The sequence below is a fragment of the Podarcis raffonei genome, chromosome 10 (genome assembly GCF_027172205.1).
Source record: "Podarcis raffonei isolate rPodRaf1 chromosome 10, rPodRaf1.pri, whole genome shotgun sequence".
Taxonomy (NCBI): domain Eukaryota; kingdom Metazoa; phylum Chordata; class Lepidosauria; order Squamata; family Lacertidae; genus Podarcis; species Podarcis raffonei.
In genome coordinates, this window is record NC_070611.1 from 61152359 (window position 1) to 61224447 (window position 72089).

At 44.9% G+C, this 72089-nt stretch overlaps 1 protein-coding gene and 2 non-coding genes across 3 annotated transcripts; 2 read left to right on the top strand and 1 right to left on the bottom strand.

The window, feature by feature from the left end:
- Positions 1-5236: 5236 nt before the first annotated feature.
- On the bottom strand, positions 5237-56436 carry SLC15A5 (solute carrier family 15 member 5). Its single transcript, XM_053406320.1, has 10 exons — positions 56307-56436; positions 52132-52580; positions 50514-50736; positions 37508-37677; positions 32414-32634; positions 31097-31283; positions 24063-24251; positions 21400-21531; positions 8745-8853; positions 5237-5518 (listed from the first exon to the last, which is right to left on the bottom strand). Exons 2-10 carry the CDS (start codon positions 52502-52504, stop codon positions 5371-5373), a joined length of 1752 nt encoding a protein of 583 aa, XP_053262295.1. The 5' UTR covers positions 52505-52580; positions 56307-56436; the 3' UTR covers positions 5237-5370.
- Positions 14314-14389, top strand: TRNAK-CUU (transfer RNA lysine (anticodon CUU)). Its single transcript has one exon. It is a non-coding gene; the product is annotated as a tRNA-Lys (tRNA).
- Positions 47811-47881, top strand: TRNAP-UGG (transfer RNA proline (anticodon UGG)). The gene has a single exon. It is a non-coding gene; the product is annotated as a tRNA-Pro (tRNA).
- Positions 56437-72089: the final 15653 nt, after the last annotated feature.

Sequence of the window (72089 nt, forward strand, 5' to 3'; positions counted from 1 at the left end):
TGGAGGAGCGCGGGACAGCAGAAAACCCGGATTGGGAGCCAGGTCCTAAAGCCCGAAAGAGAGGGGGGGAGGAGTCGGGAGAATCAGCGTCAGAAGAATCTCGGAGGGCTGAGACTCCGACTAGCAGAAGGACCCAGAGAAAGAAGGAACAGAGGAAGAGGTGGAGTAAGGCTAGAATCTTAAGCTGGTGTCAGGGGGGAGGAGATTCAGATGGGACTTCTACGGTCTGATGGATAGATGTAGCGTTGCGCGCTGCGCGTCTGGAAATGAGACTGAACTTCAATAAAGACTTTTTAACTTGAGCAAGAAGCAGCGTTGGTCTTGTGTGAGCTGGGACCTTGGGCAGCGCTGACAGCTACAAAAGGGCTTGTAATTTTTCACCCATGCTATCAGAAGCATCGCCATGCCTCCCTGTGTACCTTCTGCAATGTTCTGTTCACACCAATGGGCATGGCATAACTTCCGACTATAATCCTTGTGATGGCTGATAATATTATGACCCCTTTATTTTATATCATTTAAGAAACGAACTCTTTAATTATTTCTAAAACAGTTTTCCAGCTTGCTTTTTAAAAAAATTAAAGAGATGCACTGCTACAGCACTATGCTGCTTTAATGTCCCTGTATTATGGCACCACATTGCTACGGCGCCACCCTGCAATAATGCTGTAGCGTTATGTTGTTATAATGCTGAACCTCTCTTTCATTAAAGAAAATTATAACTGGGGAATTAAAGGATTGATAATTAATTCAATGCCAGATTAGAAATAATTAATTAAAAGATAATTAGCAGATTGGTTAAGGAACAGTAATGGGGTCATAAAATGGTGCTAACCCCAAATTATAATGAACGTGTGCTCAGTTGCTGTGGATTCGTCGCTGCCTACACAACAGGCACATAGAAAGTTGCCTTATATTGTCTCAATATTGTCTGCAGCGGCAATGGCTCTCCGGGATTTCAGGAAGAGATTTCTCCCAGTTCTACTTAGATACGTTGGGAGTAGAACCTGGGACCTTCTGCATGCAAGGCAAATGCTCTAGTGCTGAGCTATGGCCCTCAGCTATGGAATTATGGAGCTCTGAGCTCTGAATGATTGGGCTGCCAGTGGCTACCAGCCTTGACGGCTATGTTCTTCCTCCACTGTTGGAGGCTGTTGCCCTCAGGTCTTGACTTTGGGGTTCCTGGAGAGATAACACTGGTCTTGAAAGACCTACACTGGCTCCCAGTACGTTTCCGAAGCACAATTCAAAGTGTTGGTGCTGACCTTTAAAGCCCTAAACGGCCTCGGTCCTGTATACCTGAAGGAGCGTCTTCATCCCCATCGTTCTGCCTGGACACTGAGGTCCAGCGCCAAGGGCCTTCTGGCGGTTCCCTCCCTGTGAGAAGTGAAATTACAGGGAGCCAGGCAGAAGGCCTTCTCGGTAGTGGCACCCACCCTGTGGAGCTCCCTCCCACCAGATGTCAAAGAGAACAAAAACTACCAAACTTTTAGAAGACATCTGAAGGCAGCCCTGTTTAGGGAAGCTTTTAATGTTTAATAGGTTATTGTATTTTAATATTCTGCTGGAAGCCGCCCAGAGTGGCTGGAGAAACCCAGCCAGATGGGCAGGGTATGTATAAATAAATAAATAAATAAATAAATAAATAAATAAATAAATAAAATTTGATTGGGCACTGTGAGAACAGGATGCTGGACTAGATGGGCCTTTGGTCTGATCCAGCAGGGCTCTTATGTCTCTCATATCAAGACCTTGTATGAAGTTGGAAGAGGAGTAGCTATGGAGATTGTGCTGCTCTTACATTCTTCTGAAAAGCTTTTTGGTCTAAGAAAAGGCCAAAATACTTAAGTCTCCAAAGCACCCTAGGTACAGAATAGAAGCTGCATCAGGTAAGAGTACACAGCAACATTCATCTCAGTAGTATCACGCTACAGTTATTTTCCAATTGACACCCAGTGGTGAAACATGGGGTGCCAATGCCCTGGGCCACGCTGAGGGTGGTGGATGGGAGGGAGGGAAATAGACACATTCAACTGCCTAACAGCATCTGTGTCACCCAGCAGATCACAGTCGCAGAGATCAGAGAAGTCATTCTGTTGTCCAGAGGTCAGTTTCTGGTTTCATGGAAAAGCCATTTTCAGCGACGTCCAGCAACGGAAGCATGCAGCTGTATTGAGGCAGCACTGGGTGTTGAAAATTTGCACCCCTAACAATTTTGTGCAACCGCCCCTGTGCCCCCCCATGCTACACTGCTGCTGTCACCCATTCAGACTGACCTTCATGTGCTAGCGTGTGCCTTCATAATGAAATAGCAAAGGCACTACAGCCCTTGTAGTGCAACAAATCTGCTTTCTAAAAAGGAAGAGGATATTTTGCTGAAAGAAAAATGATGGCATATCCAAGTGGGAGACATGTGAAGTAACCAACATTTGAAACTAGCATTGCATAACCTCTGCAGAAATTTTGTGCGAACGAATTGGGACGGACGCTCACGAAGCAGAGAGACTTTGCTGACATGAATATAGCCATAGCATTGGTGGAGAGAGACAAAGGATCTTCTCCTTTTGGCCTAGGGTCATTTGAGAAGCCTCGGGTCACCTCTCCGAACTTCCTCGGCAAACTTTCAGCAACACCAGGCGCTGTCTGCGAGCAATCCTTTCAATAAAGAGACCCATCTACCCTCTCCAAAAACAGCAGACATCAAGAAAGCATTCCTTTCCGCTAATTGGTATGACGACGAGACTACCCTGTTCTTATTTACAAAACTACAGATTTATGTCAAGCAAAGCCAATTATGCTTAATGCTTAAACTATTGCAGGTGCTGAATGACTTTGTTGCTAGGCAGTGGAAATGAAAAATGCTCTCTGAACGCATCTCATTGCAATGGAGAGCATGTGCTCCATCATCAGTGTAAACTCAACAGATGGATAGCTTAATCCCTGCCACTGATCTCTCTTCTCTCCCCCCCCCACCCTCATTCTACCTGAAACAATGTCCCACATGCTTTATCTTGCCCGTAGTACCTGGGAAATGGTTCAAATTCCTTTTTTTAAAGAGCAATTCTTAATGTCATCCAGCAGATACATTTAACTCATTCAGAGTAGGCTTGGTAATTTACAGGGTGTGTGTGTTTTTTAATGAAGTTTGCTTTGCTGTGCAGGCTGAATGGGTTGAGCATCTGGTTCGTGGGTTTGGGTTGTGGTCACTCAACACAGTCATATCTCGGGTTACAGACACTTCAGGTTGTGGTTTTTTGGGTTACTGACTGCCAAAACCCAGAAGTACCAGAACGGGTTACTTCCGGATTTTGGCGGTCGCGCATGCGCAGAAGCACCGAATTGTAACCCTCGCGTGCGTAGAAGTGCCGCTGTGGGTTGCAAATGCTACAGGTTGTGAATGTGCATCCCGCACGGATCACGTTCGCAACCCGAGTGTCCACTGTAATGGCTATAGCTACACTGGATTAGTGCGGGGCTGTGGCTCAGTGGTTACAGCACCTGCCTGTGGATGCAGAAGCTCCCAGGTTCATTCCCTGGCATCTTCAGGTAAGGCTGGAAGAGGTACCTGAAACCTTGCTATCCTCTTGTTGCAGTCCAGTACCAGAGCTGATCCTCTATTTCCATTTCCATTGCTTTCAATGTTTTAAATGTCTCTGAGTGGCTCTGGGCATTACATAATGACTTGAAAAGATGGGGAGAGGAAGCATGAGACCCTCAGTGTCAGGCTTCAGGGTATCAGCTTCCTCCCCCATGGCAGTAGATAAGCAGAACAAAGGAAAAGGAGTTCTACCCGGACACTGAGGTCCAGTGCCGAGGGCCTTCTGGCGGTTCCCTCACTGCGAGAAGCCAAGTTACAGGGAACCAGGCAGAGGGCCTTCTCAGTAGTCACGCCCGCCCTGTGGAATGCCCTCCCACCAGATGTCAGAGAGAACAACTACCAGACTTTTAGAAGACATCTGAAGGCAGCCCTCTTTAGGGAAGCTTTTAATGTTTGATGCGTTACTGTATTTTAATATTTTGTTGGAAGCCACCCAGAGTGGCTGGGGAAGCCCAGCCAGATGGGCGGGGTATAAATAATAAATTCTTCTTCTTCTCCTCCTCCTCCTCCTCCTCCTTCTTCTTCCCAGTTAGAAACTTTAATAATCAGAGCAAGAGAACAAAGAACCCATCTCTTAGAAATGGCGGTGCTCCCAATTAAGTTCACTCCCCCCTCCATCCCGATTAATATATGTCACTCCTACTTCTTGCAATCTGAGCTTAGAGCCACTGCGTTTTCTGTTCTGACACTTTCTGAGCTCTCCAGGACTTTGGGGGAGGGTATGTGTGGATACTATCTAGAGACTGTGAATCTGTAAACTCTCTCTCTTCTAGTGTTTCTTCTGCTAGCTGTTCCCCATCCAATATTTCTCAGTTTCTGCCTTCTGAAATACCATATTTTTCAGTCTATAAGACGCCCCCATGTATAAGACACCCCCTATTTTGGGGGACTCAGATTTCAGAAAATGGGGGGAGATGTATCCGTGTATAAGACGCCCCCTAATTTTTGAAATTATTTTTTAGGGGGAAAACCTAGTCTTATACACGGAAAAATACGGTGTGCCCCTCTGCAAACCATTCTTCCAAATCTATACTGTCCTCCTGCTCCTGGGAAGATTCAGGATCAGGAGGATGGAGTGGCTCCAACCATTTTTCCTCAGTGCAACCCTCCTCAGCAGGGTCCCTGACACTCGGCTACAGCCTTCTCCAACCTAGTGTCCTCCAGGTATTTTCAACCACATCTCCCATCAGTCCCAGCTATGTTCCTGCTGCTTCTCATGCGCAAGTGGACGTCTTCCTCTTGCTGCTTTGCATACTGTCAGCAAACACAGGTTGGAGTGGTTGAAGAAACATATCAGCCACTCAAATATACTATTAGGGTTACTACCACTACTTCATGCTTCCTGCCCCTTCCTGCTGACTGCCCTGTCTCAGTCGCCTGGATTTTTTGCTCAACAGACACAGATTCCCAACAGGAAACTTACACAGCATTGTGATGCAAGAGATTTTATTATATGCAAATGTCATTTTCAGAGTGAACTCTTGCACCCACATGGAACCCACACTTGCCCACTTACAAGGCACCTGCTGGAGTGTCTCAGTAAAAGGAGCTAGGCATATGGAAAGCTAAGGATTGGGGCCGAAGTCTGAATGCTCTCGCTGAGATTTCAAATGTTATCTATCTTATGAGGACATGAATAGGAGAAACAACAATCCATTTATTGTTAAGTCAGTTCATAAACACAGACAGGAATGTATCATTAAAATCTGACAGACAATACTCTGGTGACTGACTGCGCCGTGTGACCAACCAGTCATTTTCAGAGCAGGATTTCACAGGAGAGTCTCCATGGGAGACAAAGGAGAGGGGCAATCCAGGATGCTGTCATAAAATATAAGCGATTTCTCATGCTGTAAAAGTTGCTCTTGAAGAAGACTCCCTCTGTATCCTTTGTCGTAGTCCTGCTGTAGATTAGTGTACCTGCAAAGCAAAAATAAATTAAATCTCCTTTGATGATGATGATGATTTATTATTTGTACCCCGCCCATCTGACTGGGTTGCCCCAGCCACTCTGGGCAGCTTCTAGCGTATAAAGACATTTGAAGTGTAGTGTAATACTGTTTGGATATACCAGCCGTGTTTAATGCCTTCAAGAGTCCAAAAGGGAAAGAGTGATGATGATGATTACTATTACAGTGGTACCTCGGGTTACAGACATTTCAGGTTACAGACTCAGCTAACCCAGAAATAGTACCTCGGGTTAAGAACTTCAGGATGAGAACAGAAATTGGGCGGCGGCAACAGCAGGAGGCCCCGTTAGCTAAAGTGGTACTTCAGGTTAAGAATGGTTTCAGGTTAAGAACGGACCTCCGGAACGAATTAAGTTCTAAACCTGAGGTACCACTGTATTAAATTTGTATACCGCCCTTCATCCAAAGATCTCAGAGTTGTTCACAGCATAAAAAGATGAAAACACCAAACACACAATAAAAACAAGAACAAAGCAACATTCCTCCCTTCCACAATACATTTAAAAGGGCATTGGATGTCAACCAGGCCTGGTTGAAGAGAAACATTTTCGTCTGGCACCTAAAGGTGTATAATGAAGGCAGCAGGCGGGCTTCCCTGGGGCGAACATTCCACAAACAAGGAGCCACTGCAGAAAAGGCCCGTTCTCATTTTGCCATCCTCCGGACATCTTGTGGAAGAGGCACATGAAGAAGGGCCTCCAATATGTTGAACTGCCTCATGCAGAGTCAAGCCAAAGGTCTAACCATCCCAGGATTGTGACTGACAGCTGCTCGCCTGGTACCTAAGATGGGGATATCAGGGACCTGTATGCAAAGAAAATCCCTATTTCTGTTTCTGTTAAGCCTATTTTGAAAGGCGTTGTTTCAGCCCATCTGATACAGCTGTGTATTCAGGGCCATTCGGCTCTGTTTCTCATCCCTGTTCACTGTAGCACAAGAATGTGAAAACCCCAAATCAATGTAGAACACAGCAGCTAAAACCAGCATCCTTCGCAGCAAAGGCAATGTTTGGTGCATGAAGCACTCAATAGATTGTAACTGAAATTACCTAAAAGCATCTAAAAGACTGGATTGTATGCCCCAGGCCAGCATCTCTGCAGAGGGCATTCCACACACACACACACACACAAGTTCCAACAATCATTTAACTTAACTTCTTATCTTACACAATATTTTAGACTTCTGCCAAGGACCTCTGAAGATTTTCCATTCTTTATCACTTGTTCTGCATTTCTTAATTTCTCTATTACTTTTAATTGTCCTTAACTAATAATTCTTTTGAAAGTCTTCCTTGCAATATTTCGCAAAGTCCTCCTTACAGAACTTCTTGCAGTCCTACTTGCGTAATCTGTTTATCACAATTGCTTTTCAAATAATTCAAATATTTGCTCCAGTCCTCTAAGAATCTCTGATCCCACAGGTTTCGAATACTTCCTGTTAATTGATCTAACTCTGCATAGTCTATTAATTTCATTTGCCATTCTTCTTTTGCTGGTAATTCTGCAGAGGGCATTCCATTAGGAAGGGCCACCACTGAAAGGGCCCTCTCTCTTTCTAGTGGCTTCTCACTTGGGAACTTGGGAAAGGCCCTCCAAGAGAGATATCAAGCACCTGTCTGAAAATCATAGAATCATAGAATCATAGTGTCAGCGCTGCCCAAGATCCCAGCTCACACAAGACCAACGCTGCTTCTTTCTCTAGTATAAAAGTCTTTATTGAAGTTCAGTTTCACTTCCAGACGCGCAGCGCGCAACGCTACGTCTATACCTTAGACCGTGGAAGCTCCATCTGAATCTCCTCCCCCCTGACACCAGTTTAAGATTCTAGCCTTACTCCACCTCTTCCTCTGTTCCTTCCTTCTCTGGGTCCGCCTGCTAGTCGGAGTCTCAGCCCTCCTAGACTCCTCTGACGCTGAGTCCCCTGACTCTTCTCCCTCCCTCCTTCGGGCCTTTGGACCTGGCTCCCAATCCGGGTTTTCTGCTGTCCCGCGCTCCTCCATATTTGAACTTGGCGCGCGCGCGCAGCCTCCCACTTTCCTTCTGACCGTTACACTTGTGTCACTGCTCCCTCTTTCGGGGAGGCTAGCTGGACCTAGCCTTCCCTCCGTTCCCCCACTTCCCGATGGGGGCGTGGTTACCCCTGACTCATCTTCTCTCCCCGCTGGAGGAGAGGCTGGTCCTGACTCATGTGACTCTTCCCCCCCACTGTGCTCTGGTGGGGGAACTGGTCCTGATCCTCCGCTGCTCCCTTGGGAGTCCCCGCTGGTCCCTTGTTTCTGGAGCGTCCCCCCTGGGACCCCCCTTGCTCTTACCAAAGGCGCCCCCTTCTGGGAATCTTCTGATTCGCTGGAGAAGCTCATGGAATCTCTCGGGCCACTGTCATATTCCCCTACGCTCCCTTCTGATTCCTCTCCTCCGCTCTCTATTTGCTCTCTCCCCTGCGCTTCTGCTCCTGAGCCTCTGACACATAGAATCATAGAATCATAGAGTTGGAAGAGACCACAAGGGCCATCGAGTCCAACCCCCTGCCAAGCAGGAAACACCATCAGAGCACTCCTGAAATATGGTTGTCAAGCCTCTGCTTAAAGACCTCCAAAGAAGGAGACTCCACCACACTCCTTGGCAGCAAATTCCACTGTCGAACAGCTCTTACTGTCAGGAAGTTCTTCCTAATGTTTAGGTGGAATCTTCTTTCTTGTAGTTTGGATCCATTGCTCCGTGTCCGCTTCTCTGGAGCAGCAGAAAACAACCTTTCTCCCTCCTCTATGTGACATCCTTTTATATATTTGAACATGGCTATCATATCACCCCATAACCTCCTCTTCTCCAGGCTAAACATGCCCAGCTCCCTTAGCCGTTCCTCATAAGGCATCGTTTCCAGGCCTTTGACCATTTTGGTTGCCCTCCTCTGGACACGTTCCAGTTTGTCAGTGTCCTTCTTGAACTGTGGTGCCCAGAACTGGACACAGTACTCCAGGTGAGGTCTGACCAGAGCAGAATACAGTGGCACTATTACTTCCCTTGATCTAGATGCTATACTCCTATTGATGCAGCCCAGAATTGCATTGGCTTTCATGCATATATTCACATATGCAGCATCATATGTGAATATTCATTCCGTCCAGGCTGGTCCGACCATGCGTCAAGATTTCATGTGCTGAATATGCAAGGACTTACCTGTGTGAGATGGTCCAGAAGCCTAAAGTGTTAATCATCATTAGTGAGGCCAAAAAGAAGTAAAACCGTTCCAGTCTACCCTCATTTAGAATATTTGGAAACCAGTCACCTGTTGGGGGGAAAGAAGAAAAAAACTGTATTTAGATGAGCTCCAAGAAACCCATCAGAAAAATAGAGTGTAGAGTGTCAAGATATTTGAAGATGGCTATCATATCTCCTCTCAGTCTCCTCTTTTCCAGGCTAAACGTATCTAGCTCCTTCAACTGCTCCTCATAAGGCCCATTTTCCAGACCCTTGATGTTGGTCGCCCTCCTCTGCACACATTCCAGCTTGTCAACATCCTTCTTAAATTGTGGTGCCCAGAAATGGACACATTAGTCCAGGTGTGGTCTGACCAAGGCAGAATAGAGTGGTACCCTCAAACATCAGAAGGGTCCCTTGACACAAAGTATGAGATTGCCAAATGACATGCATGTTTCATCACTAATAATAATAATAATAATAATAATAATAATAATAATAATAATTTTTTATTTATACCCCGCCCTTCCCGGTTCAGAAAACCGGGCACAGGGCAGCTAACAACAAATTTAAAACACTTAATTGATGCAAAAAAAAAAAAAAAAAAACAGCACAAAATACAGTATAAAACGTGAATAACAATGAATTCAGAATTCAAAAATCGATTTAGGGGGAAAATCCATCCAATAAACATTAGATGATCACCAGGGCTAGCTGGCTAAATTAGTCCTATTTGGGCCAGCGAGGAGACCGGGGGAGAATTAGCTGTGGGATCCCAGAGCGGGTAATCTTCATAAAAAGGGGGAGAGGGAGGGAAGGAAGGGGAATAAAAGATCAGGCTAAGTTCATATTGAAAGCCAGGCAGAACAGCTCTGTCTTACAGGCCCCGTGAAAGGAAGTTAAATAGTGATGAGGCTGGAATCGTGTGGTCTGCTTCTTACAGACCACACTGCTTCCCAACTTTCTTGCATATCAGAATGTAACTCCCAGTAAGATTATGCATTCTGGGGGGGTTGGGCCAGATGTCCTTTAAGGTCCCTTCCAACTCTATGACATCATCGGATACAGCAATCCATTTTTGGTGCCCCAAATGTGTGCACAGATTTACATACGTTCCTCACACACAAAAAAGATTTTCCATTTAAAAAATCATATTGTATTGGAGAGTGTGTTGGAAAGTGTGTTAAAAGTGCATAAACATAAATGGTGCGCACAAAATTTGCACACTGGGACACAAAGGAACAGCATGAAATGGGACAGGAATAGGATAGAGGCAGGTGAACTAACCCATGTCTAACTGGCAGCAAGACCTAAATGGGGCAGAGCAAGCAGTTCAACCCTAGCCCTAGTCACAAAACCCCCACAAAACCCCAAAATACCTATGATATTTTGTTACCAGAGATGGAGCCACAAATGGTGTCCCCCAGGTCTGCATATGCAATACTCAAGTGGAGCAGAAAATCCCACAAGCGCCTCTCCTCTGGCAGTAGAAATACACTGATAAGAATAGCTATTTCCTTCCTGTGAAGTGCTTTTATGCACATACCAAAGAGCACACGAAATGATCCTCTCTTGCCCAGAGGTGGTCCCTACCAGAGAGGAATGGCAAACTAAGCTGATGGACTATGCTGAAATGGCAAAGCTGACAGGAAAACCCAGGATCCAAGGGGATAAAAACTTTACAAAATAATGGGAAACATTTATAAGTTATCTAAGAGACCACTGTAAGCAGATGGAAACATTGGCAGGATTTTCATTTCACTTGTAGCGTAACAAATACCATGGACTATATGAAGTGATTTACAAGTTAGAGCAGGGGTCAGCAAACTTTTTCAGCAGGGGGCCGGTCCACTGTCCCTCAGACCTTGAGAGGAGCTGGACTATATTTTGAAAAAAGAAGAACGAATTCCTATGCTCCCCAAATAATCCAGAGATGCATTTTAAATAAAAGGACACATTCTACTCATGTAAAAACACACTGATTCCCGGACCGTCCGTGGGCCGGATTTAGAAGGCAATTGGGCCAGATCCAGCCCCCGGGCCTTAGTTTGCCTACCCATGAGTTAGAGTATAGAAGAATATGCAGTTGTAAATGTTTAAAATGGGACCGCATGGAGAGGGTGTGGGCGAAGTCGTGAGATTCGGAGGAACCTCTGTATATGGACTTATATTTGGATTTTTATAACCTTGTATTTGTAAAATCAAATAAAAATTATTTCAAAAAGATCCTCTCTCTGGCACCCCTAAGCATGCATGGAAGGTCTTAGCAGGTGCCAAGGAACATGTCCCAAGGGCAGCATGGTGCTCACGGGCACCATGTTGGAGAATCAAATGACGTCTTCAATATACAGGAACATTTGCAGTGGTAAGCACAGTAAAGGTAGGAATGATGACCGAGTTTCCACTCCACGACTTGCGGTAGACACAGCGCATCATTGTAGGTTTGGAGGGGCTTCCCTTTGCTTCCTCTTCTATAAAGTGTACAATGTTTGTGTACATACAACCCCACTTGTCACGCGAGGCGTGGAGGGACTTCAGAGCCGGGAGAGACTTTGGAGGGTTCCCTCTTGCTGAAAATACGTGCAAACCAGTTTTGCACACCAGTTCATGATGAAGGCCAAACTGGGAGGTTTTTTTTGTGATATATGATTTTATTGACATGTGTATACAGGCTGAGCATCATGTTACAAGTGTGTACATGGATTCCCATGTGTGCAACCAGCACTCATGTATGTTGATACACACACGGCTGAGAGGTTTAGGATCTTTTGCTGGAGTTCTAATGCACACTTGTCTATGGACATGTGTTTCACCCTCAACTCCATGCCCACAAGTATAAGACAGGAGAGCTCACATCATAAACTCTCCAACAGATCTTGGTTCCTCATTTGATTTCTGGGTGAGTTCCCAAAGTCATAGCTTTGGTTTCTGCACAAATCAAACCTCTGTTTCTTTCCAACTGCAAATGAGCCTAGATAATCCCCATGATGTGTCTTCCATTCAGTGAAGGGGAAGGGGGCAAGCTTGCCCTGTCCTTCTGGAAGTATCACTACCTGGTTGTATCTATGACAACACACCCAGCATCTTACCAACTCTTTAGACATGTACAAAGGATGCTTAAGAGGCTGGACTAGGGCAAACAGACTAGTTTGACCACCAGGCAGTTCCTTATACTACAGATTCACATCTTACAGAAATAAAACCACAGGCTTGGAGGGAACACAAATATATCAGTCAAACAACTCCACAATTCTATAACAGTGCAACCAATATTTTTGAAAGGCCAAACTGGGAGTTAAGGTGTAAGAGCAGCTGGGCCTGTGGGGTGAGATGTTTCTGCCCTTCTCTTGGATGACTGCAAACACAACTTTGTTAAGCAATTTCCTCCACTGGATCAACAAGAATAAGCTGTCAGTTGCCAGCCGGGTGCCAGCAGAGTTTGCTCTCGCTCAGTTCCTCAGACAAAAACTGCCTTCATTTGTCAGGGAGCAGAACAGCCGCTCCTCCTCCTCCACTCCCCTTGTCTTACTCCTCAAAGATGCAACAGACTGAGCTGAACTCCCAGAGCTAGGTTTAAAACATATCATTTAACACTGTCAGCTGACTGAGCACCTAGGAACTATATACTTCCCCCTTTAGTAGCTTATAAACTTTTAGAGCCATCATTCATAATCAAGCAGCTTTTCATTTTACACATCCCAGCAGCTGCAACGACTCGAGGAGAAAATAAGTGTGTCTGACGGCAAGGAAGGGTTTTATATGGGTCCCTGTGCTACAGCTTATGGGTGGGAGGGAAAACCTATTTTTGTTTGCATATTAATGAGAAGCGACTTAAATTGCACTTCTCAAACCAATATGCAAAGCGAAGCACAGCTAGCCTTTGAAATTCGCACACTTCTGAATTTTGCGACAAGGTTCTCCAACAACAACAAAAGGTATATATTCAGAAAACAAGAAACAAAAATGCATTGTGTTGGGAAAAAATGCTTGCAGGAAAGTGTGTGCATTAGGCAATACTGCATGCAAAAATGTGTCCATTAGGAGAAATTTGCACTGATGAATGTTCAAAAGATGTTTCTTTTTAAAAAAAGATTGCTGCAGAAATGCAGAGAGCTGAATTTAAGACTGCGAAAATGAGAAGCAGAGAGGAATTGAAAAGGACAGATTTGCCCAACCTTAGACACATTTCATTTTGTTGAGTTCAACAGAAAATGGCTAGAATTAGGGATCAGGGAGGGAATAATTTGATCCACTCTTTGCTGTGGACTGACTGGATTTGACATTCTCAAAACTGATAGTGGATCAAAAGGCAATTTCCAGTCATGTCACACGTTCCTCCAGATTTTGCAATGCATTTTTCATGCATCAAAGTCATGCTCAAAAATACATATTTTGCGTTAATGTACATGGAAACATCTTTTTTTTGAAAAGTGTGTATATTTTATGTTAAACATGGATATCTTATGTAAATAGTGCACACAAAATAGATACAATGAACAGATCCAATGCACTGTAACAAATAAGACCCAACAAATTAAGCTCCAATAAGACGAAAATAGGATGGAATTAGATGCCCAGACCATCCCAAGTTGAAGTTCTGGAATGGGAACTAGAAGTCGCAGGGCTTCGCATGTGGAGCAAAGTGGCAGAATCTTCACACCAAGTTGTGAAGCCTGTTTGTTACAGACTCACTTTGAGCTCACAAAAAGAATTTGAAACAGTCTCAAAATGCTTATAAGAATAGGCAGTTCTATGGGCAGAAGTGACATGCATATGCTTGGAAGTGTATATCAGAAACATACCCCAGACTCCAGTTTTGAAGGCTTTCTTAAAGTCAAACTAGAGGCCAACAATTATTGTTCATATTAACTTTGCTCTGGAAGAATCCTCGATATTTGTGGATGTTCACATCCTCCTAAATCATAGCCCTGCGACGTGGGGACTAAGAGACGGACAACAAAAGTAGATTCTGTTTGCCCTTATGGTGGCAAAGATACATATACTGCAAAGCTGGAATGACAAATAACTACCCATTCACTACTCAGTTGTCCGAAGATCTCACTGCCCTTTCTACATTTGAATACAAGGCTTATAATTGCCAATCTGATTTAGACATGTTTGGACATATTGACTTCCTATATTAATCCAGGCTTTTAAGTTAGGATTCCTCCCGCTAATGTCAGATGGCAATGTTTTTAATCTGGCTTTCTCCTCTCTTTCTTTTCAAAATAATAACAATCTTTTAAAATATTGATCTCATTTTTAACCAATCTGGGTTTTCAGCAACCATGTAATTCCACTTTAGGAAAATGCTGGTAGCAAGGATCAATCGGAGACTGAATGAGAGGATCACCATCACCCATAGGTATATTTTTATTTCAGAATTTACCTGTCATTGTAAATCCTATCAATGGTGGCTCACACCCAAATGGAACATAAAAACAATGTTAATCATATTCTCATTTTAAAAAACCCTCCACACATTATAAAGATTTTAAACAGTAGCAGCTAACACAACACACAGCACTACACATATTATTTAGGTGTAGCCCAGAGGATAGCTCAGTTGGTAGAACATGAGACTCTTAATCTCAGGGTTGTGGGTTCGAATCCCACGTTGGGTGAAAGAATCCTGCATTGCAGGGGGTTGGACTAGATGATCCTTGTAGTCCCTTCCAGTTCTATGATTCTATGAAAAGCAATGGGGAGCCGCTTAAAACCCAGTAAAATAGAGACCACATATACCTCCTTAGGGATGGAATTCTACCAATATGGGGCCACCACTGAAAGGGCATTGTCTATAATTTGATGGATCGTTTTGGTACACCCATGCAGAGTGCTTCTGAGATTGATCATAATGCCTGGGCAGGTTCATATGGGTGTAGCTGATCCTTCAACTAACCTGGTCCCAAACTGTCTAGGGCATTGAAGGTTACCAGCAGCACCGGAACATAGTAAGCTGCCTTATACTGACTCAGACAATTGGTCCATCTAGCTCAGTGGCTCTGCAGATTTCAGACAGGGGACATTCCCAGTCCTACCTGGAGAAGCTAGGGATTGAAGCTGGGACCTCCTGTTTGCAAGGCAGATTCTCTACCAGGGAGTTGCAACCTTTCCCTGAAATTTAAACTGGACACAGGAACAAGAAGGGGCCAATGTACGTCCAGGGGCTGCCATATGTCCAGATTTTCCCAGACATTACTGGGATTTCAAAGGCGGAATTGATGTCTGGAGGGAATTTCCGAAAGGCGGCGCTTTGTCCTGGATCTTAGGCAAGTCAAACAAAAACAAAAAAATGCATTTGGGGGTCTTCCTAAAAAAATCTCAACAACTTTCGGAAATATGGCAACCCTAAATGTACCTGGTGTGCCACCTGGTCCCTACAAGCACCCAAGCAGTTTGAGTCGGTACCAGTGTAAGTTTCAGAGCAGTCTTTAAAGGCTGCCCCATGTACAGGGCATCCCAACAGCCTAGTATGGATGTAATCGGGCTCTTATAACTGAGGCGAGATGGAGTCAAAAGGAACCGGTTCAGGGCAGTCTCCTTCACTCTTAACCTCCAACCCAAACCCGAATGTACATATTTGCACTGCAACTTTTTAGGAAAAAAACTTTTCTCCATAACAAGTAGCACAGGGGGATAGGTTTTGTCATGTGTCTCATTAAAATGTCAAGGGAGGTAGAAAGAGCCTTAAGAAATCCACTTCCCCAGCTTGTACTGAAATATCACTGTCACCCGTCATCTGTTTGCACTCATCAAATTCCCAAGAAGTCTTATTTTATCATATTCACACCATCCTTCATAGATACATTTTAAAAAATGATTAACGCCACTTAAGGCGCCGGGTGACTATCTTACCCACTTTGCCAGCAAAAATGCAACTCTAGACTAACAAGATGCTACAGGATGCAAATGAGGCTGAAATATCCTTCTTCGAAATTCTGCGCCATCGTGGATCTGGGAAATTTGGGTTCCAATCCCCAAACCAGAGCGCCAGACCCGCTGGATGGACTTGGAGACTTGACAATATGCTAGCATCTCTTCCGTAGCAGGACAACCAACATAGAGTTAACTGTAAGCCTTACTGTAATGCACGGATGCATGAATTAATCTTTGGCACTGGTGGCTGGGGACCATTTGTACCGGTAGGGTGGAAGGTAGGGAGATGAACAGTAGGTGGCGCCACAGCCAATGACTTTGTAATTCTAGTTTTCCCCTCATCGTTTCCCCTGCTGAATTCTACAAGATCAAACGTGAGACTAAGGAGGAGGAAGCTTATAGGCTGTGCTACCATCTGGACTGGTTGCAAGAAGGCAGGCAAGTGGAGGGTGGTTGAAGGTTGGTGGTGCTCCAAAAGGTCGGTCTCAATTGGCCTTTGGTTTATCACTCAGCCCTGTCCTTTCCCACCAACAACATGAGTAATGTATTTATGTTTACTATGGTTCAGGTATAAACAAAGTTAGTTGCACTGAAGATCCATTTAAATTAATGGGACTCTTTGCTCTAGGCAGGAAAAGCCAGTGCATTCCCCAGCAGATGGGTCTCCAGCCTCTGCCTGAAGACATCCAGTGAGGGAAAGCCTACCGTTCCGCTAGATAATTGGTGTTAGAAGTACAACAGCAAGTGCAGCTCAAGGGTTAATTTTTTTAGTGTTAAAGTCAACGAGGTAGGAGGCAGGCAGATGGAAGTGTGGGTTAGAAACCAGCAGTGAAATAATTTTCACAGATGTAATATATACTCTACCCTGACTGGCTGTGTAGTTCTGTGAGAGTTTTCCCTCTGTATATTTGGTTGAATGTCTCATTGACATGTACAAGGCGTGAGGAAGAAGAAGAGTTTGGATTTGATATCCCGCTTTATCACTACCCGCAGGAGTCTCAAAGCGGCTAACAATCTCCTTTCCCTTCCTCCCCCACAACAAACACTCTGTGAGGTGAGTGGGGCTGAGAGACTTCAGAGAAGTGTGACTAGCCCAAGGTCACCCAGCAGCTGCATGTGGAGGAGCAGGGAATCAAACCCGGTTCACCAGATTACGACTCCACCGCTCTAACCACTACACCACAAGAAGGCTCCATTCCTTTCTGGGCAACCTTCCAGGTTCTGCATGCCAGTGGTGGGTGAGGACAGAGGCAAAAGTGGGCAGAGCAATGTATGTAAATTTTGTACACAGGCGCTCAGCACACTCCTGTCTTTGTTACACCCAGGCCAGCAAAAGGCATTATCAGAGTTCAAGGACTCATTCAAGCTGGAAGAAAAACACTCTAGGAAGGTTGCACTGTTATCCTTCCAATAACAAAGTGAGGTCGGTTAAGCTAAGAGATGGTGACTGGCCCCTGAACATGACCTTCGTGGCAGAGCGAGGATTTGAACCCAGTTCTTCTGGGTCCATGCCCAACATTTGAACAATTACACTGTAACGGCATGGGTGCATGTACTGCAATATCTGAAAGCACAAATGGCTCCTCTGTCTCAAATTTATTTTCTCTCTGAAGTGCCTATAGGTGTTAAGAGTCCTTAATTGCATCAAAGAATGAATGAATGAATGAAAAAGATCTTGTGACTCAACACATTTGCAGAGCAGCAAAATGGCACCACATTAACATTACTTAACATGTAACATTTGCAACACACGCCCGCTCTCGCTACGCCCACCTCAGCTGGCAGAGGATGCATTACAATTTCTTGGCACCTTGGGGAGATTTTTGACCTTAACATTTAGCAAAGAGGAGAGCAGTAAAAATGATAAATTAATTTAAAGGTAGGGGGGGAGAAGAGGGGTGAAAACAGTTGGGAGCGATCAGGTATCGGAAAGAGAAGAAGGTGAAAAGTGAGTGGGGAGTTGGACCTAAATTCTCAGATATTTAAAAAGCCTGCCATAAAGCAGATTCAAAGACAACACTTCCTCACAGTTACTGATCCTTCTTGCCCCAAGCACATTTCCCCTGTTTGGAGAGGACCATAGCTCAGCGGGAGAGCATTTGCTCTGCATGCAGAAGTTCCCAGGTTCAATCCCTGGCTTCCCGGGAACTCTGGAATTGTAGCTTTTGAAGAGGAAAAGGGGCCTCTCAGCACACTTAATAAACTACAGTTCCCAGAATTCTTTGGAGGGAAGCCATGACTGTTTAACACAGTGATGGCCAAACTTGGCCCTCCAGCCGTTTTGGGACTACAATTCCCATCATCCCTGACCACTGGTCCTGTTAGCTAGGGATGATGGGAGTTGTAGTCCCAAAACAGCTGGAGGGCCAAGTTTGGCCATCACTGGTTTAACGTATCACAGTGCTTTAAATGGATGGTGCAGAAGCAGCTCTTAGGACAACTAGCTGCTAGCCTGGTCTGATTTGGGAAACTTCCCTGGCACAACTCTTACACCAGGGACAGTGTTCTTCAGTGGTCAGTTACACTGTCACACTAGCATACCCTCCAACATCCTGCTGATGAAAATGGGAGCATGGCTGGGCCGCTCAACACTCTTTAAATGACCCCCCTCTGCCAATGCCTCTCTGCTTCCTCCTAAGTTACATCCACTCCCCTCAGTGACCCTACCTTCCCACTGGACAGCTCAACCTCCGGGACTGCCTCTCCCGGTATGCCCCACAGAGGACCTTAAGGTTCATAAATAGCAACACCCTAGTGGTCCCGGGCCTAAGGAAGTCAGATTAGCCTCAACCAGAGCCAGGGCCTTTTCAACAGTGGCTCCGGCCTGGTGGAATGCTCTATCTCATGAGACCAGGGCCCTGCAGGATCTGATTTCTTTCTGTAGGGCCTGTAAGACAGAGTTGTTCCGCCTGGCTTTTGGCTTGGAATTAACTTGATCACCTCCCCCTTTTTCTTTTTTCCTTTTTCCTTCTGTGATGGAACTCCTACTTGGGGATTTCCCTGGCTTTTTCTGGCCCATGTAGGACCAGTCTGGATAGTTGGCCTTGGTGAAGACTTGACGTTTTCATCCCCAAAAAAGTTTTCGAGTTTCTGCTGAAATGAGGCTGCATTTTAATGCTGCATTTTAATCTTGTTTTTTAAGTTGTATTTCAATCAATTGTTTTATATTTGGTGTTAGCCTGGTCTTGGCTGGGGAGGGCAGGGTATAAATAAAATTTATTATCATTATCATTATCATTATTATTAACAGAGGCCCACCCCTTCTTTTGGTCCCAAGCTCTGGCAGGAGCCAACTGACTTGTGCAGGAGCCCAAATGGGACATCCTGGGAAAGAATCAGAAGCTGGAGTGTACAGATATCTGTTGGAAATGTAAAGAAAAGGAAGGCATCATATGTGGTGGAAGTGCAAGGAAATGTAAAGAAAAGGAAGGCCCCTTCTATCATATGTGGTGGAAGTGCAAGGTAATGAAAGCATTCTGGGAAACCAGAGGCATATCCATTGGGCATAATAGGGGGTGATATCCCACAGAATAAGAAAAGAATTTTTTTATATGTCAAAGCAGCAGCTAGAAAAGTTTTAGCCAGCAAATGGAAAAGCGAGGCAAAACCCTCTAAAGAAGAATGGATTTGTAAGCTAAGTGAATACATAGAGTTGGCAAAACTAACAGCAGCCTTAAGATCCCAAACATATCAAAATTTAAAATTAGGCCGCTGCTAGCCCAAAGGTGCAAAGAAGACAAAGTTCCTACCAGAGAAGAATGGCAGATCAAGCTGCTGGACTATGCTGAAATGGCAAAAATGACCGAAAAAACCAGGAAGACCAAAATTTTAATAAGGAATGGGGGAAATTTACATTTTACCTTGGAGACCACTGTAAACAGTTAAAATTGTTAGTGGCATCGCAATAACACTTGTAATGTAACGAGAACTATGGATACAATGGAGATATTAAAAAATTTGGATTATTATCAAAGATGCAGTAGAAAAGGTTTGACAATGGGACCCACAGAGGGGAAGGAAGGAATTCCAGAGATTCGTGGGAATCTTGTGCTTATGGGAGGTGTTGTGGTATGATTGTAAATTTGAATATGTAAAATCAAATAAACAAATTTGGGGGGGAAAGAATCAGAAGCTGGAGTTAATTTTGGGGTGCCCCATTTAAATCGGGACAGTTGAGCGATATACACTAGAATGAGGAAGGTAAAGGTAAAGGAACCCCTGACCATTAGGTCCAGTCGTGGCCGACTCTGGGGTTGCGGCGCTCATCTCGCTTTATTGGCTGAGGGAGCCGGCGTACAGCTTCCGGGTCATGTGGCCAGCATGACTAAGTTGCTTCTGGCGAACCAGAGCAGCGCACGGAAACGCCGTTTACCTTCCCGCCGGAGCGGTACCTATTTATCTACTTGCACTTTGACGTGCTTTCGAATTGCTAGGTCGGCAGGAGCAGGGACCGAGCAACGGGAGCTCACCCGGTTGCAGGGATTCGAACCACCGACCTTCTGATCGGCAAGTCCTAGGCTCTGTGGTTTAACCCACAGCACCACCCGCGTCCCTCAGAGGAATGAGGAAGACCCAGGTTCAAATCCTTACTCAGAGACACAAAGCTCACTGGGTGACGGTGCCAAACTCCCTCTCCTCCTCCTTTTCTCTCACAGCCTACCCTACCCTAGGCTGAGGAAAGGTCATGGCTCAGGGGTAGCACATACACTTTGCAAACTGAAGGTCCCAGGTTCAATCCCTGGTGTCTCCTGGCAGGGCTTGGAAATCTCGAAGAGTGCCTGCCAGTGTAGACAGTTCTGACCTGATGGGCCCTTGGTGTGGATTCAGTTTAAGGCAGATTCCTCTGTTCCTACCTCACTTGGGGTTGGTAAGATAAAACGGGAGAACCATAAGTATGTTGCCTTGAGAGAGAGAGAAAAGTTTAACAGATTTCTTCCTAAATTTGTGGATGGCCAGTTTGTAGGGTTGGCTAGAGAGGCAGGTCAAATGGGTGATTCAAGAGGTAAATGCTGGCAGCGGTTTCACAAAAATTGCTTCACATTTAACAAATAATAGCGTGTCAACAGATATTTGATACAAACAGTACTTGGTACTCTCAGAGCATCGCCTCCTCTAACATTCCACCGTGTGAAAAATAGGTAAACTCTGGGTTGCCTCCTTTGTTAGTGCAACCCAACTCCCTGGAACCACTCTGGCATCTCAAGATGATCAAGAGAGTTTAAGAGACAGTGCTCCTCTAAAAGCTATGCAACTTTAAAAAGGTCAGCCCCACTTTGCACCCTCAGGGTATCCTCCAAACTGACCTCACCCCTTGCCAACTTCATAATATTAGTGACTTTAACATAAACCAAGTTGAAAGAGTGATCCAGCAAGCTCTTCTCAGGTTCTTAACACCACCCATCCTCCTATACCTTGCCTGTAACCTGAGAATCCCTAGCTCATTTTCCAAGTGGAAGAGAAGGAAGTCCTGTATAATATATAAATAAATGCCACCCACACTAATTATTCCACCTATCAAAATAGGAATGATTCATTACATTTTGATGAATCCGGCTGCAACTTAGTGACCTACCTTAATCAAGAAAAAGAGATCAATACACTGCTGGCAGCTAGATTTTGTTATGCGCGTCTAATGGAAGTCAATAGCCAATAAGAAGAGGGCAAAAATCCCTACTGAGAGAGCATTGCTGGGTGGGGTGGGAGAGAGCGAGGGAAGGAAGGCACCCAACTTCACTCGGCATAAAGGCTGTTTTACCTTGTGAGGCGGTGTAAGCTCCTTGAACAAGTAAAGCCTCCATGATGCAGCCAGCTCCATTGAAGAAAGTCAAGGCTTGCAAGGCAACTCCACGAATTCTGCCCGGCACAAACTTGTATGTAATGAAGGAACCTTTGAAGAAGCATGAAAAGAAATAGGTAGGACGTGAATCTCTGGTTGGGGTGCAATGGTGCATTATCACAACTGCCTGCTGGGAGCGATATTTTATTTATTGGATTTATATCCCGCCCTTCCTCTGGAAGGGGCCCAGGGCGGCAAACAAACCCCCAATTTCAGAACAAATGCCCAATGCCCAAATATTGCTTAAGGTAAATTAAGCTCCATGTACTCAGGAGGGGACAGAGGCAAAATTGCAATGAAGGGATTGTTCTGGGTGGGGGCCCTTTGTTTGCTCTTGTCAGGGTTGGAGTCAGATGCAGGGCAGCAGAAAAAGCAGAGCCAGTGAAGTCAACTTTTTATTTAAGGCAACAACCATACACTCAGCAACAGTCTCAATAGGTCTTGCCCTGTGGAGCAGTTGCCAGGATTGATGGTCCCTGCCTTCTACCCCCTTTAAGGCTCCTCCTCTGCCAGATGTTTCCCAAGCAGTCTCAAACTGCGTCTGGGCATCTCCAATCTCTGTTCCATCCTATGCATCACTCTGCAAATCCTTGGAGACAAGGGAGAAGGGGAGCTTGTCTCAGTAGGAGAGGCAGGCTCCCTGTACTCTTCAGCAGCCTCTTGTCTCCTCCTCTGCTTCAGCCTCTAAGTCAGAACTGCTCCCTGTCACAGGCTCTCCCTGCTCACTAAATCCCGTTGCCCCTTCAGCAACTACTCCCACTCTTCTCCCTCTGACTTCTCCCTACTGTCCCACCACCAATCCCTGGGCTCTGAGCCTTTCTCACGGTTGCCATACACCCAAAATTTCCCAGACATACATGGGATTCGGCTGTTGGGAACTGCATCTGGATGTAAATCCCTGAAATGTCTGGGAAAACCTGGGCGTAAATCCAGACGTATGCCAACCCAGATTGGAAGTGGTTTTCTGGGGGGAAATTGCTCCAAAACCTTTTTTTTGCAGAAGCAGCTCAACAACTTTCCAGTCTGGATTTCACTTTCTTAAATATGGCAACCCTACCTTTGTCCTCTGGTGTTCGCCTTGGGGGTTCTGGTGCCTCCCACCACTTCTCGTGATCCAGCCAGTCCCTGACAGCTCTTAACTTGGAACCTGTCCCACCATTTGCCCTTAGAAAGATCAGGAATGAGGAGCCTGCAGCCCTTTGCATGCTGTTGGACTCCAACTCCCATCAACCTCATTCAGCATGGCCAGTTGTCAGGGATAGAGAAGCTGTAGTCCAACAGCACCAGCAGAGCTACAGGTTCCCCTAATCCTGTGTTAAATCTGTAGCATTCAAGATGGCTGCTGCTGTGTGAGACTGACCCATAGGAAAAGCCTCCAGGTCAAGCCTTAAATTGCCACTGAACTATTACACTCTACGTGGGACTACCTCTGAAGATGACTCAGAAACTACAGCTAATCCAGAATGCGGCAGCTAGACTGGTGACTGGCAGTGGCTGCCGAGACCTTATCATACCAGTCCTAATGGATCTACATTGACTCCTAGTATGTTTCTGAGCATGATTCAAAGTTTTGGTGCTGATCTTTAAAGCTCTAAATGGTCTTGGCCCTGTATACCTGAAGAAGCACCTCCACTCCCACTGTTCAGCCCTGACACTGAGATCCAGCTTTGAGGGCCTTCTGGCAGTTCCTTCACTGTGAGAAGTGAAGTTACAGGGAACCAGGCAGAGGGCCTTCTTGGTAGTGGCACCCACCCTGTGGAGCGCCTTCCCATCAGATGTCAAGGAAAGAAACACCTGACTTTTAGAATGCATCTGAAGGCAGCCCTGTATAGGGAAGCTTTTTAATGTTTGATGTCTTACGGTGTTTTAATTTGTTGGAAGCCGTCCAGAGTGGCTGGGGTAACCCAGTCAGATCATATAAATGACTACTACTACTACTACTACTACTACTAGAAGAAGAGGAGTTTGGATTTGATATCCCGCTTTATCACTACCCTAAGGAGTCTCAAAGCAGCTAACATTCTCCTTTCCCTTCCTCCCCCACAACGAACACTCTATGAGGTGAGTGAGGCTGAGAGACTTCAGAGAAGTGTGACTAGCCCAAGGTCACCCAGCAGCTGCATGTGGAGGAGCGGGGAAGCGAACCCGGTTCACCAGATTACAAGTCCACTGCTCTGAACCACTACACCACACTGGTTCTCTACTACTACTACTACTACAGGGAAGGACATCTTCTTGGCCACTGAGCCCCATGGCGTGGCATCTCTGAACTTGCTTTACGCTCTAGCATGGGAGGTCCTGCCTTTCTCTAAATGGATGGAAAGTCCCACTGGGGGTAGTAAATTAAGGATTTTCTCGTGACCGCAAAGAACACTTGTTCGGCGAGCGGCAACCACAAGAATGACAAATTAAACTCTTTCCATGCCAGTGATGAATGAGACTGCTCAGAGAGGCTGTGGAACAGCGCCAGGGGCGAAGATTGCGACGGAAGGTGCTTTGGCTGTCCCTGTTCAAACAGATGTCATCCTGTGCTGAAGCCGGTTGCTTTTTAGGCTAGGAAACGAACAAAAGAGTCCCCTTACAGGTGGGAGTCGCCAGAGCTTCTGCCAAGCCAAGGAAGATGTATTGTGGGGCCAGATGGATGCACGGCATGGAGGAGACGAGGAGGACTTTGCCTGAAAGAGTCTGTTCCACCAAAGGGAAATGCTTCCTGTGTACCTCTAAAAACCCAGCAACCATCACAGAGAGGGTGGCAGATGCGTAACCTACAACTGGGTACAAAAAGGCACAAAGCAGGCAAAGAATCATTTATAAAACCATACCTTGCTTTTGGAATTGCGCCTGATATACTGGAAGACAATGAACACACTCCATTTTGTACTCTGATAAATATTAGAAACTCAGAATTGAATCTCTGCAATCCTAGATTTTCAGCCTGCAAAAGGAGGTCATTTCTCACCAAACAGGGTAACTCTAGTCACATGTCTACTTGCATGTAGGCCATCCATGGCTAGCAGGAGTGAGGCCTCACTTCTGGCTTTGTTCCCAAACATCACACCTCCACAGCTAAACACCCTCTGACCTTCACCTGCCTATCTATCTACCTATCTATGACTTTTTTTCATCGAGAACTCACTGGAACTGAGTTCTGGCACCACTTTGATGCATTTGGGCACCTCTGTAGCATTGTGGAATGGTGGCATGGCACTCGGGGCTGCACGACAGAGGCTGCGGGTGGCACGATTGGTGTGGCTCAGTGGAGGCGTAAGAAGAGAAGGTTTTTTAGGGCTCCCCCGTAAAAAAAAAGGTCAACTAGTTCTGGCACCTTTTTTTCTAGAAAAAAAGCCCTGTATCTATCTGTCTAACAATTGATAACAAATACAAAACAATACAGCTTGAAGGTATGTTCTTGCATCTGTTATTCCATATTCAGTCAGAGGACACAATTAACAATTGATTTATTATCATCATTATCATTATCATTATGAGTAATCTTCGTAATTTTCTTTACAGAAAGAGGAGCTGGGATAAGGAGTAAAGTAGCTTCTGGGCCCCTCTGAGAGTAGAGGTGCTGAAGCTCATAGGGATGTCATTAATAATAATAATAATTATACCCATCTGCATACCCAGGCACTCTGGGCAGCCACAAACACATATAAAAACATAATAAAACATTAAGCACCTCCTCATATAGGGCTGCCTTTAGAAGTCTTCTAAAGGTTGTACAGTTACATATTTCCTTGGCCCAGGGGTCACTTCCATACCCTCCAATATTTCTCTGATGAAAATAGGGCCAACATAAGGAAAAGTGGGACATTCTAGGCTCAAATCAGAAACCAGGACGGCTTTGGGACTGTTCCTGGAAAATAGGGACACTTGGAGGGTCTGGAAGCTTAAGCTTCATTAGTTTCATAGTAGACCAACCCCTGACCCTCCATGGGGGCTTTTGCCTGACTGGGAGGTAGAGACAGAGGTGTGTGCAAGTATGTGTACACATATACTTAGTTATTGTAGACATCCATTGCCCCACCCACATTCTCCTCTGGCTCCACCCACCACAAGTATGGGGCTCCCCAATAAGGACTGTGGCCCTTAAAGGGAAAAAGGTTCCTGCAGTAAGATAACCCAGATAGGGTGGTAGGACCAGATTCCTTCCATCTCAGCCATGACAACTTGACAGAGCATCACATCTTCTCTCGAAGGTCCACAACTTGCCCCAGATTCTTCCACTTACATACCAAAGGAAGCATTCCAAGGATAGCTTCTCTTCTTATGCCCATTAACTATAACCTCCCAGACATTCTTTTATAAAAAGCTTTCGCAGTGCCACACCAGATACCTTTTGAAATGTTTAACCTCTCAAACTTTTGCAGCATCATTAGACTTCAGAACTTCCAAGCTGCAACTTGGAGAACCACCATCATTGCTATCTGAATGTTCTTTCCTACGGTTCAGCGGAGAAACTGTTTTATTTCAAAATCCCAAGTAATTGCCACCTTCTGTTCCATGTGCTTCTATTTTGCACAAAGCTTTACAACAAACTTAATGAGGCTAATTCTAGTCAGATTAATACTTCCTGTCTTTTGGCACTGGCTGCACCACATGCAATTGGGGTCCTGAATTAAATACTAGGAGAACAGGAAACATCAATTCCTAAGTGTGCATGTCTGTTTTAAACTGCGAGGCAGGATGGGAAGAGTTTCAAATTGGACAAGCAGCTCAGTTGTTTCATGCAGAAAGGAGGAAATTTGCATCTCTTCCCTGTGTTCACTGAATCTTAGAACTGAGGCCTGAAGGGGCCAAAAGGAATCCCTGTGTTGGAAACCTCAACGAGGGCTTAGGGCCCTTGTATCTACGGGACTGCCTCTCCTGGTATGCCCTGCAGAAGACCTTGAAATTCCATGAATAACCATAGTTTAGAGGTCCCGGGCTCTAAGGAAGTCAGACTATCCTCTACCAGGGCCAGCGACTTTTCAGTGATGGCTCTGACCTGGTGGAATGCTCTGTCCCATGAGACTAGGGCCTTTCAGGATTTAATCTCCTTCCATCAGGCCTGTAGGACAGAGCTATTCCACCTGGCTTTAATTTGAATTCAGCCTGATCTTTTATTTCCCTTCTCTTCCCTCCCCCTCCCCTTTTATGAAGATCACCCGCTCTGAGACCCCACAGCTAATTCTCCCCTGGCCTCCTCACTGGCCCAAGTAGGACCAATTCAGCCAGCTAGCCCTGGGGATTATCTGATGGATTTTTGATTTTTATTGTTATTCATGTTTTTATACTGTATTTTATGCTGCTTTTATAATTAAGTGTTTCAATGTGTTTTAAATTTGTTGTTAGCCACCCTGAGTCCGGTTTTTGAACTTGGAAGGGCGGGGTACAAATAAATTATTATTATTATTATTATTATTATTATTATTATTATTATTAAGATAGGTCAGACAATGCAAGGATGCAAGTTCATGGTCCAAGCCAGTGCTTGGAAGGCTCATCTTATTTGATAGGTATGGTTTTATTTCTTAAATTTCTGTCCCACGCTTCCTTCCAAAGGAGACCAGGGTGGCAAACATACAAATGATGGAGCATCTTTAAAAACAATTGCAGCACAGATGCAGACTGGTGAAGATCTCTACTTAAAAGCTTGTTGGAAGAGGAAGATCTTCACAGTAGGAGGTCGAACAGTCAACAGAGATGGTGCCTATCTAATATTCAAGAGGAGGGAATTCCACTGTAAGCCCAATTCCTACATTGTGCACAGTGGACTTTCCGGCATTGCAGGAGGGTCTCACCTGCAGAATGGCGATCATTTGGGTATATAAGGGGTGAGATGATCTTTCAGGTATGGAGGCTCCAGGCTGTCTAGGGATTTATACACTAGAATCAGCACCTTGATTCTAGCCTAAGGGCTCATCTACACATAGAAAGCATGGGTCCTTGAGGTTTTCCGCTTGTCCAGTGCTCTCCAGGCATGGATCCAAGCATCTTCCTGTTTGCCCTGCCACTTCCCTTACTCTTTACCGCTGGATCGGAGCAAATGTCAACCCATGGAAAAAAATGATTGATGTCCGCTCATCAGGGTTGCTCAGAGTGGCTGGGGCAACACAGTCAAATGAGCAGGGTTGGGTACAATTAATAAATTGTTGCTGTTGTTATTGTTCCGAGTCAGCAGTAAAGAGTGGATTTTCCCTGGGAGAAAGCAGTGGGATGAGTAGAAGTGTGGACAATGTAGTCATAAGTCAGAGTTAGATAAGTTCCCATTAAAATTCAAAGTGAATCTATTCCCCATCTGTAAGTCAGGTCAGGGTTATCCTCAAATTGCAGACAGTGCTGGTGGAAGCTGAAACTGAGTCTTTGTCCCAAGGCCACCTTGTGATCATGCAGCAGGAGCAGGATTTGACCCTGGGACTTTGGTGCCTTCACCACTACCCTATACTATGCATAGGGGTTTGATTGCATCTGTATTGGAGACATTTCCCCCACCTCCAGTTCACCAGACCATTGCTTGGATTGAAGTTTGACGGATTATCGCTTTCCCCTCCATACTTCTCCTTCATAACTCAAGAGAATGGGATGAGGATTCTTTCGTGTAACAACCTTGGTCAACAGTGCAGTTGAAGACCAGGAAGCAGGCCACAAATAGAATCCTATTCTCACTCCCAAAACACACAGCTGCGCCTAAATATTCAGAAGGTTCCAAATTGGAGCAAATATATTCAGTGCTTTAGGCAAGGTCTAAATGTGAAAATTACATGCAAAAGACTGTCATGCCCTTTGGAGTAGGATCAAATGTCTTTCAGTGGATGACATGGTAGTGCTGGGAAGGCAGTACAAGCATATTATTTTAAGAACACCCCCCCCCAACATCCATAGTTTCCAATCCAAAAAACACATTTGCCGCCTGGTGGAGCAGCCGGCTGCGAGAAGAAGAGCTAAATGAATGAGTTGGTGAATCATCGAATTCATAGAATCACCAAGTCATCTAGTCCAACCCTCTGCAAAGCCACTTCCGACCTTGGGAGGAGGTGGTGTTGCGGGCTTCACGCCCCCAACACTCGCGCAGAGGCTGGCTCCCAGCCCCGCATGAACAGGGGATCCTCTGCCGCATCATTTCCCTGGCCAGCCAATAGGCTGGCTCAGGGGGTGTGGCTTGCCGCATTTAAGGCAAGCGCGGCAGAGGAGCATCCTCTTTGCTGCCGATCTTGGAGATTTCCTGGATCACCCGCCGTGGAATGCGTTGGGCAGAATTCCTGCCGGCAGTAAAAGCTAGAGCCGCCAAAGAAGGCCCACTGGATGCTTTAGTTATCCAATTGGGAGAAAATGATTTGGCTTATAGGATGGGTGTGGACATAATGTGGAACATTTACAATGATTTTGATGAATTGAGGATTTCTTTTCCTAAGCTGGTCATAATTTGGTCGTCACTATTAGAAAGGTGCATTTGGAGGGATTGCAGATGCCCTATTGCTATAAACAAATCCAGAAAGATTCTGGAATGCTCGGTGGCTCGTAGAGTAGCAAAGCTGGGGGGACGAGTCATTGACCTCCCTAACATCCAATACAGCAAGGTGGCCCTCTACTGCGAGGAGGGCGTACATCTTTCCAATGAGGGAAACGATGTTTGGCTGGCTGACATATCTGCTGGGATTAGGGATTGGTTGCAGGTCTGAGGGTATTGGCGGTGAGCTTCACTCGAGTGGCGGTTAGGCATTGGTAGGGGTATTGTTATGTAGATGAATGGCGCCATCACCTCCCCTGGATAATGAAGGGTAGTCCGGCACAGGACATTGGACATGACATTATGTTTGCTGACTGGGAACAGTTATGGACCACTGGTATAAAGTTTACGGCATGTAATGCCTTAAGAGAGAATATTATGAAAATGATTTATAGGTGGTACATGACCCCAGTCAAGCTTGCAAAAATTTATCATTTGCCCAATAACAAATGCTGGAAATGTAATGAAACTGAAGGTACTTTTTATCACCTTTGGTGGACATGCCCAAAGATTAAGGCTTTCTGGGAAAGGATTTATAATGAAATGAAAAAGGTGCTTAAATGCACTTTTGTGAAGAAACCAGAGGCCTTTCTCTTGGGCATGGTAGGCCAATTGGTGTCAAAGAAAGATAGGACGTTTTTTATGTATGCGACAACAGCAGCAAGAGTACTTTTAGCAAAGTACTGGAAGACACAAGAACTACCCACACTGGAAGAATGGCAGACGAAGGTGATTGACTACATGGGACTGGCTGAGATGACCGGCAGAATCCGTGACCAAGGGAAAGAGACGGTGGAAGAAGATTGGAAGAAATTTAAAGTTTATCTTAAGAACTGTTGTAAAATTAATGAGTGTTAAAATGTTTTGAGTAATGCAAAATAGAATTGCAGCGAAAAACAATTGGACATGAGAAAAAGGATTTAAAGGAAGTGCCATAAGTAATTAAAATTAGGGGTTGCTGGAAAGATTTAAAACAGGGATGCAGAAAAAGGAGGTATGGGGAAGTCGTTGAAAGAAGGCTTAAGGAAAAGAAGGTTAAGAAATTATACGTGTCTATATGTTTGTTTGTTTTTGTATTGTTTTGTATTGTCTTTTAATATGTGTTGGAAAATTAATAAAAATTTATTTAAAAAAATAAATAAAAATGAAGGGTAGTCCGGTAAAGGACTCTGGAGGGCGTGGCCACCCCAAGTGGTGACCCCTAGTTGATGTGCATCAGCAGGGCTCCCCCTGCTGGTGTTAACCCTTCCCGGCCTTCAGGCTGATGGACTGAAGCCGGATAGTCGTTAGGACCAATGCCTAAGGCCAATACCACTCATCACCTGTAACCAATAAAGTTGTGGCCAATTTTAGCCCATTAACCTTAATTATGTTGTCTTGTGTCTTTATTTCTGCTGGTGGGAGGCGGGAACTTGCCATGCAATGCAGGATTCGCAGCCAAAGAATCCCAGACAGATGGCGACCCAACCTCTGTTTACAAACCTTCCATGAAGGAGAGTCCATCATCTTCAAAGGGAGCCCATTTCACTATTGGGCAGCTCTTGTCAGAAATGACGGGGAGGTATGGAGTGGCAATCACATCCTCCCCCATTTCGTCTACACTACGCTTGAACCGCTTAGATGCGGAAAACCCATATTTAGTTTTATTTATTTACAGTACTGATATTGGCGACCCAGCAACAAAATTCTCCATGTAGCTCGCAGAAAATGTCAGATCTCTGCTCAGCTGTGAGTTTGCTGGATGGTATGGGGCATACCATTATCTCTCAGCCTAGCCTACCTTGCAAGGATTGTTGTGAAGGTACAAGGTGTTTAAGATCTCTTTGGGAGGAAAGGAAAACTGCAAAATGCAATGAACAAAATAATTGTATTCCCAGCGTAAAACCACACATTGCTCAGGTACTGAAGATGTGCTTCATAATGAAGGCACCACCTTACAGATATACTGTCAAGGAAAGGTAAGAATCAATGAAGCCACGATCAATTATACCCAAGCGTTTTAGTTAACAGATCCTCCGCATCACCTCAAAACAATTCATTAAATTTACAAATACTGTTTGGCTGCCAAGAAACACAAAAACCAATAGCTCTTGCACATGAAAATTAGCGTATATTAGTACTCACCAATACAGACTGCAGAGAATCGTCCACTTGTTTCAGGACTAAAGAGACAAGTGTTGAGACACTCCAGCACAGGAGCCAGAATTAAGAATGGCAGGATGCTTATCACATTCATGGCTGCTACTGGCAAGAGAAACCCATTCAGATTCAAATTTGAATTCATTGCCTGCAGATAATATCCTGACGGTATCTACGTCAAAAGGGGGAAAGACCATAACATTTGCTTGTTGGCACAATCGGCTTCTGTTTATAGGGGGAACAGTTCTCCCTGTTTTGTCCATGCCCATTTTAAAGGTGAATGCTTTATTCTAGGTTGATATAGGAGAAATGAGAAGGCTATGGTTGAAGCAGGCACAATTTATTTACTTTTTTGTAAGGACTGCCAAAGCAAGGGGCTGTCTCCTCCTTCCACGAAAGTGAATTCTATAAATTCAGATTATGCATTGTGTGAAGAACAACCTATTCTCAGTTCTGAAGTCATTGCCAGGCTGCCTCAGTGTAGGACCCCAAATTCTAGAATTAGGGATGGAGTATCCTTTCTCTATCGCCAGCCATAATCCTACAAACCAAAAATCATCTCAGTATTTGCTTTTGGTTTTCTGTACTAAAAGTTGCAAGCGTTTTTGCCTTTCCTCACCAGAAAGATGTGCTCCAACCTCTTGATTATTTCATTCCCTCTTTTTTCCTATAACCATATTGCCCTGCAGAGGGCACTTAAAAATTCAGTACCAAGATACTTCCATGTACTTCAGAATCTGCTGCCGCATCTCCAAAGAGCCTGCAAGGGCAGTTCCCAGTAGAATCACAGCCATTGCACGCTTTCAGAATTACAAGGCTGTGAGTGGTCACCTTTCAAATTTACGAGATCATGAGTGAAACAGTAGTTTTAGATTGAATCAGACACAGCGTTGAAGTATGACAGGATCTTGTGGTACAATGACCTATAGTAGCTGTTATGTCCTTCAACTGCCCCAGAAAAACAGGGAAATCTAGTTTTTCCCCATAAGAGCATGGCGGCCATTTGGGGTATCACAATACCATGTCATGATCTCACCCCCCAAAAAATGCTTTTTCCAGGCCGCAATCTCATGTGGCACCTCAAAACACATGTTTTTTGGGTGCCATGCCTGAAAAAAATGTTTTTCCGGGATTGCGATCTCATGTGGGTCATGTGACTCACACAGAAGTGAGGCCCTGGAAGATGGCTTTCCCATTTTTCGTTGCAGCATCTTGGAGGGTATGCATTATATTATAAATCTGCCTGCTCTGGGATTGCATTTCAAAAAATGGATTTAGAACTATGAGGAGTCACACCCTTACCTGTACAACACATATCCTATAGAGGATTTGGAAGGCAATGAAAGGGAAGAGACGGACAAGCAATTTTGTGCTTTCCACTTGAGTTTCGCTGTACTGGCCACCGTAGTTCTCCTTGGCATGGTCTAGCCAGTTTGTGACATCCCCACTGAAGTAGCGGCATTTTACACAGCATACTCTCAGTGCATTAGCAACGATGCCACAGACGGTCAACAGGCCATTACCTATGGAAAAGTGGGAGAAGGCAATGAACCACAACAGAGTCATTGAATCATCAAACTGTAGAGTTGGAAGCCCAACCCCCTGGGAAAATTATCACCACATTTTCTGAGATTGCAACTCTGGGAAGGAGCTGAGGTCTCCTGACAACACCAAGGACCCTTGAAAAGAGCTGTACAAATAGTGGTGCTGTGGTTTAATCCACTGAGTCTCTTGGGCTTGCTGATTGGAAGGTTGGTGGTTTGAATCTGTGTGACGGGTTGAGCTCCCATTGCTCTGTCCCAGCTTCTGCCAACCTAGCAGTTTGAAAGCACGCCAGTGTGAGTAGATAAATAGGTACCACTGTGGCGGGAAGGTAAACGGCATTTCCGTGCGCTCTGGTTTCCGTCATGGTGTCCCGTTGCACCAGAAGTGGTTTAGCCATGCTGGCCACATGACCCAAAAAGCTGTCTGTGGACAAACACCAGCTCCCTTGGCCTGAAAGCAAGATGAGCACTGCAACCCCATAGTTGCCTTTGACTGAACTTAACCGTCCAGGGGTCCTTTACCTTTACCTTTATAGCTCCATATATAAATTGGAGTTGGCTCTGGAGTAGCAAGTATATATGTGTAATACATACCTACCCAAATATACACACAGTTGTTGGACTTTGGTGGCTACATTACAGGATCAGATTAAAATGTTTTGCAAGAGATAGTCCTCTCTTCTCGCTCTTTCTCCTGAAAATTCTTGGCTACAGTATTCTATTCCTCTGACCTTGAACTAATCTATATTACTTAATTACGGTTCTTTAAAAGTCTACATGGCTCTCTAGATGATTCCCCTCCCCTTCTCCCAATCTTTGGTCAACTGCCAATTGTCAAAATTACAGCTAGGTGAAGAAATGCAAATGAAATCCCTGCTTGACATATGCATGGCCCACATTTGGAAAGGGAGAGAAAAGCTACCTTAAAATAAAATGCAATCATTTCTTTAAGGTCACCTATGGACTTGAATTATTGACTTGGGGGAAGAATTCCAGACGACTCATCTGATTGGAAGAAGCCAAAATAAGGTTATAAACTCAGCTATTAAGAAGAGGGGGGAAAGGAGCTAACCATGCAGCACTCAAGCTGCCTCCTAAAAGGGAAACAGTGAAGCAGGAGAATGCCAGCAACATAAAAAAGTGCAAACCAAACTGCAGCAAAAATGAAGACTTGTGCAATTCTAGAGGAAGTAGTGCTGAATGCAAACCTAGGAAACTTAAATCCCAGTGCCGCTACAACTCCGCAGGCTGATCTTAAACAACTCATTTTTAAAGATGAACTACACTATGACCATTTGTGGATCGAGGGCCCGACCCCCGCTATGTGAAATAAACACACAAGGACACGTGATATAAGGTTAATGGGCAAGAAAAGGCCACAACTTTATTGATTACAGCAGTGAAAAGGTATTGGCTTAGGCATTGGATGACTATAGGAGGTGGGTTTATTCAACAGTAGGTGGAGCCTGTTGATGCTAATCCAACTATAGGCTCACCCCTGATGTCACCGAGGGTCGTGCCATGGCCTCCCGCCAAGCAGGCATCGGACGGAATACACGACCGCCAGATTCCTTTAACGGAATAACCCACGGTAGATAGCACAGGCGATGGCCACACCTAGCCCTTGACACACATGAATCCAATGCCTAACCGCCACCCGAGCCGCAAAGGTGACTCGCTGCGGGACGATGACGACTGAGGAGGAGGCGGAGCTGGAGCCGCAGCATTAAGCTGCTAAACACGCCCCCCGGAGACACCTGGTTGGCTGCCTCCGGTGGGTGTGGGCGCCAGCCAGGTGAGGAGGGGCGGGGGCTAAGGCCCCCGGCCAGGGGCGGAGCTCGGGCTCCCGCCCACAACCACTCCCCTCTCTTCCAGGGAGGAGAGTCTTTGCGGATCGAGGCCCCATGACCACCCTGTTCCCTAAGGTAAAAATAACTAGACAACACATGGCATATTGGTTTGGGATCAAATAAGGCCACAACTTTATTGGCTACAGATGTGAGGTTTGGCCATAGGCATTGTGGTAAACAACTGCACATGTCACTCTCACCCATCCAATGGGAGTGTTTCTGAAGACAGCCATACTTGCCTATGAAAGTTGCACCGAAATTTGTTCCCCTCTTTCATAATTTTTCCAATGCAATTTCTGTTCTCATAAGTTTATGAAGAATGGTTGAAATAAAATGTGCAAGGTTTATTTTCATTTTCATTTTTCTGGCACAGCGCTGTTTGTTTGCTACAATAAAACTCCAGTATCTCTTTCCTATATGCCCCATTCTGGTTGGTAGGAACACAGGCACCTTTGTTAGCAGCAGAATCGAAGCTGCTCATTTCATCTGCTATATATAAAAAAATACCAGATTGAAGGTAACCAAGGGGCAGTGGCGTAGCGTGGGTTGTCAGCACCCGGGGCAAGGCAAGTAATTTGCGCCCCCTAACCCGTAGATTTTAGCACTCGAGTGCGAGCGCGCCCCCCCAGATGTTGCGGCCGGTGCGGCCGACCCCCCCCCCTGCACCCCCACGCTACGCCACTGGGGCTGGGGGCGAGCGAAGGAGCCAAGGACCCCCCCAAAGGCTCAGCAGGAATTTATTAAATTTATTATTTGCGGAGCCCCCGTGGGCCGAGGCAGCCGAAGCCCCCTCCCCTCGGGCGCCTCCCCGCCCCCTCCTCTCCTTGGGCTGTAGGTGGAGCCCGCGCTCTGAGGCGCTCCAGATCCGGGCTTGGCGAGTGCCTCTCCTCCTCCCGGCCGGGTCCGGGGGCTTCCAGCCGCGCTCCGTCCTCGCCCCCCCCCCGCGGCTGAGACTTGCGCTGAGAGCTGGAGCCAGCGGTGCCCCCTTCCGCCGGGAGACCCTCGCCCGCCTGCCGGCTTCCTCTCGGAGGGTTTTGGGGAGGGCAGGGCGCGTCGAGGCCCCTCAGAGCTCTCCTCCCTTCCAGTCGGCAGAAGCAGCCGCTGCCTGTGGCTGGGCCGAGGGGATGGCGGCGGCGGCGGGGTGCGGAGGCTGCCCGTGCCCGGCCAGGCGTCGGTGGCGGCGTCGGCGCTGCTGCAGCGGCTGCTCCTCCTGCGAGCAGTGAGTGGAGCGCAGCCGCAGTGGCGGCTGGGGGCGCGCGCGCGCTAGGGCGCAAGGCTGGCGGTGGCGGCAGGGAGCCTGGCGGAGGAAGGAACTTGTCCCTTCCCTCTGGACTCGCGCCCCCCCAGATGTTGCGCCTGGTGCGGCCGGCACCCCTGGCACCCCCCACGCTATGCCACTGCCAAGGGGGTGGGGTGGAAAGAAACGAGTGGTGTTTTCTCAAGAAAGTCTTGTCCTGTTCTTAGTGGCCAAGATATACTCTATTTGCTGTCTTGAAAAATTAACAGAAATTAACAAGATTTATTTTTAAGCAAATATGGGTAAGAACACCAAGACATTAGCATACTTGCCGGCAGTCAAAACAACACAATACACAGACTTAAGGGCCTGTTCTGCCATAGAAGTTCTTACTGCCTTCTCTGTCATCCCAGAATGCAAACAGCAAAGACAGCCAAAAGGTAAAGGCAGATATAATGATATTAAATGGATTGGAAGCAGGCTGGTAATAAACCCGGTCAGTCCAGCACCACTTCCACTTAAGGCCGGCCCTACAATGAGGCAGACTGAGGCTGCCTCAGGTGGCAGATGCTGAGGTGTGGGGAAGGGACAGAAATACCCCTACCCTACTGCCCAGAAGTACAGTGGAAGATACTCTCCTTTCACCAGTATCAGAGTAAGGTTCAACTACAATTCAACTTGGCTTCTGTACATGCCTTATGGAAGGGTGCTATCTTGTCCTTCGCCTCGGGCAGCAAAACGTCTTGAGCTAGCCCTGCTTCCACTGATGACACCACTAGAGTGGCTGGTTGGAAGCCCAGCATGCATTGTCACACTTTGACTAGGTGGCCTGCGGCCCTACTTAGTCAATTGTCCATGTCCTCCTTCCACTGTTAGGTTTCTTTATCTCTGAACTGGACTTGGGCCAGACTGTGTTATGAAATTCTACTCAATATTGAGCCAGAGCAGAACTCCAGTGTATAGTTAACAGAGTAAAAACTTAAACACATTGCAAGATTCCCCCAAAATAGACCAAAGGCAGTTAATATTTCATCCAGCAGAGCCTTACTGCTACTGAAGGCAAATGAGCATAATGGTCACAAATCCAATACATTCAGGATTCGCACTGTCCATCAGAAATCCAGTTGCAGCAGACTTAACTTAAACTTACAATAACTTACAATAAGTCTAAACATTAACACTAAGCATACTTTATACAGAACACCACACCAGAAGGAAAAGAGGTAGAAAGAGAAAGTGAAACAGAGGTTCCTTCTGGTCTTACTTTTATAGTCAGCAAGACTTTGACAGAAGAGATAACATAATCAGTTTAAGCCAGCTGTACTCAGCTTCTCTGAAGGAATAACCCAAACATCATGAACCTTCTACTTGTTTCTTTCACACAGAGAAGCTTCCAGAACCCTCTTGAATTGATTAGAATAGGAAAGATCTCTAAACACCAGATCAATACTTTCAGCACCAAGTAAATGTAAACTGACAGACTGCCCTTCAAACTCTGGACTGTAATGTAGATACATGACTATCTTAAGCTAATGGAGATACTCAGGGCCTCCAGGACTTTCCCAGGTGGCCTTGATGTGCCAGACTGCAATACGTACCCTGGCAATAATATATCACACTGGAATATATGCTTTTGGACACCCCTGAGTACAAATTAAATAGATTTAAACCTGCAATTTTTAGAACTTCGAAGATTTTCTTTCTCTCCCGCGCCCCAAATTTAACCACTACCACCAAGGATTCTTCACGCAATTTACTGGGTTACCTTTTGGGGGCTGGTAAATCATTTCACTGCGCGCCATATGGATGGTGATCAGCGCCATCAGGACAGACACAAAGGGGATAAGGAAGCCAAGGTTTTTGGCCACCGACTGCTGGATGTATGAAATGATGACCAAGACAATGGCAGAACTTAAATTTTCCAGCCAATAAAACCTACAGAAGAAAAGGAAAGAAAAGACATGTCCATAAGAGTCATTTTTGGAGGGATAGGAAGAAGAACCACTATTCATTAGAAGATATCAGTTTGTTTTAAAATTACATTCTTTCTGGACTATAGTTTGGGGGGAAATCAGGTCCATTGTTGGTAATGTCCTGTGCTTTCTTTTCCATATTTAAAGGCAACAACTCCCAAGCTACACCAAAATACTCCCATTAATCAACAAAGACCATCGTAGAAGCTCAGATGGAATTTTGTTATTTCAGGATCTTATAAGTGTACTCCATTTTTGTGTGTGCATGGACATTAAGTCGTGCCTCTGTGTTCCCTTCCCTGGTTGGCTGTTTTCATGTATCCTCTCTGTTTATAACCAGGAAACTGAATGGTTTGGCCAAAGAGTCACAGAAGTGTTGAAGAAAACAATTCCATGTGCATTGAAGTCAAATATATATTGGCATCACCAAATCACACAATAACCCCCCCCCCAAACTAATAGCACAATCTACTGCAGTTTCTAATCCACTGCCGCATCCAATTTTTTTTGACAGTAATGATTTGATAACACTAACTGCAACACCTGTTACCTATTAGATGATCCTACTAATTTAGAATTCATCTCAACACTTTAAGAAGAGAGCCACCCATCCCCTACTCTCTGACATTCTTCATCCGCCTTCATTGTTCAAAATCATGCAGGCGATAGGGGATGCATATGCAATGAAAAAGGGAGAACCTACCAAAGAAATATATTTTTCAATATTTACAGATAGATAGATGATAGACAGATTGATTTATTTCTATGTATCTCGTGAATCTCTCAACAGAAAGTCCTACAATTTGTGGAGGTTGTTTTCCCATCCAAACAGTCAGACACCCAACCACCAGAGTTTGCTATTAGAGGAAAAATATGCTGATCTGCTGCAATGTTTAGTCAATCAACCAGTTAAAAAGGTGCCTCAGTTTTAAAAAATCAGGCACTGGTGCTTTTTTAAAAAAGTGTTTAAATACAAGAATTGCAAGTGACAGTTGCCATCTGAAGAAGAGGCATTCCCTTTCCCCGCACACAGAAGAGGATGCCTCTTAACATCTCTGACACAGATGTCAAGCTACAAAGAAAGTCAGCTTCCCTTCCTCCAGAACTATCTTTTTGTTCCTATGGAAGTTCATTTTGCTTTCGTCCAATAATCAGTCAATTAAAATTCATACAATTAATCAACTAAGATTTCTTTAATCATACTGACAGCCATAATTCTGAAGCTTTCCCCCCCCCCCCCACTCAGTAATTTGAGATCAAGAGTTATTTAAGGACTCCAAAAGGTCAGGGCAGAACCTTTACAAGTTGGAAGCCCAGAGAGACCATAAGAATCCCCAGGTTGGCTTTAACTTTGAGCAAAATCATCTTTCATCTTGTTAGAGCAAAGAATGACAGTGGATGAGTCAGAGCAGAGCAGAACATCCGCACAGAGAGCCTGGCGGAATACAGACAGCAGGCAGCCAAAGGGGGAGAAAACAATGACAGACCCAATTTGAGTAAATTTAACACTACCGAGAACCCTTTGGCGGCTGTCAGGGTGGTATCAAAATGTCGGGAGCACCAGGAAACGGAGTTTCCCCAAGGTCACCACTGAAAGCTCTGAAAATGTCAACGCTGTTTATTTACTTAGGACCATTTTGGCTCCCATTAAACACACGTACGCAGAGCCACACATTTGTATTAGAAATCAGCCATGTGAGCTTATCTCGCTTGGCTTGAAGATGGCTCAAGTTTGCCACCAGGAACAAGGATGAGTAACATTTCTGACTTCGCTCACAGAAATGAAGAGAATCTTGCATACTCAATTTAGAGCCATTGTGGTGCCATGGTTAGAGCGTTGTACTAGGACGTGGTGGGGGGTCAGGTTCAAATCCCCACTTGGCTGTGAAGCACACTGGGTGACCTTGGGACAGTTACACCCTCTCAGCCTAATCTACCTCACAGGGTTGTTGTGAGGGTTAAATGAGATGGGTGGGAGTCATACATGGCCCTTTGAGACCCTTGGAGAAAAAGGAGGGGATATGAACCCAATAAATAAATACATTGTCATCAGGGGGTAATTCAAGACAGAATAAGACCATGGCCACTGGTCCCATCACCTCCTGGCAAATAGAAGGGGAAGAAATGGAGGCAGTGAGAGATTTTACTTTCTTGGGCTCCATGATCACTGCAGATGGTGACAGCAGCCACGAAATTAAAAGACATCTGCTTCTTGGGAGAAAAGCGAAGACAAACCTAGACAGCATCTTAAAAAGCAGAGACATCACCTTTCTGACAAAGGTCCATATAGTTAAAGCTATGGTTTTCCCAATAGTGATGTATGGAAGTGAGAGCTGGACCATAAAGAAGGCTGATCGCCGAAGAACTGATGCTTTTGAATTATGGTGCTGGAGGAGACTCTTGAGAGTCCCATGGACTGCAAGAAGATCAAACCTATCCATTCTGAAGGAAATCAGCCCTGAGTGCTCACTGGAAGGACAGATCCTGGAGCTGAGGCTCTAATACTTCATGAGTCACCTCATGAGAAGAGAAGACTCCCTGGAAAAAACCCTGATGTTGGGAAAGATGGAGGGCACAAGGAGAAGGGGATGGCAGAGGACAAGATGGTTGGACAGTGTTCTCGAAGCTACCAGCATGAGTTTGACCAAACTGCGGGAGGCAGTGGAAGACAGGAGTGCCTGGCGTGCTCTGGTCCATGGGGTCATGAAGAGTTGGACACGACTAAATGACTAAACAACAACAACAAGACATTACACCTACCCACACATAATGTCAAAAAAGAGGCACCCTCTTTTCTGCACATCTTCCCCTCTCCACAAATGTGAAATAATAGAAGGCATGTTCTGATCATGCCTCCCATTTGCCTGGATGTGGGTGGGTGGTAGTCAACTGCAATTTATGCAGAAAAGACCGACTGAAATTAATGAACACGACTCAGGGTGCGTCCCCCCTCAGAGTGCAGAGAAGTTGTTTTTCCGGTGCATTTCACAGCTCTTCCCACACCTAGCTGTTCACACCAGCCTGCCTTCATTTGTTTCTGTGGTGTGGCGGCACACCACACCTTGACTAGAGATGAACTAGGAATGGCTGATGGACTCCAACTGTCAGGAAACTGGTTTGAGGAACAACGCAGCAAACAACAGTATTCTGCAACAAAGGGCAGGATACGTATGCATTTGGAAATGTGAGGGCACAGTAGACAGGGGTGTGAACACAGTCTAAGTCATGTCCATTCATTTCAATGGACTACTCTGAGAAAAAATGTAGTTTAACATCACCCTGCGAGTGTAGAAACGTATTAGTTTTGATTGGATGAAATGTAACCAACTGTGCAAAAACTGAGTCACATCCCTGTCCACTCTTGCCTCTGGCCCTCTCCATCACTGGAACACGGCCCCTATAAAGTTCTCTATGAGGGAATGTGGCCCTTGAGATGAAAAATCTCTTCACACACACCCAGTTCAAAGCAAACTATGCTGGTGGCCATCACCAGAACTTGGGACAATGAATTACATACGTTAAAATTATGGAAAAATGGAAAACCTTATGGGACTTGCGACTCTCGTTGTGGTATAAAATATATGGAGTTCAGCACCAGCTGAAAAAACAACTCATAAATTACATGTTGCCGTAGGATTGGAGGATCCTGAAAAATTCCATGCTGTTTGGTGAGATTTTATCGTAGATGGAACCAATACATAGGATTCCCTCTCCACTGCACAACGTGAAATTTGGTTTTCCTAATGGTCTAAAGTACTTTAGTTACCTGATTCAAATCTCTTCCATTTGCATTTGTACTTCTATGCTTCAATGAAAAAAACAAATGGTCCTTTCTTTCATCCATCCAATTTGTCGTGATGGGTGGTATTCAACATTAGTCCTTCTCAGAGCAAACCCACTGAAGCTGATGGGCATGACTAACTTAGATTCAGTAATTCCAAGGGGCCTACTCTAAGTAGGACTTACTTGAATGCCACCCTATGGGTGAGATTGGCCCAACCGGTTCTGTCAGCAGAAGCCCTGCAAGAGGGCGTTCCTCCCTCTCCTCCACTCATGTGCCTACTGCACCCCCCAAAATTGGGTAAAGGGGTCGGGGGAATCCCCAGGACAGCATGCAGGGGGGAATTGTTCTGTCTAGAATGACTGGAACAGAAAGAATGAATTCCACCCTATATCAATACAGTGGTACCTTGGCTTACAAATGCTTCGGGTTACAAACGCTTCAGGTTACAGACTCCGATAACCTGGAAGTAGTACCTCAGGTTAAGAACTTTACCTCAGGATGAGAACAGAAATCACATGGCGGTGGTGCGGAGGCTGTGGGAGGCCCCATTAGCTAAAGTGGTACCTCAGGTTAAGAACAGTTTCAGCTTAAGAACAGACCTCCTGAACAAATTAAGTTCTTAACCAGAGGTACCACTATATCAATACCGCATGTTACAGGTGAGAGAAGGCAGCACTGGGCAGAAGACTACTGCCTTCAGTTACAGCCCTGTGTTTTTCAGAATACAGTGGTACCTTGGGTTACATACTCTTCAGGTTACATGCGCTTCAGGTTACAGACTCCGCTTACCCAGAAATAGTACCTCGGGTTAAGAACTTTGCTTCAGGATGAGAACAGAAATTGTGCTCCGGCGGTGCAGCAGCAGCAGGAGGCCCCATTAGCTAAAGTGGTGCTTCAGGTTAAGAACAGTTTCAGGTTAAGAACGGATCTCCAGAACAAACTAAGTTCTTAACCCGAGGTACCACTGTATCTAGTTTCACCTTTACTGTTTTGTTTTTTAAATACTCTCTATTAATTTCCCCCATAGTTTAGAAAACAATAAAACATAATTGGGTGAATCACATTTTGATGGAAAGTAAATATAAATAATATGTTAACTAATGTATTATTTTCACAGAAGGAGTACAAACATAGGACACGAGCTAAAAAGAAGGGAAAACGGGGAGGCATTAAAAATAGTAATCAACAGAACTCTACAAAAATCATACTATTTTCACGCATTCCATATATCTGCTGAGACTGCTGTCAAGGAGTGTGGCAACTGCGTAGTTTCTTACTACTGAACAGGGAGATGAACAAGTTGTGCTGCATTGGACCAATTACTTATAATGCTGCTTAGGTCTTTCATTGCGTCTTTAAGATTGAGAGCAGAGACTGACTTGTTTTTATTGGCCATTCAAAAGCCAGAGCAGGAGACTTCTCAGTTGAAGGGTGGGTTAGAAACCTTTTCAACAATATATAAGCATGGCATTGCTAAGCAAGTCTTCCAACAGCTAAAAATTAACCTGAAGACAATGATATAGGATTCAAAGCCCAAGGTTTGCTCCGAGCGGTGGAATCCTTGATCCTGCAACAATGACTCAGCTCTTTTTTTTAAAAAAAGGGGGCGACACAGCCAGAAGCATGTTTTCTTTTTCAGAGAAAGAGAAGGGAGAACCCCCCCCTTTAAGACGATGCTTAGAACCTTCAGTTTCCATAAGCATTAATTTTGCAAAGCCACTTCCGCGATAAACAAGGAGGTGGGGTTGCGGGCGACATGCCCCTTCCCCACATTCATGGGGGCTGGCTCCAGCCCCTGCAATACCTAAGGGAATCCCTGCCCGTGTCATACCCCGGGCCAGCCAATCAGCTGGCTCCGGGGGTGGGGCCTCGGCTATTTAAACCTGCTGCAGCCGAGGCTCCTCCTCTTTTCTTCTGCTGCTGCAGCTGACCCGGTTTTCCCCGCCCATCCCACCCTGTTAAGATAGGTTCTCTGACGTTGCTATGAACTACGGTTGGTCGCCGTCAAGGGGCCTGATAGGAATTTTCCCAAATGGCAGATTGGCTCCAGCCATTTGGTTTTCGCCTACCTCATAGCAAACCGTCACAACTCTTTGGTATTGGCGGTTAGGCATTGGTAGGGGTACTGTCCTATTGTTATGCAGATGAAGGGGGGAAGGAGTGCCATCACCTTCCCCCAAGCAAGGGTAGTCCAGTAAAGGATTCCGGGGGGTGTGGCCTTGCCCTAAGCCTAAGGAGGTGTGGGCCCACGGCACGCCCCCACGTGGTGACGCCCAGGGGAGGTCCTAGTTGACGTGCCTCAGCAGGACTCCTCCCTCTGGTGATTAACCCTTCCGGCCTCTAGCCGGTTAGTAGTTAGGACCTAACCCAATACCGCTCAATTCCTGTAATCAATAAAGTTGTGGCCTAATTTGACCCATTAACCTGAATTCTTGTGTCCTGTGTCTTTATTTCCTCGGGGGGAGGCGGGAACTCGCCACGCAATGTGCTTGCCAATTCAAAAGATTGATTTTTATTATTATTTTACTATTACAGTTTTCGCTTTTCAGCCTGAGGTGTGTCATTTGAGACAGCCATTACACATGCTCAGACAACAACAACTTCATGAACAGGTGTTTGAAGGGGTTGTAGGTGTGGGGAAACCAAAAAGGTAATGCACATCAGGTGAAGACATCCCTGGCTCCTCTCGGCAAATGCAATGTGAAAGATGGCAGACAAATACAATCTCACTGCATTTTAAGCTTCTAAAGTGCAGATAGCTATGGGTGCATTCAGACGTGGAGAATATTGCATAGTTTTTTCCTGATTATACAGTGGTACCTCAGGTTACAGATGCTTCAGGTTACAGACGCTTCAGGTTACAGACTCCGCTAACCCATAAATAGTACCTCGGGTTAATAACTTTGCTTCAGGATGAGAACAGAAATTGCGCGGCGGTGGCGTGGAGGCAGCGGGAGGCCCCATTACCTCAGGTTAAGAACAGTGTCAGGTTAAGAATGGACCTCCAGAATGAATTAAGTTCTTAACCCGAGGTACCACTGTAAGGCTAGTGCTTCTGTCCTGTTTTCTAGCGTTGCTTTCACATTGCAGCATATTTTGTCATATGGAACTGTGGGGTTTTGACTGATATACAGGCAATGACCAATTGATGTGTGCCCAATTGACGCATGACCGCGCACCTGTGCATCGCACCAAAGCCAGAAGTGACTTTAAAAATGGCAAAAACAGCCCCAAAAGAGTCCAGAAAGGGCAAAAAAGCATGAAAACAGCACCTAGTAATTGCATGAGCCTTTGCAAGTGTAATCTCAGGATTCCTTGCACCGACCATTGAGGCCTGTGGAGAGTTGGAGTTTGAGCAAGGAGATTTGGAGGGAGCGATTATGATGGAGTTTGGTGTTTGGGAAGTGCTGCTGGTTCTTAAAAGGGGTTTCCAAGGTTTCCAGAGGTTTAGAGTGTTTTAGGCTTTTCCAGTGGTGTTTCAGATATAGTGGTACCTCAGGTAAAGTACTTAATTCATTCCGGAGGTCCATTCTTAACCTGAAACTGTTCTTAGCGTGAAGCACCACTTTAGCTGCGTCGCTGGAGCACGATTTCTGTTCTCATCCTGAAGCAAAGTGCTTAACCCGAGGTACTATTTCTGGGTTAGCAGAGTCTGTAACCTGAAGCGTATATAACCCGGGGTACCACTGTATATGCAATTTCACATAAACGCATGGTGCCTGGAAACGTAACCCCTGCGTAAATGGGGAGTCTCCTATACCACCATGTTGTGCTCCATTTCAATCGCATCAGTGGGCACAGTGTGGCACAACAGCAAATATCATTGGGTAATGCCACTACTACCCCATGAAAACAGAAGGAAAGAACTGCATGCCCATCTACCACCCGAAATATCATCACTTTACCCCTGCAGTTTTCTGGGTTAAGAGAGCAGCCAATGGATTTTTCTGGAATCAGGTAACACAGAAATGAGCTCTAAACGCGCATTTACACCCCCATAGTCTTCAAAAAGTGGCTTTTGGCTCAGATACAATGCAGAAATTAACAGTTAGAGAGGCATTGGGAAAATGGAACAAACTGCGGTGAGGATGCTCATCGCCTCCTTTCTCCTTGACTTGGTGATCGTAAAGGCAGACAACACTCTGGATGCAGAATTGATGGTCAATGTAAAGGCCTGCAATGCCAGTGAATTATCTTCTCAAAGCATATAGCTAAATTAGACACATCCTTATGACCGGCTATCAAGTAAAAAGAAGGCCTGAGCTATAATTACGTGCACTTACAATGAAGAGGCCAAAGACTAAACTTCATTATGCTAGATTTAAGATCGGAGCCATGTGTCCTTTCTTCAAACCACACAGTGCCGGAGAAATTAGCTTTTTATTACCTGCCTTCCTTTGCCCAGCAAAAGCCCCAAGCACCGCCCCACTCGGTTTACCCCAAGGGTACATTTTATATGCATTAATCTTTCCCTTTGTAATCAACACCAGAAAGTGTCACTTTGATTAAACAAAAAAGAAAAAAGGAGAGAGAAAAAGGCTCCTCTGAATTACTAGGACTGCAGTACAATAAATTCTCTTGAGCTATCGCTCAGATTGGTCTTCAGATTTAATTCTCTAGAGTCTTATTTAATCAAAATGATGTTGCTAATTAAGGATTAAAACCTGGAATTTTATTTATTTATTTCAAAAGGGAATTTTTTTTTTTTTGCTTCCTTATTCTCTCCTTCGGGTAGGTCAAGGAGAAGGAATTTGCTCAGAGGAACCAAACCATCTTGCTACCTTCTGCAAAGCTGCAATATTTAAGAATGTTTTGATTTAATCCAATGATGGAGATATCAATATAATTGGGGAGGAAGGGGTGGTTATGGAAGCACTGAAAATATATTTAGAAAACTGTCCCACAATGGAAGAAAGCCAATATATTTCTACTGATAATTGAATTATCAATATTAAAAAGTTCAGTGGTATTAGTGAATAGAGATAAGCAATTTTCATTACCCTATAGATATCAATTGACTTGCCAATGCCAGGACACCTGTGTGGCCAACAACTGTTTTGTGAATGGCCATAGTTCAATCATGCAATTGTCACTATATGTACTTTTCTGAATTTTATTTCGCTCTGACTCCACTGCTTACAATTCCCTCCTCCCAGCTGTGTGTGTATGTGTTGATGAACTCAGCTGTGAAACTGCTGTGAAACTTATGTCAGGATAAATTTGTTACAAGAAAACAGAAGAGGGGGTCCCCAAATGAAAATAACAGAAAGCCCAAGTCTCGGGGACCCAGTTACAAAAATAATATGCTTTGTAATTGGGTTCCTGTGACTTGGTCTCTTTGTTATAATAAATTTGTGAGCCTTTGTGGTGCCACAAGGCTCTCTGCTGTTGTTTTTAAAAAATGGTATGCAGACGGTAACGCCTTTGGGAAAGTATTTTAATCAGAGGTAACTAAAATGTATGTGTTTCATATCAATGCAGATGAGAGCCATGCAGAGGAATAGGCATTTATTATGACCTCTGCAGGAAATCTATATGGAGCTATTCAAAGTTTGTAAGTCATTGCAGCTAGGCTCCCTGTACTATTTATTAACCCAGAAAGAGGTTGGCTAGTGTTCGACAATGTGATCATTCATATCTATGAAATTATTTCTTACATTTATGTCCCAGCTTTTCTCTAAGGAGCTGAAGATGATGTATGTGGTTTTCCACCTCCCATCTCACTTTACCCTCACAACAGCCCTGTGAGGTAGGTTAGATGGGAAGCTATGACCGAGCTTAATGGATGAGAGGAAGATTTGAAACTACTCTTAGTCCAGCTCTTAGTAAAAAGAAAGGTGAAGGTAAAGGACTCCCAGATGGTTAAGTCCAGTCAAAGGCGACTATGGGGTTGCAGCGCTCATCTCGCTTTCAGGCTGAAAGAGCCGGCGTTTGTCCACAGACAGCTTTCTGGGTCATGTGGCCAGCATGACTAAACCGCTACTGGTGCAACAGGACACCGTGACAGAAACCAGAGCGCACGGAAACGCCGTTTACCTTCCCGCCAGAGCACTACCTATTTATCTACTTGCACTGGCGTGCTTTCGAACTGCTAGGTTGGCAGGAGCTGGGACAGAGCAACAGGAGCTCACCCTATTGCGGGGATTTGAACCGCCAACCTTCTGATTGGCAAGCCCAAGAGGCTCATTGGTTTAGACCACAGTGCCACCCGCATCCCTATCCTTGCTTAACACAACAATGGTAGCCTTGCCTCATGCACGCCTTCCCAGAGCTGCACCAGAACAAAGGTGGTTCTTCCTTCCATTGGGGAAGGTCTATAGCTCAGTGGAAGAGCATCTGCCTTGGAAGCAGAAGGTCCCAAGTTCAATCCCTGGCATCTCCAGGTAGGGTTAGGAGACCACAGTGCCACCCCTGTCCTCACTCTAACTACTACAAACATGCCAGCTCTTCCACATCTTTCTATGCCAACACATCTCTGTTATGATCCCTTTTCAGTAACATCTGCTTGTTTAAATGATAATTAATTTGGCCTGCAAGAACTGTGGAATTATTAGCTGTTATGTTACCATGTTCTCTGATTTTGCTCTGGTAGAAGGCAGCTATGAGAAAGCAGAGCGAGTTGCTTATGGGGAAACTGTCCTCAATAAACACACAAGATGTAACCGGCTGTGTTCTTAGACAAATAAGGTATACTATTCATTGTATCAAATTGTAAATTTCAACAGAAGAAACTCATAAAGTTCAACAAACAAACAAAGCAGAAGACCCAGTGGATCAGATCATTCTTTAGTCAATTCATGCATAAAGTCCATCCATGTAATGGTGTCTATTCCACCAGTCTGTTCATAAAGTCCAAACAATTCACATGAAAGGTTGTTACAGTTCCAGAAAATCCTTTCACAGAGTCTAGACAAGGATTTCTGGAATATTGGCCTTGTTTCACCATCCTGGGCTTCTTCAGTAGTTAAAGCACATATGTGAAATTATAAGACAGTGGATCTTATGGCATAGCAGTAGCTGTGGTAATTGCTTTACGTGACCATAGGTTTGTTTGTTGTTGTTTTGTGGGGAAGCAGTGGCATTTCAGATGTTTCTGGATTCCTCACACTACCCTGGGATCAAGACGAGACCTAGGAGAAGCTAGTAAGCCACTACGTATTCCCTGGATTTTCCAGAATGTTTGCTGAAAGGAATATACAGTAGTACCTCGGTTTAATAACAGTCCTGTTTAAGAATGATTCGGTTTACAAACTCCGGAAAAGCGGAAATAGTGTCCCAGTTTGAGAACTTTACCTCAGTCTAAAAACAGAATCCGAATGGTGTAAGCGCACCAGCAGCAGGAGGCCTCATTAGGGAAAGCGCGCCTCAGTTTAAGAACAGTTTCAGTTTAAGAACGGACCTCCGGGATGGATTAAGTTCGTAAACCAAGGTACCACTGTACTAGGAATGCAAGAATGCATCTGGTGCATGCTGGGTACTCAGTGGAACCAAGATGGCCATGTGCCTCTGGGAACTTACAAGAAGGATATGAAAAGGATGGTCATCCCCCGTCATTTGCCATTAGCATCTGGCAACTGGGAAGTATGGACCCTCCGAGCAGGGATGTTGCATTTAAGGGCCAACCTTGATGCAAAGCTAAACACACTAAAAAACCCCAGTGCTCAACAGCCAATCCAATATCCCTGTCAACAATTGTTCGGTGGAGATTTTAAAACTGGCGGCCTTCCAGTGGGGCAGTCTCACACAGGAGCACCTCAAGCACAATGGAAGGAATAAGGGTTTAAAACACATGGGCTGTAAACTTCAGTATGGTATGAAGTTTACGGCATGTATTGCCTTAAAGGAGAATATTATGAAAATGATTTACAGGTGGTACATGACCCCAGTCAAGCTTGCAAAAATTTATCACCTGCCTGACAACAAGTGTTGGAAATGCAAAGAAGCTGAGGGAACATTCTTTCACCTTTGGTGGACATGCCCAAGGGTTAAGGCTTACTGGGAAATGATATATAATGAACTCAAGAAGGTATTTAAAAGTACCTTTCCTAAGAAACCAGAGGCCTTTCTTTTGGGCATAGTTGGCCAATGGGTGCCAAAGAAAGAGAGAACATTTTTTATGTATGCAACAACAGCAGCAAGAATACTTCTTGCCAAGTACTGGAAGACACAAGATTTACCCACCGTGGAGGAATGGCAGACGCAAGTGATCGACTACATGGAGATGGCTGAAATGACTGGCAGAATCCGTGATCAGGGAGAAGATTTGATTGAACAGGATTGGAAAAAGTTTAAGGACTATTTACAGAAACATTGTAAAATCTTGGAGTGTTAATATGTTGTGGGAAGTGAAGGTGACAGGGTTTGTGTGACTTGGTTAAAGGTAATTTAAAAGAAGAATGTTAAAAAGGATAAGGGGTTATGAACAGAACATTATTATGTCATAGTATATAAGATGAGATATGGATTAAAATAAATGGAAAATCGGGACATAATAATTAGAAGAATGTAAAATTAAGTAGGGCTAAATAAGGATATGAATTTGCTGAATTGGATTAGAGTAAAGAGGAACACAAAAAAGGGGGATGCGAGGAGGTCAAGACAGAGGGGTATGGAATTTCATAATTTTAAGAATAAGGGTTTTTTCTCCATTTTTCTTTTTTCTTCTTTTTTTTTTTTGCTATATAATTTTGTTTTTCTGTTGTATTTGTTTTTCTTGTGAATTTTATGTATGGAAAGGATACATTTTGAAATGATGAATTCTTTGTTTTGTAAAATCTCAATAAAAATTTATTAAAAAAAACAACAACAAAAACAACACATGGGCTGTGTCCCTGCAGAAGTGGTTGGACTACAACTCCCATCATCCCTGGTCCCTGATCATGCTAACTGAGGCTGATGGGAGTTGGAGTCCAACAACAATGGAGTCAGGATATTTCATCAGCTACCAAGATCTTTCAAAGCAACACCCCTTCCCCACCACTATTCTCCCAATTGCAACAGCGGCAAGCACTGACCAGTTGAAAAACGACAGAAGCTCCTTTTCTCTATATGCATCAAGGTCGTAAACGCTCAAGGGGCACACGATGGCTCTTATTCCTCCTGAGCCAAGGCAGGTGGCCGACAGCCCCACGTAAAAGAGGACCTGCTGCTCTCTTCTAGCCAAGGTGTGGAGGACGTAGTGCTTATCTATGAAAAAATCTTCAAAGGGGAAGGCGACGACAGGTAGCAGGGCTGTACCTGCAACATGAAAGGCAGTGTGTGTGAGAAGGGCAGGATGAAAGGGTAACTAAGAAATGAAAGTATTCCTTATGACATTTTTTTTAAAAATAGGGGGACAGTTGTGTAACCAGACCGTGTTAAACACCCAAAAGGAGTTGCCAATTCTCTGTCTGCCCCCACCAGCATCATCGAAAGGACTACCAGGCTGTGCGCACACTATTATACCTTTAAAGCATATGTGCTCTTCCAAGCCCACATTTCCATAAAGTTCTTACTCCTGTCTCAGCGACAGCTACACTGACATGGTCTTGTCCAAAGAATGGAAGATGGAGTGATCCGCAATGATGAGCTCTACAAGGAGCTGGCTTCAGTCACCAGCCCTATTGGCAGATCAACTCTACGTTACAAAGGTATCTACAAATGCAACATCAACCCCGCCGTGGGGGAATCCCTTGCAGATGACTGCAGTGCCTGGAGACAGGCAGTCAGGAATGACCGCTGGGTGCAGTGCAGAGAGAAGAAATGCCATGGTGCATCTGCAGTAGCAGAACCGGATGCCTTTATCTGCCTCTGCTGCAACAAAACATGTCTCTCCTATATCTACAGCCAAAGGCACACTCCTTCATTGCCTCCCAAGACAGAAGGATGCCAGCAATAAGATGTACATTCAGCAATAAGATGTACAATCCTTTCCCTCAAAGGATTCTGGGCACTGTAGTTCACACACGTACACACACACCACAGAGTTACAATTCCCAGAATTCTTTGAGGAAGAAAATGTGCTTCAGATGTGCTTAAAATGTATACTGCGCACACAGCCACAGTTGCAGCGCATGCTACATCCATGGCAGAAGGTGCTCTATTGCTGCACCGCTGTTTTTGTCCAGAACCACCCAAAATAGTTTGGGAATCCATCATCTACATAAATGACAATCAAAGAAAACAAATAAAGTACCCCAATCAAGGCGCAGGGATTGGAGAATATTTTCCATTCTTAAATTCACATTTCTACAATAGTGGAAATCACAATAGTGATTTTCTTTTAAAAAAAATGTCCTTGTGAAAATTCATCAGCATTTCAGTTTAAGTCTTCTAATACACACGACTGTATGCAACTCCCCCTAATATACATACCATTGCAAAGCAATGCTCCCTATACAATGCATTGTTGCATGTTATTTCCACTTACGTCTTTTAAACACAATATACCCAAGCACATGCATTTAGTAGACATTAGCTGCAGAACTGCCTTGCGAAATTGCAAAATTCGGAGATGTGCAAATTTAGAGAAATGGCCTTGTTTCGGTTTGCGTATTGTTTGCAGAAAGCCCAAATTGGGTAGGTTAGCCTTGGAATGCCAACTGTGTCTGATTTCATCCCCACCCCTGGGAAGTGGCGCTACCAGATACCTACCTACGAAATGCAGAAACGCACAGATATAGGCCAGCGTGCTCCGTCCCACCAGGCACTGGGCAAGCCAGCCCATCAGAAGCGGAGCCACCATGCAGGCGCCTACAAAGCAGAGATTGATCGTGGCTGCCTGGTGGTTGGGATAGCCAAGCTTGATAGTGCAGAAAAGGATCATGTTGCAGACGATGCCAAAGAAAGTGAACTTTTCGCACAGCTCCACCAGCAGTAGCCAGATTGTCCCTTGGATTTCCTTCCTTGGCTTAGAGCTGGAGACGCCATCGCTGTCTTGCCTGGCTGTGGGTTTTCTGTCCTCCTTCGTGGATACAGTGCTTAGCAGTTGCCCATCTGGCATGAGTTTCATATCTACAAGAGGCATCACTTGCTGTTGCTGGAGGATAGTAGCTCGGGGCAAGGCAATCTTTTTTGTGTGCGCGCACTTCAGTCACCTGCTTCTGTAACTGGCACACAAGTGAGACCGTTGCGTTAAATTCCACATCTCGCCACAACAATTCTCAGATCCTCATTTTTACAGATCCAAGCCGTCTACACTAACTTATTTGAGCAGGCAGGTTTTTCAGAAACCAATCGGTTTAATTAGCTCGTTATGTGGCAGACACGACCTCCCCCCCCACTCCGACCGCAAAGCAACAATTGCCTATTAAAATTATGTGAATCCAATAGAAAGTGCAGCAAACTTTATCTGCCCGCTACAGATAAAGGTTTAAATACCGAGGACGGCTAAAGCACCTCAGCAAAATTCAAGTATTGGGATCAAGGAAAAAATAATGCAGGGCTAATATTCCAACGCTTTTAATTAAGCAACCACAGATGAAACTGGGAGCAAAGCGATAAAGACAGGAAGGATGCACATAAGCAAATGAACAATAGCTTATCGTTATAACATTTCTTGTTATTATTCGAGTTAAATTGAGATAAGAAAGTTAATTAGGAGGGGGGGAGTATATGCCACTACATTTAAGTGCAGTAAGTCGTATCTCCGTCAGCACCCCTCCTGCCAAATAATTGCAATGGGCTAATGAAAACAGGGTAAGGGTGGGTATCGTAAGGGAAATCTCCGTGCAAAATTTATCTGTTTTGACTGTGTTCTGGTCGCAACTGTTTGCTGCGATTCAGAAGAGAGAAAGTGCCTTTTTTTTGGAAGGAAGCAATGGTCAGAGGCAAGCAGACAAAAATTAAAACTAAAATTAAGAAGTGAATTCCATGCAGATGGGCAGCAGCCATTGTGAACTGACTGAGGCAGGCTGTTACACAGAGGCTCTGAACCAAACTGACTGCTGTTCTGAATCCGAGGTTCAGGGCAATGCTGCCTGAATCCCATGTTGAGATAGGCTGCTACTGCACTTTTTGCAAAAGCTAGCTGCTCCTGGACTGTGTATGCTGCCCACCCATCCATCTTACACTCAGAGTTGTGCAGATGTGCGAATAAAAGTATATATCATAGGGCTGACATATGTGTGGGATTTCAAAGGTGGAAGTGATGTCTGGGGGGAATTTCTGGAAGGCAGTGGTTTGTCCTGGATCTTTGGCAAGTACAGTGGTACCTCGGGTTACAGATGCTTCAGGTTACAGACTCTGCTAACCCAGAAATGGTACCTTGGGTTAAGAACTTTGCTTCAGGATGAGAACAGAAATCGTACTCCGGCGGGAGGCGGCAGCAGGAGGCCCCATTAGCTAAAGTGGTACCTCAGGTCAAGAACAGTTTCAGGTTAAGAACAGACCTCCAGAACGAATTAAGTACTTAACCCGAGGTACCACTGTACAGCCATACCTTGGTTCTCGAATGCCTTGGTACGTGTACATTTTGGCTCCCGAACGCCGCAAACCCAGAAGTAAGTGTTCTGGTTAGCGAATGTTCTTTGGAAGCTGAACGTCCGACGTGACTTCCAAGGCTTCTGATTGAGAGCAAGAAGCTCCTGCAGTCAATCGGAAGCTGTGCCTTGCTTTTTGAACATTTTCAGAAGTCGAACGGACCTCCGGATGGATTCTGTTCGAGAACCAAGGTATGACTGTACTCCAGAAGAGCACATGGCAGGCTGGTGGCCACACTGAACAGGAACACTCCATGGTGTATCATTTTGTTACAGGGCCTAATTAAATGCAGCAGTGTGGAGTGTTCCTGTTCAGTCTGACAGCCACCCCCTCCTTCAGAACACTCCATCCCATGCCTCCTGATAATCCACTTTTGCCGCCTGACGGTCAGCATTCCATGCACAATGAGCATGCTCTGTTCTCAGTTGAGTATTCTGCAGGGTTGCGGCAGTCTTCTGGGAAACCCAGCCAGATAGCCAGGGTATAAAGTTCTTAACCCGAGGTACCACTGTAAACTGAAAAAAAATCACAGGTTTTTTTTGGGCTCAACAACTTTCGTGGTATCTTGGCTTTTCCTTTTTGTAATATGGCAGCCCTAATATATCATAAAGATACCATAGTCACATACACAGCACACATATGAAGCACTGGCGGTTCCCTCACTGCGAGAAGCCAAGTTACAGGGAACAAGGCAGAGGGCCTTCTCGGTAGTGGCACCAGCCCTGTGGAACGCCCTCCCACCAGATGTCAAAGAGAACAACAACTACCAGACTTTTAGAAGACATCTGAAGGCAGCCCTGTTTAGGGAAGCTTTTAGTGTTTGATGTATTGCAGTATTTTAATATTTTTTTGGAAGCCACCCAGAGTGGCTGAAGAGTCCCAGCCAGATGGGCGGGGTATAAATAATAAATAAATAAATAAATAAATTACTACTACTACTACTACTACTACTACTACTACTACTACTACTAGAATACCAGTTTAATAGCCATGGAGTATCTAACAAACTGTAGTTTGTTACGAGTGCTATAATAATAATAATAGTAGTAGTAATAATTTATTACTTATATCCTGCCCATCTGGCCGGGCCTCCCCACCCACTCTGGGCGGCTCCCAACAGAATATTAAAAACACAATAAAACATCAAACATTAAAAACTTACCTAAACAGGGCTGCCTTCAGATGTCTCCTAAAAGTCAGACAGTGGTCTATTTCCTTGACATCTGATAGGAGGGCGTTCCACAGGGCAGGCGCCACTTCCGAGAAGTCCCTCTGCCTGGTTCCCTGTAGCTTCACGTCTCGCAGGAAGGGGACTGCCAGAAGGCCCTTGGAGCTGGACCTCAGTGTCTGGGCTAAATGATGGGGGTGGAGATGCTCCTTCAGGTGTAAGGAGTGTTGATCTTACATAGCTACAATTCCCAGCATCTCTAACAATCTACAGTTCCCATGGTTCTCCATGGCTGTTAAAGTGGCATAAGAGTGCTCTAAATGCATGGTGTGAATGTGATGTTAGGTTGCTTGGTCTCCAAGAGTTAGAGAACTGCTGGGAAGGTACAAGGAGAGCAACATGCGAGGCCAATAAATGAATGTGCAGCATCTTTGCAGAGTGAAAAAACCATTGAAAGACATTCAAGACACAGCCCCATCACTCACCACTGGGCAAGCATATAATTTTTTAAAATGTGCATTTCAAACATGCAATTTTCTTGCACATACTTGTTTTAAAACCACCGCTTTTGTTTATATTTTTGATACGTTTTGCGTCAATTTGTCTTCAATGTTTGATTTACAGGTGTTTTAAATAAATACTGTCTATTGGTGGTTTTTGTTTTGTTTTTTTGCAAACTGCTTAGAAGCTTTTGCTGAGGAAGTGGTGTAAAAACCTTGACAACCAAATAACAAAATTAAATTGCCTTTTTGCAGGGGTGGGGAAGTAGGAGGCTGACAAGGAAATCTAAAAGGCCCACTCTCCAGTTCCCTTCCATTTCAGTCAAATCATAAATTCCAGATAGATAGATAGATAGATAGATAGATAGATAGATAGATAGATATATGGAGCTAAAGGGACTTGTCACAATATCTAAGGGAGTCCCCTGCCTCCCCCACAATTTAGGCACCTTTAATCAACTCTTAATCTCAGACATATACTTCTACACATTTAAAAATAGATACAATTCTCCCTGAAGAACCACCACTCCTAGCAAACAACCATGTCAGGCCAGGACTAATTAACAAAAGAAAGAAGACAATAAGAATCCCTGAGTGGTTTTTTTGGAAAACTGGGTCAGGGAGAGATCTTTGGTGGAACGAACAGGGGTCTAATCCTGCCTCTAGAAATTTTCCAGTACCTGATACAAGCAGCAGTTGTGGTCTGGCCTCTCTTCTTGCTGCCAGTTTCAGCTTCTGACAGTCGGAGCCTTCAGTTCCAAGACACTTTCCCCCCAAAGGCCTAATCCTGCACTGATTTAAGCCTCCCTAGGGGAAGATTTAAGATTGACTTGGGAGTGAACCCCAGTGGGACTTCCTTCCAGTAAACATGCAAAGGTCAGAGCACTCTTACCAAACCTGCAGCATGAGACCCAAGAGAGTCAGCAAGCCGGGTCAAACCACCCTCAGGATTTGCATTCCACATTTATAGCCCCTGATACCACATAGCAGGCCTACTCCAAAGCTAATCTCATGGAACTGAATGAGACTTGCTCCCAAGTAGGGAAGGTGCACTGAATATGTCCATTTTGGTTTCTCTCAGTTTCTCTCTTTTCCACTCTCACATTCCCACATTAGTTTGTAAATTAATTCATGAGCATCTGACTGCAGATTTCATGTAATATACTCATTTTTGTATGCCGCTTTGTCCAACATATGCATTTCCCCTAATATATCTCTGCTATTTTTTTAGTAATACAGTGGTACCTCAGGTTAAGAACTTAATTTGTTCTGGAGGTCTGTTCTTAACCTGAAACTGTTCTTAACCTGAAGCACCACTTTAGCTAATGGGGCCTCCCGCCGCCGCCGCACGATTTCTTTTCTCATCCTGAAGCAAAGTTTTTAACCCGAGGTATTATTTCTGGGTTAGCAGAGTCTGTAACCTGAAGCATATGTAACCTGAAGCGTATGTAACCCGAGGAACCACTGTATATTCATTTCTATACGACATTTACTTGAGTATATGCACATTTATATGTACATGGTACTCGACTGCAAAATTTGACAACGTACGAATTTTGAGAGGCAGCTTTGTTTTGGTTCACATATTGTTTCAGAAAGTGTGAATTAGGTGGGTTTGACTTTAAATTCAAATAGAAACAAAATTCTCCATCCAGACTCGCAACTAGTGTGCATGGGATTGCAGCCAAGGGCTATAATATATCCACATTTGCTCGGAAGCAGCCTATCAAATTTAAACATTTTAAATCATTGATTTTAACTTTTCTGTTAATAATTTCATTGTTGCGTCCTCTTTGTAAACTGCTTTGAGGTTCCACTCCCCTCCACAATTTAGTGGTGCAGCATAGTTCCAAATCTGAAAAGAAAAGATCGGTGGGCAACTCTGTGTATATTTGAAAGAAGAAAGATTTAAGCCATTTTGCAATGTTCTTGGAAGTCTGTTTGAATCAAACAGGGAGGGGGGAAATTAGGTACAGAGGGATGGGCGGTAATTGCCATAGACAAGAGATATGTGCTAAATCCTTCCTCTTTGATTTTTGGGAGCCCTGTTCTCTTTGGTTACTGAGATTTAATTCAGAGGACAGCCTGTGTGTGTCTTGGGTTTTTATTTGGCGCCATAAGGTCTAGAAAATCTTAGAGAAAAAGACTGGATCTAATGATGCCCAATTAACACCAGACACATACCCTCCAACATTTCTCCAATTAAAATACGGACATCTTATTCCAATAATAATAATAATAATAATAATAATAATAACAACAACTACTACTACTACTACTACTACTACTACTACTACTCCTCACAATAATGATAATAAACCCCGCCCATCTGACTGGGTTGTCCCAGCCATTCTGGGCTGCTACCAACATATATAAAAACATAATACAACATGAAACAACTTCCCTAGACAGGGCTGCCTTCAGATGTCTTCTAAAAGTTGTACAGTGGTACCTCTGGATGCAAACAGGATCCGTTCCGGAGCCCCATTCGCATCCAGAAGTGAATGCAATCCACGTCCGCGGGTCGCGATTTGGCGCTTCCGCGCATGTGCATGACATCATTTTGAGCATCTGCGCATGTGCATGCGCGAGCGACGGAATCCAGAAGTAATGTGCTCCGTTACTTCCGGGTCGCTGTGGAGCACAACCCGAAAATATTCATCTTGAAACTACTTCAACCTGAGGTATGACTGTATAGTTACTTTGCTCAGGGATTGCATAACTCCTTACCCTCCAACATTTCTCCAATGAAAATAGGTACATCCCAAGGAAAAGTGGGATATTCCAGTATCAAATCAGAAATCAGTATGGCTTCTGTAAATCCAGGACTGTCCATGGAAAATAGGGAAACTTGGAGCGTCTTTTGACGTGGTGATGGGCAAACTCCCATTGGCTTCCACTGATTTTTTGTGGTCCTCTAGCCTTTCCTGAGCCTTCTCAAATGGAAGAATCACCAAAAACAAGAGGGTTAGGAGGAGCCCTGGCTGTCTGATGAACTTGGGAGAAGGAGATTGGAAGGCTGGCTAGCAGTAGTGATGGTGGTCAAATCCAGATAGGAGCCCAGACTCTGCTTTGGAACTGTCTGGGTTTGCCTCACACCGGGCAAGAGGCACCAGGGATTTTCCCAGTCCAGACTTTGCCCCCATTGCTAACAGGGAACAAAGCCCCCTTCCAACACACACACACAGAATCATAGCTGTCAACTTTTCCCTTTTTTAAAGGGAAATTCCCTTATTCTGAATAGGATTCCTCGCAAGAAAAAGGGAAATGTTGACAGCTATGCACACAATGCTTGTAGGCAGATCTTTGCGCACAGTTACTGAGAAACAAATGCTACTAAGTTTGAAGAGACTTACTTCCTAGTCAATGGGCTGCATTGCCTCAGAGACCAATTTGCCCTGCTTATCTTCACACAATGCAACTCTGGAGGCAGAAAACTCAGGCTCCAACCCCTGGTCTTTGCACAAGCTGTTGTGGCAGAAAGAGCAGGCAGACACAAGCAGGAGAAATCCTTTTTTCAGATTGGCTTGAAACATATTTACAAACTGAGTCTGGTGGGGCTTACTCTCAAGTAAGTGTCTTGTAGTATACCACTATGCAAGCAACTTGTGTTTCCCATCTGCAGACTTTCCGCAGCAAAGCTTATCTAGCAACCAAAATCATAGAGGTAGGATATCCCTTCTGTCAATCAATTGCAGACACAGAGAGATGCCAAGTATTTTGTTCTGATAAAGCTCCTGTGCTTTTAACACATATCTGGCATGCAGCTGGTGGAAGATTTCTCCATGTCAGGAAACTGTTAAAGGCACACACACTAATTGAAAGTGGCTGTATTGGGTCCATAGGAGCTAATCTAACCTAATCTATGGTAGGAAAATAGTGGGCAAGCTTTCAGATCATTCAGAACTCTTCATCAGGTTGGCTGGAACTCAAATGTTTGCTCACGTTTTGGTTGTGTATTGACTTGCTGTGTATTTTGGTAAGAATTCATAAAACCTGGCAGAAGTGAGATATGGGGAAACTGGAAGGTTTTTGGAGTATCTCGAAAGTTTGTCTATTAGGTGAAATCAAGGTCCTAGCTCATAAAAATAATGAGCAAGGCTTTTCAGGAAATGTGATGGAGGCTAGCTCTTCCTTTCCCTAGAATCCTAGAATTGCAGAGCTGGAAGGGACCCTGAGGGCAATGCAGGAATCCTGTCCACAGCCATCCCTGGTTGGGCTCGAACCACCAAACTTCTGGCTAACAGAAGGTTTCACTGACCTATTGCGCCACTTATTTGGATATGGGAAATTCACAATTACCCTGCCCAGCCATGAGCTTCTTGGTTACATTCACACCATGCATTTGAAGTGCATGATTTCTCCCAAAGAACCCTGGCAATTGTAGTTTATGCCTTCACAGAGCTACGATTCCCAGCACCCTCAAAAACTACAGTTCCCAATGTATATATTTTTCTTTTCTTTTTTTGCAGAAGCCATATAATTTAAATGTCTGTTGTGGATGTGACCCTGGTCTTTTGGTCCAGCCATCTATGTAGCCGGACTGCTATGGCAGAAAGAACAAAGACGATGGTCCCAGGCAGACTTAGTAGAAATGGATATAAGTTCTATTGAAATGAGAAGGACTTCCTAACATAAGAGTGCACTCTGAGCAGGTTGCAGGGAGAGATAAGATGTTAATATAAGAAACAAAGAAATAAAAACTTGGAGGTTCTCTTTATTTATGGCTAAAGGAGGTTCGTTTTATTTATGGCTGTAGGGACAACACATAATAATTAAGCTTTGTTTAATGATGTAATTTAGTCAGAAATGATATTTGGTCACAGATCATAAATCCACAGTCACTGAAGGATTCTCAGGACGCAAAATACAACCTCAAGAGGAGTGATTTTCCTGAGGATTGCAGCAGGGGAAGAAGGGGTTAAGCCCTTCCCCCTCATGCCTGCTCTGATACTATTATTGATTATTACCCCCTCCCCCACAGCTGATGCAATTTGCATTTTTAAAAACATGCATGTTAAATGCACAGATGCACTGGACTTCCTGTCTACTTTTCTCTTCAAATACTCAACTATACCTCAGGCCAAGCAAATGTGGGGCATACCTGGCAGCATTGTAATTTCAGTGAAAATCTCATGGGTGGGGTATAGATGGGTGGGGACCCATGCTTACCTTAGGTCAGCTTCACAGTACATAGTTATGGCTTCCCACAAGGAATCTTGGGAACTGTAGTTTGTTAAGGGTGCTGGGAATCGCAGCTCCGTGAGGTGGGAACTGCAGTGACAGTAACTCAAACAGTGACAAAGTTTAAGGCCAACTGCAAAAGAACAGCCTTCCAATGGCAGTGGGATGGAAGTAAAGAGGAATTAAATCAGGCATGGGGAATCTTCAGCCCTCCAGATGTTGTCACACCACATCTCTCATCAACCATGGCATTGCTGATGGGGTGCAGGTGATGGGTTTTTTAAGTCCAGCAACATCTAGAAGACCACAGGTTTCCACAGCTGCTCATGAGGCAGTGACTTCCAGGTACAGGACACTGCCGTAGGAAAAGGTCTCTCGTCTCTTGCCACTAAGCAGTCCTCAAAATATGCACAGGCGGTTCTGTCTTAAAGGACAAACAGATACACAAAGGCGGAAAAAGTCACTCAGGCAACTTGACCTTAAGCCATTGAAGGCTCTAGAAGGATTCCCAAACTTGGGTCTCCAGCTCTTTGTGGACTACAGTTCCCATCATCCCTGACCACTGGTCCTGCTAGCTAGGGATGATGGGATTTGTAGTCCAAAAGCAACTGGAGACCCAAGCTTTGGGAAACCTGCTCTAGATACCCTGGCCACTGCTTTCCATTGTACCAACCGTCAATACAATAAAGGGTCACATGATCCCAAACAGCTGGCTTCGGTCAAGTTTTTGGCAGCATCATTCTGAGCCAACGGAAGTTTCTGAGTAGTGTTCAAGGGCAGCCCCACACAGAGTGCGGTGCAGTAGTCCAAAAACATAACTGAAGCATGCAAAACCATGGCTACATCTGACCTCACCACGAATGGGCACATCTGGTGCACTACTCTAAGCTGGCTGAAAGCACTTTCTGGGTCTATAAACACAGGCACTTATGTTTTGGCACATATCCACATTCAGCAAAGGTTGAAGTCCATTCCACCGTTCCATAATTTTTGGCACCATTGTGCTTTCCTCTCAAATGGCACCTGCTTTATTATTTTACGTCTTTGCTCCCTTTCTCTTTCAGCCTCAACCCAAACATATATAATTATATCTGTGCTAGGCAGTTTTTCATATGTTCACAGGCTCTTGTCTTATTGCACCTATTTGACGGTTTTATAATTCAGAGGTAATTGCATTGCAATTATTTTTCATGATGCATGGTGAAGTTTTATATCGTGGAGTTGGCAGATATTCTTTACGATGTTGTTTTCTCTAATGGGTAAATTAGACCTAGTTCTATCATATAGAAAGATGGCTTTTTAAAAATCCCATGACAAACTATAGATTGGAGAAAGCACTCAAGACCCCCCCTTGCATCTGCCCAAAAAGGGGGAGGGATATGTAATTATGTGATCAAGTAGTGCCTACAAGTAAAATAATACTATATGTGCATCTGGTTCCACTTGTCATCTGATAATGATGGATAGTGTCCATTCACAGGTTGGTCTCATGTATAGAACTGGGAAGGAAAATCTCCTTCCATTGCCAGCTATGCTACTTTAATTAGGTTTACGTCAAGAAGGCACCAATTCCTGGGAATCGTAATTGGTCAAGGACTGTTGTGCTCCTCTCTTGCTTGTGGGCTTCTGATAGGCATCTGATTGGCCACAAGATGCTGGTCTGGTCCAGTTCTTATGAGTGGCAGTGTGGTGTAGTGGTTAAAGTGTCAAACAAGGCCCTGGATGACCTGGTTCAAGTCCTCACTTGGACGTGTAGCTCAGTTGTGAGTTGAGTTGGTGCAGACTTGGACTGTAACCCTAAGAATGCATACTAGGGAATCAGTCTCATGAAAGTTAGTGGGATTCATTTCTGTATAAACTTGCAAAGGGTCACACTGCCCCACACGCAACACACCATTTGGAAGCATAAGATGTCAAGGAGCTGTCAGGGAGCCAGGTCAACCACAGGGCAGGCACACATACGGGCGGCACAGAATGCAATGAGTTCTTTATTAACAGAAAATGCCATCACTGCAGAGTCCTCTGGTTCGTATAAATCCAACTGAGAAGTTGCTGAAACTGACCACTAGCTGTACCCTTCCCCTCTAGCCTAGGGTAACCAGATGTCCCCAGTTCCCAGGGACAGTCCCCAGATTTGCAAATCTGTCCCTGGACAAATTCCATCCCCGGAATGTGCCCAGATTTGCAAATCTGTCCCTGGGAAACGTGGCAGCAGCAGCCTCAGCAGCCCGGAGTCAGCCTGGTAGCGCAGTTGGCTCTGGCTGGCTTCAGGAGCTGCTCGCTGCCATGGCACCCACAATTTTTCTTGCGCCACAGCAGTGAGCAGCTCCTGAAGCCAGCTGGCACCAACTGCACTACCAAGCTGGCCCCTCCTGAACAATGGCCACCCACCCATGACTCCCAAGCCTCCCCTGATCTGCCAAAGAAAGGGGGAAGGGGGAAGGAGATTGGGGAAGGCTCGGGAATCACCAGCGGGTGGCAAGCCATTGCCCAGTTTTTAAAAAAACTCTGGGCATTTATGTTTCACAGGGTGCGAAAGAAGGGCTTTGCACTTTTATACAATATGCATGTGTGCTTGGGCCCAGGGTCTTTTGCCGCACCATCCCCACTACTGACTCCCTGTTGCTACTCAGCTTTAAAAAAAAAAAAAAAAGGGTCCCCGGATTCATTGAATTTTTTTTGATAACCATACTCTAGCCTCTCACTCTGGATGCCTCTCAAGCAGACAAAGGCTGTGTCGAGGGGGTGAGTCCCTCCTCTGGGACTGTCTGACTCTTTGCTCAGCAACATGCAGGACTCTCCTCGAATGGAGCGTTAGAGGGGGAGGATAGTCAGCAAGGACTGTGACTGTCTGCACTCACACTGTGACTCTCAGCCTCTAACTCTGTCCTAGAAGGCCCTCCTTCTTCTGACCTTTGATCGCTCAAACCCCCTACTTCTAGTACTTCCCAGCTCATCGCTTCTGTAGACAGCTCTTCAGTGTCCCACAACCAGGATCCAGGATCTAAGTCATCATCTTCTGAGCTCTTGTTGGGGGGCTCTTGGGCACTCTTCCTCATCCAGCCAGTCCCTGCCAGAAGAGCTTTCTTAGACCAAAGGTCTGTCTAGTCCTTTGACCTTCTCTCTGGGAAGCCATTACCAGAACAAGAGGAGGAGGAGACTTCTCCCATGGTTGCTTCTCATTAACATGTACTAAAGAGGCATCTGTCTTCTGAAACCTGGAGGTGGCATCTAGCCATCATGGCTAGAAGCCACTGCTCCCCTTGCCCTCAATGAACTGGCCTCCTCCCCTTTTCAACCCACCTAAATCTCGGTGGCTTAATGTAACTAGAATACCTGTCAATTTCTGAAAATCAAGCCATGTCTCCCAAAGCTTCCTTTTTTTATTTTGATGCATGATTTCCAAAATAAAATAAAAATAAATTGTTTGTTTTTGTCGGAGATGTACATGTTTGATCTCCCTCTCTCAGCAATAGGTAATTTAAGCTTGGATAAAACACAAGAGCAATTTATTGCTTTTAGTACGAAATGGTTTATAATTAGTTCTGCGCTTGGCAGCTCTGCGATGGATTGAAATAGATAGATCTATATTTACCAAGTCTCCCACAACATTTTGCAGCTGGGGAGATGCGTGTTTACTCAGAAGTAAGCCCTATTGCTTTGAAGAGGACTTCCTCTCAACCCACGCATAGGTCTGCCACCTTAGGAAGCCCATGACCTTGCTGACAGAAGCAGGACTCAAACTCGAGTGTCCGTTTCTGCCAAATTCTTTGATGAATGAGACATAGGCATTGCAAGGTTTAAAGCAGATGAATTGCATGGCTAGGCATGAACGGATGAGAAGGGTGGTCACAAGTCTTAGTGCAGCAAAATATAGGCCTCTCTGGTCTTGGCAAGGAAATGGGCACGCTCTGAGCAGGTTGGTCCTGTGAGGTTTGTTCGTTCTGGCACTGGAATCTCTGTGTCCTTGGTGATGGGGGTCCCAGCTCAAAATTCAACTTACTTTCAGGCTCCTCCTCTGGAAGAAGCTCCTTACTGATAGGAGTGGCGGGGAGCTCCCGGGATGAGTCTGATTTCAGGGCGCAGGACTGAACACGCTGCAACTTTATGTTCCTTTCACACCAGATCATCCACCTATGTCCTCCAAATGGGTTGTGCAAGCCCTCATCCCCAGTTAGTTATGGTTCAGATCCAATCTAATTCAAATTCGTAAGTCTTCACCTCCATTCCTCCCACTGACTTGCATTGGCAATAATGTTTTTGTTTTTCCACTTAAGCACATGAAATTTGGAGACATGGGAGCTGCTCCAGAGGGGATTGATCCCACCAAAAGGCAGATAGTTCCAGGGGATCATGTGCTAGCCCAGAATTAAATTATTATTTTTAACAAGAGCATACAGCCAACTGAGTGCTCAGTCCTGCTGCCTCTCATGCTTCTATTTGACTGTGATGTAGATGTGAGAGATGCTACCTAGATGCCTCATGTTAGTGCTAAGCTTTATGGCTTATACACTCACTGTATGTGTGCTGCTTGTGCACAAGTCAGAGGCACACAAGTACTTGGTGTGAGTACTAATGAAGACAGATACAGAAAACAGCTGCATGTAAAATGCAAGCCTAACCTTAAAAACTAGGGCCAAAATGAGAAGTTTCACTCCCTAAGAAACTAGTCTGACCAAATCAGGTACTGCTATCAACTATAAAAAAAGACAAGCTGAGCAAATGAACAACGATGGGATTGGTTGGGAAAGGATGGGAAACAAGCAGGTACATATACAGTGGTACCTCGGGTTACATACGCTTCAGGTTACATACGCTTCAGGTTACAGACTCCGCTAACCCAGAAATATTACCTCGGGTTAAGAACTTTGCTTCAGGATGAGAACAGAAATCGTGCTCCGGCGGTGCAGCGGCAGCAGGAAGCCCCATTAGCTAAAGTGGTGCTTCAGGTTAAGAACAATTTCAGGTTAAGAACGGACCTCCGGAACAAATTAAGTACTTAACCCGAGGTACCACTGTATAAGAAAGGTTGGGTAGGGTCATGAAGGATAAACCAAAGACAACCTGAACACCTGCTACCAATTAAATTCATGTTAACATTCCGAGAACTTACACAAGGGGGAGAAGCAGTAAGAGAAGTTGCTTTTTAAAAAACAAACAAAAACAAAAACACTTCACAATCCCTCCCTAAGCACTGAACATCATTTCCACGCATTGGCTACCAGTGCGTTTCTGAGCACAATTCAAAGTGTTGGTGTTGATCTTTAAATCCCTAAACGGCCTCGGTCCTGCATACCTGAAGGAGCGTCTCCACCCCCATCTTTCAGGCCAGACACTGAGTGCCAAGGACCTTCTGGCAGTTCCCTCACTACAAGATTTGAGGTTACAGGCAGAGGGTCTTCTCGGTAGTGGTGCCCACCCTGTGGAATGCCCTCCCATCAGATGTCAAAGAGATAAACAACTACCTGACTTTTAGAAGACATCTGAAGGCAGCCCTGCTTAGGGAAGTGTTTAATGTTTGATGTTTTGTCGTGTTTTTAATATTCGGTTGGAAGCTGCCCAGAGTGGCCGGGGAAACCCAGCCAGATGGGTGGGGCACAAATAATAAATTATTATTATTATTCCAAAGGAAACATGAACCCTGTGTAAAGCGTGCCTGAAATTCACTGGAATCTCCACCGCGGAGTGGGGTACAGAAGTTACAAGCAGAATAGCAAATGTGTCTTCCATTGAAAGCAGCTCAAAGCTCACAGTACGAGCTCCTTTCTTAAACTGCCTCTACAATGAGGACCATTTCCCCATCTATCTGAAATTCGGTGGATCTCATGCCCCAAAGGAGTAGCAGAACGCCTGAAAATTCAATGCCATTTGGATGGAAAACACTGAAGCTAAAAGCAGCAGAGGAGTAACCAGTTCTCCCTTTGGAGTCAATCAGCAAAGACCACATTGGTACCTCAGGTTACATACACTTCAGGTTACAGACTCCGCTAACCCATAAATAGTACCTCGGGTTAAGAACTTTGCTTCAGGATGAGAACAGAAATCGTACTCCAGCGGCGCGGCAGCGGCAGGAGACCCCATTAGCTAAAGTGATGCTTCAGGTTAAGAACAGTTTCAGGTTAAGAACGGATCTCCGGAACGAATTAAATACGTAACCAGAGGTACCACTGTATTGGAAATTATAGAAAAGAATTAACTTGTTCCGAATCAACGGCAAAGCCAATTGAATCGAGGAAGGAAATAGTAATGAAGAGAATATTAATAATGAAAATTAATTGAGAAACAAAACATCCCCTCATACACCTCTGTAAATGACAAGCAGAGACGCTAAGTGTCAGAACAACTCAGCAAATAGTAACTCGTTGCCCTTTATGAAGAGAGAGAGAGAGAGAGAGAGAGGAGAAGGGGAGGGTCAACCATCTCAGCAGACTTTCCCAGGTCTTTGGATGCTACTTAAGAAGGCGTTATCAGCCTTTTGGGGCCAGTGGGTGCATTCAGATTTTGAGAAAGTGCTGAGGGAATCCATAACAAAATGGCTGCTGCAAGGGCTGTGGCATAACACAAAATGGTTGCCACAGGGAAAGCAACAGAAAAAGAGTCAGGAAGAAATAATGGCGTGCCCCCCAATCAGTTTTATTTGACAGAGAATCTCCTTGCATCTCTCTGCTGTTCACAACAGATGGGTCTCCATTTGGAAATAAGTCCTATTGAGTACAAGAGGGCTTGCTTACTGGTAAACCTGTGTAGGATTACAGCCCAATTTTTTCTGCTTCTCTTTTTAAATACAGACAATGAATGCACCACACGGCCACCTCTCTATTTTAAAGGTTAGTGGTTGTGCGTGCGCGTGCTTTTACTTTAAAAGCATTATTTTTAAGCATCAGTACCTAAGGCTTGATCTTTCCATTTGACAGCAGGATGTACATTTCAATAAAAATCATTTGCCATTTCCATTCCAAAGTTTCTAATTTTCTCCCCAGGATGGTATCTTGAATTTCTTTTCATCTGTCATGTCAGCAGAAGAGCTGACAGCCCCTTGCTGTTCTTTTCAACCTCCCTGTAAACTTTTGCTGCTGTTGCTGTTGTTTGAGAGAGTTTGGTGGCATCTGCCTCAGCCCAGGTTCCCTTGCTCATCTCTTTAACTTCATGGTGACCTTCAGAAGCACGAGAGGCTGCTATATATGAGGTTATACGATTGGCCCAACTAGCTCAGCATAGTCTACCCCAGGGATCACCGACTTCTCTGAGTTTGTGGGCACACTTGTGAATTGGAGAAGCTCTGGAGAAACTGGAGAAAACAGCCTGCAAAAATACACTAGAAGTGCATACAAAAAGTTGTTATTAGGGAGAAATTTGCACTAAAATGTGAATGAATTTTCATGAAGGTTTTTTTTAAAAACAAACAACAACAACAACAACAACAACCTGCAAATTCCTGCAGAGCTGTGGAATAATGAATTTAAGATTGGAAAAGTGAGAAACCTCCCCTCACCTCAAAAAGGATATTATTGAGTAGATTCAGAAAAGGGCCACCAAAATGATTGATGGGATGGTTTGACTTCCCTATGAAGAACAGTTGAAGCATTTGGGGCGTTTTAGTTTATAGAAAAGGAGAGTAAGAGGTAAAATGATAGCCTTTTATAAAATTATGTGTGGCATGGAGAAAGCAGATAGAGAAAGGGTTTCTTCCTCATCTTTCATAACACCAGAATTTGTGGACATCCATTGAAGCTTCAGGTTGGAAGATTCAGGACAGATTTTTAAAAAGTACTTATTCACACAGTACATAGTTAAAACTGTGGCACTCACTGCCACAGGAAGCAGTGATAGCCACCAAGTTAGATGGCTTTAAAAGAGAATTAGACAAATTCATCCGGGAGAGTGCTATCAATGGGTAAAGGTAAAGATAAAGGACCCATGGACGGTTAAGTCCAGTCAAAGGTGACTATGGGCTTTTGGTTCTCATCTCACTTTCAGGCTGAGGGAGCCGGCGTTTGTCCACAGACAGCTTTCTGGGTCATGTGGCCAGCATGACTAAACTGTGACGGAAACCAGAGCGCACAGAAGTGCAATTTACCTTTCTGCTGCAGCGGTACCTATTTATCTATTTGCACTGGTGTGCTTTTGAGCTGCTACGTTGGCAGAAGTTGGGACAGAGCAACGGGAGCTCACTCCATCACAGGGATTTGAACTGCTGACCTTCCGATCAACAAGCCCAAGAGGCTCAGTGGTTTAGACCACAACGCCACATGTGTCAATGGTTCAATGGGTACTAGCCATGATCGCTATTGTCTGCCTCCACAGTTGGAGGCAGCAGTGCTTGTGAATACCAGTTGCTGGAGACCACAGATGGGAAGAGTACAATTGTGCTTGGGTCCTGCTTGCAGGTTTCCCACATGCATCTGGCTGGCCACAGGATGCTGGACTAGATGGGCCTTTGGTCTGATTCAGCAGGCTATTCTTATGAGAGCCAGCGTGGTATAGTGGTTAAGAGTGGTAGACTCGTAATCTGGTGAACCGGGTTCACTTCCCCGCTCCTCCACATGCAGCTGCTGGGTGGCCTTGGGCTAGTCACACTTCTCTGAAATCTCTCAGCCTCACAGAGTGTTTGTTGTTGGGGAGGAAGGGAAAGCAGAATGTTAGCCGCTTTGAGACTCCTTTGGGTAGTGATAAAGCGGGATATCAAATCCAAACTCCTCCTCCTCCTCCTCCTCCTCCTCCTCTTCTCCTTCTTCTTCTTCACCAAGAGAACTGAGTAGGATTGTGTTGCATGATGCTTCCACCTGCTGTTGCGTCTCCCTGCTATTCCTAAACACAGAGAAATAAGAGGGGCTCATCAGGCACTCTGCTGACAACCCAGAGATAGGTAATGATAGCAATCTTCCTGATAATGATCTGACATCCATTTAATGTCTCTTGTTCTCAGATCGCTGCAAACGTTGCACAACTTCATCCCTGGGAAAAACCAGCTTCTTTACATAATGTTAGGCAAGATCTATAGAATTTCACAAGGAGAGGACTTTGGACTAGGCTTGATTGAAGAAAGTTTTTTATTTTAAAGATTTCCAGGCAAAAATCCCTCACCCCCAAGAAGGGCGAGATTAAAAAAAATAAAACAGAACTACAATCCAGTTTTCAATAAAATACCATAATTTATTACAGTAGTTAGAAAGATCTCAAGAGTCTAACCAAGTGATCCATAAAATTGAATAAGGCTGCAATCCTATTAATGCTTCTATGGGAGAAAGCTGCTGTTGTACATAGTGCAACTTACTAGTGAGTAGGCATGCACTATTCCACAAAAACCCCAACACTTAAAACCAGCATGAAGATAAAAGGTAAAGGTAAAGGGACCCCTGACCATTAGGTCCAGTTGCAGACAACTTTGGGGTTGCGGCGCTCATCTCGCTTTACTAGCCGAGGGAGCTGTTGTTTGTCGGCAGACAACTTCTGGGTCATGTGGCCAGCATGACTAAGCCGCTTCTGGCGAACCAGAGCAGTGCACGGAAACGCCGTTTACCTTCCCGCCGGAGTGGTACCTATTTATCTACTTGCACTTTGACGTGCTTTCGAACTGCTAGGTTGGCAGGAGCAGGGACCGAGCAACGGGAGCTCACCCCGTCACGGGGATTCGAACCACCGACCTTCTGATCAGCAAGTCCTAGACTCTGTGGTTTAACCCACAGCGCCACATAGCAGATAATAATTCCAAACCAGGATGTATTACCAAGTCCTACGGTCATGCACTGGTTCGATGCAGAGGAATGGTGAGAGGAACCAGTTGGGGAACCATCATGGGAAGAAAGTTCAGAGCCAGGGGATTGGTGGTGGGACAATGGTGAGTGGTCAGAGGGAGAAGAGGGAGAAGACTGGGAAGAGGAGGTGTCAGAAGCCGAAGAGGTAACAGGGCTTAATGAGCTGGAAGAGTCTTTGGCAGAGAGAGTGTTGTGACTCACAGAATGCTGTGTGAGATAGTAAGTCTGCAGGCTTGAGTTTGCTAGGTGATGCAACTGGCTGATGCAATCAGCCTGCGATGCTTTCTGTGGAAGTGCTGGGTCAGAATGATTCAGCAGTAATGTGCTGTCAGTTGACTGGCTGTCATTGGTTTAAAAGAGAAACCTGTCCAGCAGTAAGTGGGTGGTGTAGAGGAGTGTGGTGAGAGAGAGAGAGAGAGAGAGAGAGAGAGAGAGAGAGAGAGAGTTAGAGATCCTCCTATTTGCCTTAAGGTGCAGCCAGGTGCTCTGTTTGGCTGTATGAACTGCTCATGTATTATATAGCCTGTAGATATTTGTACATATAGCTCACAATAAATATACTGCGCTGAAGAACCTGGAACTCTGAGCATTTCTGCTAAAGCGCCGCGAAGAATTCGTGACAGAGAGGTCCAGAATCAGAAGCTGAAGCAAGAGAGTGAGAAGAGGGAGGCCGAGAGGCAGAGATGAATCCAACTGCAAAAGAGGCATAGGTGTGTCCCCCTCCTGCTGCAAAAAGCTCCCCTCATCCATGGTCTCCCAGAACCAGAAGAGGCATGAGAAGGACAAAGGAAAGATTGGCAACACGTTGACACAGCAATAATTTTTTATTTTGATGTTTGTCTTTTATCTTCTTTTTTGGAAACTGACCTGGAAGTTGTGCTGAAGGGTGGCATATGCATTTTTTTGAAATAAACACAGCACATGGAATGGCATACAGCCATACCTTGGTTCTCGAACGCCTTGTAACGTGTATGTTTTGGCTCCCAAACGCCGCAAACCCAGAAGTAAGTGTTCCGGTTAGCGAATGTTCTTTGGAAGCTGAACGTCCGACACGACTTCCAAGGCTTCCGATTGAGAGCATGAAGCTCCTGCAGTCAATCGGAAGCTGTGCCTTGGTTTTTGAACGTTTTCAGAAGTTGAACGGACTTCCGGATGGATTCTGTTCAAGAACCAAGGTACAACTGTACTCCAGAAGAGCACATGGCTGGCTGGTGGCCACACTGAACAGGAACACTCCATGGTGTATCATTTTGTTACAGGGCCTAATTAAATGCAGCAGTGTGGAGTGTTCCTGTTCAGTGTGACAGCCACTCCCTCCTTCAGAACACTCCATCCCATGCCTCCTGATAATCCACTTTTGCCGCCTGACGGTCAGCATTCCATGCCCAATGAGCATGCTCAGTTCTCATTTGAGTATTCTGCAGGGTTGCGGCAGTCTTCTGGGAAACCCAGCCAGATAGGCAGGGTATAAATACAGTGGTGCCTCGCAAGACGAAATTAATCCGTTCCGTGAGTCTCTTCGTC

Bases quoted from the DNA above. Each gene is read 5' to 3' on its own strand.
- SLC15A5 (XM_053406320.1), bottom strand. From the start codon at position 52,504: ATGCCTCTTGTAGATATGAAACTCATGCCAGATGGGCAACTGCTAAGC. The intron at 37,678-50,513 runs GTCAGTGCTTGC...TTTCTTCTGTAG, and splicing joins CTTCTGTCGTTTTTCAACTG to GTTTTATTGGCTGGAAAATT. The intron at 32,635-37,507 runs GTAACCCAGTAA...ACTTTTCCATAG, and splicing joins GATTTACCAGCCCCCAAAAG to GTAATGGCCTGTTGACCGTC.